Source organism: Grampus griseus (genome assembly GCF_964374135.1).
Source record: "Grampus griseus genome assembly, chromosome: X".
Taxonomy (NCBI): domain Eukaryota; kingdom Metazoa; phylum Chordata; class Mammalia; order Artiodactyla; family Delphinidae; genus Grampus; species Grampus griseus.
In genome coordinates, this window is record NC_138999.1 from 112,864,480 (window position 1) to 112,936,568 (window position 72,089).

General features: G+C 39.2%; 1 protein-coding gene across 1 annotated transcript; it reads right to left on the reverse strand.

The window, feature by feature from the left end:
• Window positions 1–3,440: 3,440 nt before the first annotated feature.
• On the reverse strand, window positions 3,441–17,263 carry RAP2C (RAP2C, member of RAS oncogene family). The gene is made up of 3 exons (XM_082681726.1): window positions 16,808–17,263; window positions 14,010–14,324; window positions 3,441–5,927 (listed from the first exon to the last, which is right to left on the reverse strand). The coding sequence occupies exons 1-2, from the start codon at window positions 17,078–17,080 to the stop codon at window positions 14,046–14,048; spliced, it is 552 nt and encodes a 183-aa protein (XP_082537852.1). The 5' UTR covers window positions 17,081–17,263; the 3' UTR covers window positions 3,441–5,927; window positions 14,010–14,045.
• Window positions 17,264–72,089: the final 54,826 nt, after the last annotated feature.

The following is a 72,089-nucleotide window of genomic DNA, read 5'->3' on the forward strand; positions in this document are numbered from 1 at the left end:
TTTCCATCCCTCGGTCACTGAAAATATTCTTTTTAGCCAGCTGGAGAGCCAAAGGCCTGCAGCTCAGACTTCTCTTGGGTTAGAGAACAAGGGTTTCGATTGCCATGCCATAGTGGTCAGAAGACTCAAGCATCCACCAGACTCAGCTTGTAACCAAGCAGCATGATAAAGCCTTGCATTTGCCATTTAAATGTCCACACCCCCCATTTACTTCTATATATTTTGGGACCTGAGCAAAGGACCAAAACACTTGTAGAGATATCCTGGGGGCATGGCATAATGTCTATGCTTTGGTTGGGATTTTTCTAAGGGTAACCATGCAAGTGTTCAAAAGAGGGACTGCAGGAAACCAGAGAAAACGATGCCCACTTGTATAAGGGATTCCTGAGGCTCCCTCCTAAACAATGAACCCCCAAACTGGGATTTACTGAAGGGTCAGAACCCCCAGAGATCCTTACATTTCTTAACTATAGACTTCACACCTGTCCACTTTCAAGGTCCAAGAGAAAGTTCAGATGGGCTTAAGCCCCTCGCTCCCTCACATCCCCCTTCCAAACTTTAAAGCTTACAGCAGCTGGTAGGAGCTTCAAACTACTAAGTCCAGGGCATCCTCTGAGGCTTACAGCATGAGTAAAAGTATCTAGAGCCTCAGGAGCCAATTCCTGGAGGGCTTTTTGGGGCATCTGGGAGTCTCTGGTTACACGGCAGACTGCACAGATCATTGATATTGAAGCACATACATGGGACTAACATCTGGGGGATAACCTGACATTGGTTTAAGGCCAACCTGAAAATGTCTCCAACTACTGGTGTCAAAGGATTTGGAGACTGAATCTTGGTGTTGGGGGAACCAGAGTAAAAAATCTTTACTTCCATTAGTTTTATTACTCATAAAACTGTCTTATGGAAAGAAGGGAGGGGGCAGGGTAGGAGTTTGGTTACATGGGGTACAAGTTAATTGGTAGGTACGATGAAGGAATGGGGACAAGGATTAAAGGAAAGGCCAAGAAGATGACTGTAGGGGTGTAGGTGGGGAATCGCCTGAGATTTTGCAGAGAGAATAGGAATTATTGCCTCATTAAGGGGAAATATTTGAGAGGTTGGGGGACCCAATATGAACATTTCTCTGACTTGTCTAAGAATGAGGCTGGGACAGGTCTGGGTCAGCTTCGAAATCTACTGGAGAGGAAATCCAGGCATGAGCAGCAAATACTCTTTCTTGACTGTATTCTCCTCCCTAGATTCTGGGGGAATTTAATCTTAGACTCAAGGCCCTTCCGTCCATATTTACGGTATGCCTGTATGGACCATCTCTTTATGGTATACATTTCTCTTGAAAATGAGTTTGGAAACAATTACTTCTCTCATAAACAAAAACAGAAAGCAAAACAAAGGAGCAAAAAAAAATCAACTTAGTGCTGCAGAGGATGCAGGAAGGTGGAGGAAGAAAATGCATTTCCCATACTACCTGCTATAAATGAAAATGACCAGTAGGAAATGGCAGGGTTAGAGTTTTCTAAAGAGTCAACACCCATCTGCCATACTGGTTCTGTGATTATAATTTCATAAAATATTTATTGAGCACCTATAACACACTAGAGGTAAGAAGTGACTTAGGCAAGGCCCTACCTTCAGAGAGCTCACAGTCTATGGGAGAAAACTGATGAATGGGTCCTGTACAATGACAGGACCATTGAGTTTGTGAATGGGGCAGCCTGGGCCATAGAGAGCAATGCCTAAGCACTGAAGTAGGTTTGTTTGCTGACAAAGGATGTGTCTGGGATCAACTGCACTTCTGGTCCTCCATTCAAACGCTAAGTTTAGGTAGAAAAAGGGTGCAGCTGAACTCTGCAATGGATTCAGGATACAGCTGCTAAACCTAACTATAGTTCTTTTGGCACTGCTAACTGGGCTGGATTCTGCCTGGCGGCCAAAGACTGCCAAATTCTGATTTAAGACATTGACTTTCCAAAGAAAAATAGCTATAATGAAAATAGCTTATGTCTTACATAAACTCTTAGCAATATAACAAACACATTACCTTTAAATAGGACGCATAGTATTTTGTTACATATGAACTGTCACACTGACTCAAAACAGTTATTTCTTGCTGTGTGTCTTTTGTGTTGTTTCCATGAGCTTATAATTTTAACAGCACATATTTGACACTACCCAATGATGAATTAATTTTAAGCCTTGTCCCAAAGTACCCTCCTCAACATTTTAATCATTTGACTTTGCCTTTATGATCTTAAGTCACAACTTTCCTGAGCTTTGGTTTCATCAACAACAAATTGGGGACGATAAAGTCCAAAACACCAGATAGCTGTAAGGTTCAAATGAGATAAGTATATGTGAAAGCAGGAGCCTATCTAAAAACTGTCCCTGTTTTAAATCTGAACGAGAAGTCTTACAGCTTTGGATATTGACCCACACAAGCGGCTATGTCCTGGAGGATGAATCTTCTCCCCAGATGAGAACATGAAAAGGGCAGAAAAGGTGAAGATATAAAGGTGACCTGGCTGTGACAGAGTACCCTACTGATATGGCTCATCAGGCATTTACCCTACTCCACCCTCTCTCTCTGTTATTCACTTGGTTAAAAATGTTGACCTTGCTGGATGAGGGATGCTATTCCTTCGGTAGAAAAAAAGGGGGAGGGCTCTGAAGTCATGAGAGCCCTCCTTGTAGAAAAGGGCTTTTGGACTTGAAGGACAGCATCTAGTATGGCATATATGGGGTATTTAGAGCCCAACTAAAGACTGATAATCGATGGTAATAAACAACATAAGATCTTCTGTATGTTATGACACAGGTATATAAATCTGCCCATTTTTTACAATTAAAAAAGTCCAGTTCATAATACATTTGGACAGACAGAACTGTCCAACTTCGAAGAAAACATGTGGCTTTAAAGAACATTGAGATTAAAACATCTATTCTGTTCAACAATTTAAAAACACTAGGTTAAGCAGTGAATTAAAGTGATTGGCAAAACCTTTCACTGGACAAAACAAAGTGATAATTGTGTTGAATTTTCTTAATTCATTATTTCAGAATTTAATTATATTGCTTAATATCATCTGGAAAGTCCTACACATGGACAATTCCCAGCCAGATTTGTAGCTGGGCCACTTTCTCCATTTGGGACAAGTCATATACATTATACTTTTTTACCCATTATTTCTAATTTCTAATTTATTTATAAGTTATTCAATTGATTAAATATTACATTTTAGGATATATCTCAGTTTTTCCCCATATATGCCAGAATGGTGACTAAGGACACAAGTGAACGTTTAACTTGTCTAAACATGTACTGCAATACACATTATCATTTTGATAAAAAGTAATGACTTTGAGTTATGAGATTTACAAGCTAGCAAATAACAAGTAGTAATACACCAAATAATTCAAGAAAACAACCTCAGTAATACAGATGTCTATTTTATTAAAAAAGTTACAAACAGGTGGACTGCAGGGTCGTCTTACAAAATGACAAGAATGAAATCTATTGGAAAAATTTTACTTTTACAAATCTTTATAGGTCATTGTTCAATGTTTGTACTTGTTATTCGAGATTTTTTACCTTTCATTGATAAAGTTACAGTACATTAGATCCATGATAATAGGTTACATGATTTTATTTGCAGAGCCCTACTGCAGTGATTTGAACAACTCCTAAACAGATGCCATAGTAAAGACGAGACATATATTGCATTTAATATTAATTTATTATCCTAATAAGCAACTTGACATGCAATCTATTGAGGAAGCTAAAATAACTTTTGGTCCCTTTTCTTAAAATGTGCTGGAGAAACCACCTTTAAATCACTTTCCCCTGATTCCTGTGATCCTAAGTGAATTCAAGTTAAACTTGCTGCTGAGGTCAGTGACAGAGAGAGCGAGAGAGAGCAAGAGAATGAGAACTATCCATAGGAAAGAAACACTGTATTAAAAAAAAATCCATCTGCAGAAAATTTAAATTATGAATTATTTGATTCCTTTAGAATTTCACAAAGCTAATAAAGATGAACCACAATCACCTAACCTACTTTGAACTGAGTGTTTGGTTTTAAGTTTGGTGTTAAAGTGCAAACTTAAATTAGGTATTCATTTCAAGCAGTTTATAAATAAGAAACAAAGTTTCAATTGCCTCCACCCTTACAATCTCACCATAAAATTCAAAATCTAAAATCAAGAGTTCACTTTGAGGGAATTTGATCAGGAATCAAATGCAACACGATTTTAAAAAAGGAAATCAAAGTTTAATTAATTTCTACACAATAATTAATGGTCATGCTGACCAATAAATCACATGAATGTAGATAACACTTTATTTGAACATCACACACAATATAAATTTAAAATTGCCACACCCTTCCAAAAACCATCACTGCATATATTAGAGCTTTCCTTGACAAAGTTATTGAGCTATTATTATAGATCAAAAGTATAGTTTTGGTTTTTTTTGTTTTGTTTTATTTAGAAGCATGTTCAAATGACTAAAGCTGGGCTCCTAAAATCGAGAACTTTGGTGCAGTAGGTGAGCTGCAGTTATTAACTTCTGCAAATTAAAAGCACACAACTAAAACCAAATAAAAACCCAACAACAAAATACTGTCAAACTTACAAAATTTTTAAATCATTGCTAGAAAAAGCGCTCGTCATGATGTTAAAACTGAACCACAAGATTACTCTTTATAAGTTTTCTTTCTGCTTCTATACCTGTGTTACTGTTAAAATGTTCAAGTATTCAGACAAAATGTGCTGATTAGGTAAACAACATGGAAGGCAATGGCTATTAGAAGCACATTTGCAAAAAAAACAAAAACAAAAACAAAACGCCCAGAGACTTGGCGCTATCCTCCCTCCTGTTACACAGATTTTTGTCTCTACTACAAACATGCTTCTTGAGAAATAACTAAAAAGCAATTGTGATAGTGCAAGAAAACTTTAACAAATATTGCTTTAAACTATTACTCAGAAAGACAAATATTAAGAACTAGAAACTGTATATGATTTTATTTGAATTTAATTTTACATGTGCAGAAGTCTACTAGATGTCAATTGCAAGCCTGACAGGCAAAGCTGAGCTATCTCTGTTTAGGTATACAATTAATTTACCATGGATACAATATCCCTCTTCAAAGGCATTGCTAAGTAGGTCATAACTAAATTTAGAACTTCACAGAAAGGAAAATGTTACTGCTGCAATTTGATGCTGTAAATGAGATTAACACATGTGAAAACCTAATGGAATCAGATACTTAACTCTTCAGCTAAATGCTCTACAGTCAATTTCAAATATCAATTGTAACTTTCAGAACATTTTAATTACAAAAACACATCACAAACTGCACTTGAAGAAAAGGGATATTCCATCCATACAGGTAAAATGTGATCTTTAGTTTCTTTTTACAACACTGCCACACGTAAACAAAGGCTCAAAGTATTAACCAACCATTTAAAGGAGAAAGATTTTACAAATAGAATGAAGCACTGGTGCGAGGTAATATACAGAAGTAACCATTTGTTTAAGGCTCAATTTTTTCTCCATTATAACTTTCTTTAAAAGGCATTGAGTAGGTAATACTGAGTTTGAGTATTTAATAAATACAAGTTGAGAAACTGATTAAAGAAATCAATTAAAATATTAAAAATTAATTCTTGCATATTAGCCATCAATAAGAACTTAGAAAGCTACAAAAGGACTGATTGATAAAGAACAGATTTTAAACATATGGTAAACGTGCTAAGCATTCCTGTTTAAGGTCAATGGATCTTGAAGGCCAAAGACCTTATGCACTTAATTAGATGTATGGCAACATGCTGTAATAGAGACAGGTTTACCAAGGCTCAGTTCTGCAACCCAGGTTGTAAAGTTCTCCAAAGCAGCATCTGTGCAAATTTCCTCTGAGTTTTATCTGCAATTAAGATTAAAATGTCATTAAAATGTAGAAATATAGATTACAGTTTAAAATGAAAACACTGACAACAGATCTCTATACACATGCAAATGGTACCAGAATCGTAAAGTGGAATTTCACTGTGTTCCCCATAAATTTAAGCAAAAATAATCTTCTGTGGTCCAAAAGAATCATTAAATTTTAGCAACACTATAATGATGCACTGGATGTAATATACTGTAACTTTTATTTTTAAAAATATTATATTTTATAAAGTATACAATATTAAAAATGTTATTACATGTTTAAAAGATCTTACAGTGTAAAAGTGGCAAATGTCACTTCTACTTTGATCTCTTCATGTTTTTATTGGGAAATAGTATTAGAATTAAATGTATACTGATTATGAACTAACTTGACAATATGCAAAACTTCAAAAGTTAGGGTTTTTTTGAGATTTTAAAATAAGAGAATGTAATTCAATCAAAGTCTAGCTATCAAGCATCTACTAGGTACCCCGACTTGGGTTAGATGCTAGGTGACAGCAGTAGTTCAAATTTCCCACTCTGGTCTGCCCTCTTCAGTACATCCTCCCAACCATAAAAGCTTCTCCTATGATTGAGATTTCTCAGTCTCTGCTCTTAGAATTGGTAGACTTCTGCCCTCCTAATTAATACCAGGGGGAAAAAAAATCTATCATTCAGACACAATGTCTTTTAAATATGCTGGATCACCAAAGTGCTTCTAGGGGAATGGAATTACATTTTTTAGTGTAAAAGATTAAAATTGTTAAATAAAGCCAGAAACAAAGAGTAGAATAGCAACTATGAAACAATGCCAAGTGAAACCAACTTAAGATCATCTTAGGGCTCTACCAATGTTTATACATGCAAAATTTTCATTTCATTTGACAGCTACACATCTATTAGTGTTCAAAGAGCCTGAGAGAACTCTTTATTAGCAGCTATATCATAAAAATGATTAGTTTTAAAGAACGTCTCTCATTATTATTGAAATTCTGCCACCTAAACACATTAGGAAAAACAGAACAAAAGTTTGCCTCTTCAGAAATTATTAAAGAAAAATTTTTCTTCCAATTAAAATTAAGACTTTCTTTGCATTAACGCAAGTTGTTAATTAGGACACTGGTTATTTAAGCTTGGACAAGTCCAGTTTCCTCATCATTAAAATAAGGATAAAAATTCTTTCCTGACAGGGTTGTGGTAAACATCACATAAGGTACTATGTGAAAGCACCTTACATGTCAAACGTCAGGTAACTTTTTCATTTCTCAACTACGTTATAAATTTCGAAAAGACCAGGATTATGCCTTTGATATCCAAATTAAAGACCTTTATATTTTTAATTTTTGGCCTCATTTCAATTTTTATACCTATTTGAACACAACAGTATTTCATTATATACTCAGTTCATTGTGAGGACTCTTTTTCAGATCAGACTTCCGTCAATTAACATGAATTAGTAAGTTGACTCTAATTTTTTTTTTTTCCGGTACGTGGGCCTCTCACCGCTGTGGCCTCTCCCGCTGCGGAGCACAGGCTCTGGACGCGCAGGCCCAGCCGCTCCGCGGCACGTGGGATCCTCCCGGACCAGAGCACGAACCCGTGTCCCCTGCATCGGCAGGTGGGCTCTCAATCACTGCGCCACCAGGGAAGCCCTTGACTATAAATTTTAACCCACATTTTTCAAAATAAGCAATTATAAAGAGTTTAAGATTTCCAAATATGAATATGTCTCTTAAATAGGGAAGACTTGGATGATTTAATAGTTCAGGCATTCTCTGAAATCAAATTGAGGAAGTAGTAATTATTTCTAGCCAAAATAAACATTAAGAATACATACCAGCTTATTAACCATAATCTACATTAAATAAAATGTGATAAATGCATTATTTCCCACCCTCTAAAAACCTGGTTAATACTTGGTCTATCCACATTCCACAGGATGACAATACTCCAGTGAAATCAAGAGACATAGATAAATCCCGGGTCAGATTCAACAGTATTAATATGAGGCATATCATTAAACAAAGTATTAATACCAACTACTTTTCCAGAGAGTAATAAATTTTAATTCTCTGCAGTAATAAATTCTGAGGCAAAAGCTTGCGTGAAGCCAAAAGTACAGTCTCTCTCAGATTAGAAGTTCCCTGAATGCAAAATGTAAACGCTACTGCTCCACACTATGAAAGCAAAATTTTCAGTGTACTAACAACTCTTATTCATTTAAAAAACATTCCAGAAGTTTTAAAGGCAGCTGGTCAAAGTCATACTTTTTAACTCCCAGGATATCACATCCAGACACACTGCAAAAGTACATGCTACTTGTGAGAGAGAACCCAAGTGATGCTCGTCCTTACTCTCAAGTTTCCAGCAAGACACCCAACAAATCTGAACGCTGGAAGCTTCTGCTCAAATTCTTGCTTAACTGGTTTCACTTTTCCACTTTTTTCTAATTAGATTTTGTTAGGAAAGAATAAAAAAAAATCCCAAACAACAGTCCAAACCTTTTGCTCAGGAAATTATGAAATAGGGTCTCCCAAGTGGGGTAAATTGGTACACGAGAGTACCAAACACAGAACTGAAAGAACAAAGATCATTATTTATGTCAGCGTGAAGAAAAAGGGAGACTCTTGATTCAAGACTAGCACATCATTTCACGTGGCAGCAGAATGCCTGGGATATTAACAAAGGCTCCTAAAAGGCTTAGCAGTTTATGAATGCCTTTCTAGCTTAGCTGGATTTAGCATTTCTAAATACAATGGTATTTACTAGCATTCTTTTTAGCAAATATAAATGTGCAACCATAATCAATTTTAACTTTTTCCAGTTTTATACATATGATATTCTGGGGACTTAACCAAAGGAACTTTTAAAAAAATAAATTTCGTTTTCCCGTTTTTACTTGGCATTTTCATATCCAAGTTAAATATTAATTATATTAGCAAAGCACTAGGCTAGAATTCTGTTGATAGAGTTTATGTTTTTTGTCAAATATCTTGCTTGTTTCTCCACTGTAATTTGCATAACACTCATGAAGCTTATTAGGGGGTGGAGTGAGAGAGCTATAGGATCATTAAAAGTGCTCATCTGTCACCCATTAGAGAGCAGAAGCTGAACCTATGGCATAGAATCCTCAAATGGAAGGTGAACCGTGCTTTAAGGAGAACATGCACACTAAAAGTTTACAGTAAACCCAGGGTAAAAAGGAAAAGCTATTTTTCTTACGTCCTAGACCTAAAATCTCTAAGTTTAAATTAATATGATGAATTCAATTCTGAGATCTCAAACAGTATGGTCATGCCCACTGATAATAAGCAGTGTGAGCCCAATGATCTGATCCGAGCTGCTAGCTTTGAATTAAACCAGGTAGGGCACTGCTTCCCTCAACTCTAAATTGCTTTTTCTGAATCCCATACTCCTAAGACTGTGGCTAATCAAAGGAATTTGGGAGTATGTTTTTAGTAGGATAAGTTTTTCCAACAGCTGACAGGATTTAAGTTTTTCTTGGTGATATTATCTTCTGGATTTTAGAATTCCACTGAGAAGTACTCCCACGAGGAGAATCTTTCCTGAAGTATGGCTAGAATACTTCCTCAGTGGCAATTCTCCAACTCCATGATGCAATTTTTGTTAATTCTACTGATGGCTCATTCTAAGCTAGAGAGGTAACAGAGTAAAAGTGAATGGCTCAAATGCATTTTATTCTGCAATAAAAGCCTAATCTTGAGGTTAAAAGGAAGCAGTTAAAGTGGGAACAGATATACAAAGAGTCATTCTAATCACAGACACCTCCACACCCAGAGCAGGTCTAACTAGGCACCTATCCACCCTGAACAGTCCCAAACCATGAACCTTGTGGGGGTCAGTGAAGGTCTGGGAGAATTAGTGGGTAGAAAGGACAAGGCAACTCTGTTCTTCCCTTTTCCCCCAGGTCCATTGCAGATCTATATGGTGCACACTACCCCAAGGAATGCTTTCTCCTCCCCTCCACTCAGGGCCGCTGTGTCACAGGCTCCATTCTGGCTCACTATGTGAACTGGATGACGAACGAGCATTTAAAGTAAGCTATTTTCTCCAAAGTGATAAGCAAGATAGGGCAGGGGGGAAAAAAGGAAGTATCTATCTAAACTGTAACTTCAACAATAGAATTCCACCCCAGTGTTTTACTGACATGATTAATATTTAACTTGGATATGAAAATGCCAGCATTTTAAAGTACAAAATGTGATTTAATTTTCATGATTTCCCCCTCACATCTGCTAAATCCCCAGCATATCATATCTAATTAAAAGCTGGAAAAAAGATTAGAAACAATTCTGATTCCACATATTTATTTTAAAAAAACCTGAAAATGCTAATCAATTCCACTGTGTTTAGAAATAGTAAGGCCAGCTAGACTAAAATGACATTCATAGATGCTTCAGCCTTTCAGGAGCCTTTGTTAACATCCCGGGCATTCTGCCGCCACGTGAAATGATGTACTAGTCTTGAATCAAGAATCTCCCTTTTTCTTCGGGCTGACATATATAATGAACTGAGGCTGACATAAATAATGATCTTTGTTCTTTCAGTTTGATTCCCGGTGTTTGGTACTCTTATGCACCACTTACTCTCGTCGAGAGAACCCGTCCATAATACACGGAGAAAAATAGGATAAAATCCTGCAGGAGACCTTCAAGCTGTAGTAAAGAACACCTTCTTTTATTCCTGTTTTTTTAAAAAAATAATTATATTAATTTCTGTCAATACTGGACTGAGATACAGGAATCCTTGAAAAAATAATCTTTAAAAAAATTCTATTTGCCAAAAGAGTATTTACCAAATGATCACATTTAAGGAATAACTTTACTGTACTTCCCTAACAGAATATTTTTAGGATATTATTTTCTTTCTTTCTGGCATTCCCTCTGTTTGGAAATCACCTCTACCCCTCCCCCCCCATCCACTCAAATCCTACCCATTCTTCAAGGCCTGACTCAAACGCTACTGCTCCCCGGTTCCTCTAAATCAGTGGTTCTTAACCAGGGGCAATTTTGCCCCCCAGGAGACACCTGGCGATGTCTGAAAATATTACTGTTCACCACGACAGAGGGGCGGGGGCAATGCTCTTGGCATCTAGTAGGTCGAGGCTAGGGATGCTGCTAAACATTCTGCAATGCACAGGATGGTCGCTACAGCAAAGAGTCCTGAATGTTGAGAACCTGCTCTAACTGAATGTGGTCTCTCCTTTCCCTGAAACCCCACAGCACTGTGATTTACTTCTTTTATAGTATTATGAGATTATTAACAAAACACTCATCATTCTCAACGACAGTATCTCACAACAGCCTAATGTCAACTATTTACACCAATACAGGGGAACGATGATACAGTTAATAAAACCAAGACAGGGCTGCAACACTGACCTGGGTTTCTATTATACTTCTGCTGCATAGTAAACGAAGTCCTTCAAAGCAGTTGGTGGCAGGCTCCTCAGGTCAGTAAGGAAACCAGCCACGAAAGCAGTGCATAAGGAATCTGGCATTGCTTCCAGACTTACAGTAAGATTACTGCCAGTGGGAGGGTGAAAGGTGAGGAAACAATCCTGGGAGCCATGCAGATAAACAGGTGTTGGGCAACAGACTGGTCACTCAAATTGAAGGGTGGTAAGAAATAAATGTGAGGAATTATCAGCAGTAATGCTTAGAACATTAATATATTTTCCCTTTCAATTAAGAGAAACCAACTTACAACAATCACAGTTCTTCTGACTCACTTGAGTCTTACTATCTCTAATTTGGACAAGGTACTCTTATAAATATTAAGGACAAACATTTCCCAAATCACCTTTATTTGTCAAAGTTTGATCTTCAATCTGAATCTGGGACCGGTAGACTTCAGAGCTCTATGACTCAAGCTACAGGACTCAGAATCCATCACCTATTTTTTCAAATAAATAGTAAGCAAGCACAACCACAAACTTTATGGACCTCCAATTACAGATACCTGTGCACATCAGTTCAATTTTATTTGATAGTAAAAAAACCCACTGCGTATAGTGTGCTTTGTTCTAAAAGATCTTGGTCAGGGGACTCCCTATAACATTTTCAGAAATCCAGCTGATTAGATATTTTATTTCAAGACTCACACCTTCAATTGTGTATTCTGCTTATAAAAACCAAACAAAAACTACACAGGCAACTTAACCCATTATTATAAAAATGAGCAATTATTGTTATTAATATTTTCTGATTTCAGTACCTTAGTTAACAAAAAATATAAACATAGTTTCCTTGAGATATTAAAAAGTCTACTTAATCATTCGTGTAGGTAACCAAACAGATTAAAAGTAATTTAGATCACACAAGCTGCAAAATGAAATAAACTCAGAAATAACTCAGAATAAGAAATCTTTAAAAATAGCTTTAGACATTACTCATTTGCCAATTTGAATAAGACAGTGGCCCTCTACATGTGAGACCAATTTTATTCAGTTTCCTTCCTATAGCTGTCTACATTAATGACAGAAAAAAACTGGGAACATTTTGTAGGAGCTGGTTAATTTTTTATAAAGATGATAAAACTAAAATGCACACACTTACGTCATTTGCCTGGTTAAAAGTGTCAGATAGAGAAGTAGAGCATAACGGTAAAGATGCGACACCACACAGAACTTGCTCAAACTTGAAGCTGGCTTACAATTTAAGAAGAGACACTGTGGTATCAAGAACCCTGGACTCAATCACCTACATAGGCCTGTTCCTGCCTCAAAAAACTATATTGCAAGTGTGATGCTATCAACAAAACATATGCTGGGCTACAGTCTGCACAGTGACACTATATGATAACAGATGGAGCTAGGTATAAGACAATAAATGTGTTTTCATCTCATTCTGGTATGCTCAAAAACTGATGAGTGAAAGCATTTTGAATAAAGCACTGTTGTCATCCTTCATTTTCAAAGATGACACCAGCTGACAGAAGATCTTGTCTGAAAAGATAAATTAGGGACTGTTAGTCTTTTCTCCGGGGAGCACATATAAAGCCAGACCTTTGATTAGGAATCATCTCTGCAATCTGAAATGACTGTTGCCATTTGCAACACTGCCTCTTAGACTTGAGGTCAGTCTTGGCTCAAAACAATCAATTCCATTCCTGATATTGTCAGGCTAGTCTGGCATTTTCTGTGGTTTCTCAGTCATCCAGGATATTTGTTGTCTTATCTTATAATCTAAGTATTATTGTCTAAGTGAGACTATCTGCCCAATTACAATCTAGATTAAAAGATCATGACATGAATAAAATAATCTCATTTTAAATGCTCAGTAAATTTTATATAACCTTACTTTTCCAAAAACACATTCATTAAAAAAACCTTTATTAAGTTATTAGCCCAATGAAAGGTTTGAAGATTTTACTATTGTTCTTATTAACTCCATTATTTATTAAACTGAATACATTATTTTCCTAGGCTTGGGACTGTCCGTTCTAAACACATCACAGATGATTTCACCAGATTCTCATCTGGACCATATATTCATAATGAAGTCAAGGTACATTGTGGCACTATAATTTATTATTATCAGAGGTCACTTAAGTCCCTCCAGTGCAAGGTACAGATTAACTTGATTAAATAATCATCCTGTAAATCTAGCACTTGGGTGATTAGTAAATTGATGATTTCAATTACAGCAGCTCTCCAGCCCAGAAAAGAAAAGTATAGAAAACACAAAGCTAATCATCTTCTCAAATTATTACTGGATGCTCTCCCATGCATTTTGGATGCTACATCACCAAAACAGGGAAAGGTGTATCATCCTTTAACTTACCCCACCCCAAAGGAATGTTACCAGAGAGAGAAGCACAGTAAGTTGCTTTAAAAAACAAATCTTGGTGATGGGAATACAGGCAATTTCTTACCTTCATTTTACTAATCTGTATTTTTTTCGATTTTCTACATTGAATGTTGACTATTTTGTGCTAAGGGAAATACTATTTTAAAAATAAAGAAATTTAAGGTAGCACAATGTGTATTATTAGTATTACCCAGCTTTTTGTTCCACTTGACCAAAAACATAAGGTTCCATCAACAACTAACCTGCTCGGTATGGCCATGATTGAGGTTATCTTTTTTTTACTGGACAACGCAAGTTGTACAACACTGATCTTGCTTCTCGGGCAGGGAAGAATAGTTCATTTGCCTGACGATCTCGGCAAAAAGTTCATCCACCATTGATTTACTTTTTGCCGATGTCTCCATGAAAGGACAGCCCCATTCTTGAGCCAGAGCTCTGCCTTCTGAAGACATAACCTCTCTTTCTGGTTCCAGATCCACTTTATTTCCTACTAGGATCAGTGGGACTTTTTCATATCTCTTCACTCTGACAATCTGATCTCTCATTGGCTTGATATCCTATGTAAACAGTCACAAAGAGAAAGGAAAAAAATTATGCTATTTGCATAACCATAAAAGAAATATTGCAATATTGCAAGAAGTCATCCTTCAGTAAGTAGAGAACGCTGAATCCAAAATAAAACCACACACCCAAATAGAGAAAATGTCATTTTCTCCATTGAAGTAGCAACTAGATAATTTCCAGATTCCACCTGCTGGATTTCTGTCAAGAATATAAAACATAGGTTGCACACTAACTTTAGGACTCATTTAATCACTTCTTTCCCTCAGTCGATACTGATTTGAAAAGCAAATTCCCAAATATGATGAATCCATTTGTACAAAAGGGTGTCTGGCCATGTCCTTAAACCTGCCGGCTTGTCATCACTCCTGATAACACCTGTTATCCTAGCACAGGATGGCAGCATCTATGCATTCCTAGCCATTTAGCAAGAGCGCTTGAGAGAAAGTGTTTTAGGTGGGAACAAAAACACTGCTTTGTGTCTAGAAGACCAAAGTTAAAAACAGATTCACACATGTCAATGTTTCATTTTAAATGTAACGGTATGCCTTTATCCTCAAAATACACTTCAATGTTAGAAATTACTGTACACTAGTGAGCAGCTCCTGGGAGGGACAATGCAGGGGGGAGTCTGGGCGGGAAGAAGTCAAACTTTCCTTTGCCTATGTTCAGGTTTACAACTTGAATTTTCTCCCGCATGTATTACTTTTTCTAAGTAATTACAATTAATTACAAAAGGTAAGAGCCTTAACAATTCTCTAGGAGGGTGAACTTTGGGGGGGGGCGGGTAGTACTGATTTAAGACATGCTATAGATTTAATACTAACATTAGTTTTTTGGATTTTTTTGTAACTTAAAAGATTTGACTTAAATATAACACGTGTTTAATTTGAATAGTTACAGTGCACAGTATTCACTTGCAGGATGAAGGAAGAACAAGGGACTGAAAATTTACAAAAACATACGGTTATTTGACATTTGTAACAATTTTGTTTGATCACATATCAATTCAGTCTTCTAGGTTAAGCTTCTTTTCCCTGTGTCCTTATGGAAACACAAGTTCAGCTGAGAATCCAAATTTACGGCATTTGGGCTTAAAAGAGTTTCAGTCTCCATTGAAATAATGGCAGTTTTTCACTCTTTATTTATGTGTATAAAAGAAGTAGCTATAATGGATATCTTATGAAAAACCCTTCAAAAGACTGCCAGCCTCAAGAGAGTCAGCTAATAGAATAACAAATGTCCCAAGGATCCTTTAGAAAGAAAACGCCTGTCAAATAGCACCTTTAGCACATTGGTACTTTCTGGTGAAAAATGCTTTTATAATAGTAATGCTTTGGAATTTAAGCCTACATAAAATGAACTTTAGTTTGGTCACAGTAGCGTTGTTTCATTTATTATTACCTTTAAAAGAAAAAAAATCCTGAAGTTGCTATATCTGGTTACTGGAAAAGCTCACTATAGTACTTTAAGTTAAAATACTAAGAAAAGTGGAATTAGCACATTGGCTTGGCTAAAGCACTTAATGTCTCTTGTGTAAGCAACATTAGTGCACACCTTTAAATGCAGAAAAAAATATCCATTTCCTAAATCAATGGAGGTCAATATAACGGGTCAGTATGAGGTTATTTATTTTCAAGGAATAAATAGCAACATTTATTGCATCTCTTAAAATAATGTTAAACCTCCAGTCTGTCTTCCAGTGAAGGACACGACAGATTTTCCGAAGAAATTGGACCACCTCCAGTTCGGCCACCGGCCGGGGGTTAGAAATCTGCACTTGTTCAGTGTTCCCAGTTCCACATATTTTCTATAAATATTGTCAATATTATCAGAAATGATTTGGATGAACTGCAAAAAAGGAGAGTCATTCTAGATTTTTGTTCGTTATTAATTCTAGGTACTAGTCTTTTCAATTAGTAACTTCCCTTCACACGCTCCAAGTAAGTAAAATGCCTAGAAGGCAGGTCTTGAGTTCTTCATCTTGCAGCCCTAAGATTTATAAATCTGGCTGAGAGACTTGGCTGAGAACAGAGAGGGGGAGGGGGGAAGCAGACGCAGAGGAGTTATCTGTGCAACAGATAATCGGCTCCAAATAATTTTCCTTCTGAAGTGCTCTATTTGCCCGAGATTATCTTTTAAATGTTGTTTTGTTGAGTACATTAACCAAGACTTGTTGACTTGAACAAGCAACTTCAGAAGGCTATATTGTCCAGGCTAAATATACACAAGCTGACATTTCTTTTTCACTTCTCTTTCACTTAAAAATAACTTTAAAACATTTGTTGACGGTTGAGACTTTAGTCCTCTCTACAGAAACAACTCGATACTTTTCCGTGCCAGGAGTAACCTCAAAAATGCGCCATGTCTAACTTTCAAAAGCAAAACACAGTCATTTACGCACGGTGCAAGCAAACCAGAAGTAAATGTAGGATTACCACACCCCCTTCTAACAAATTACAAGACTTGGTTTGGTTACCTGAAAAGACTGTTGATTAACCAGACTATAAACCAGGATGAAACCTTGGCCGTTTTTGATGTAGAGATCTCTCATGGAGGCAAACTGCTCAGTTCCTGCGGTGTCCAGAATTTCCAGCACGGAGGGGGAAGAGTCCACTTCGATCTCTTTGCGGTAGAAATCTTCAATGGTGGGGTCATATTTCTCAATGAAAGTCCCAGTGACAAACTGCACAGTCAGGGCAGATTTGCCAACCCCTCCGCTCCCTAACACCACTACCTTGTATTCCCTCATGAGTCTCACCTTCCCCAACTCCTACCAGAGGGAGGGAAAAATTACACCCCGCTCGCTGCGGCGCGGCTCTGGGAGGCGGAAGGTGGGCGGAAATCTGCGAACCCGGGAGGAGAGTGCAGAGCAGCCGAGGGCCCAACGAGGGAAGAAGAGGAAGTTAAAGGAGGGGGAGGGGAAAGAGCGAAGTGTCGGGGTGGGTGGGGATGGGATGGTAATGCCCTTCCTATAGGAACTGAAGCCCAGGCAGGGGGCGTGGGGAGAGGGCGAGCCCGGAGCAGCCCGGAGTGGGGGGGAGGCGAGGCGCGCCCCCCGGAGGGAAGGGGTGGGTGCCGCAGGACCGACGGGGGCTCCCGCGGGAAGGCGGGCGTCGGAGGAGCCTGCGGCCGGGGGCTGCCCCGTACCCCTCCCTCGCCCTTCACACAAAGGGGCCCAGGGACCCCGCTTCCTGCTCGCGCCGCCGAGCCGGCCCGGGCCTGTGTGCTCTGTTCCAGTCTCTGCTGCCCGGACGGGTCTCTGGGCCGCGGCTCCCGCGGGCGTCGTCCGGCCTGTGACGGGGCGGGGAGAGGGCGCGCGTTACCCGCCGGACCCCCGCCCGCCCCAGCCGGGCAGCCCGGCCGGCCGCCTCCCCTCCCCCCGCCCCCGGCTCCCACCCGGACCCGGCCACCGCCGCCAACACCGCCGCCGCTTACCCTGCCGTCCTCACCCGCCCGGCCGCCCGGGAGGCTCTGTCACGCCAAGGCCATGGCCATCGGCCGGCTCCTTGGTCTCACCGCCGCCCCTGCGCTGCGGCTCGCAGAGGGAAAAGGGGCGGGGGCCGTCCGGCGGCGGCGGCCGCTGGGACTCCAGGCGAACCCACCTCTTTTTTTTCTCACCCCCCACCCCCCCCCCACCGCACACACCCGGAAGGGTTTCCCTGACACACTGGTTGAGGTGCCCCAGTTCCCCGAGACTGGACGGGATCACTTCCGGTGGGGAAAGTCCCACCTCTCCGGGGCGAGCCGGCTGGCGCTGGGGCCGCGCCCTGCTGGGCGAGACGGCCAGGGGACGGTTTCGGGTCGGGGCTATGGCCTTGGCAAAGGGCCTCTCCCAGAACCTCCGGCGTCCTCCCTTTTTCCGCCCGGCTGCCCGCAGCTGCTGTTCCTGCTGCTGATGCTGCGGACAGTCCCACCCCGACCTCGCGGAAGCCTCTCCGCGTCTCAGCTGCCCCCAGCCCGGCCTGAGGACTCGATCCACTCTTGGCGGATCTAACGACCCGGAGAACGCCAAACATCTCCGGACTAGAAGCAGAAGGGAAAATAAAACAGCCAAGAAAGTTGATTCTCTTTGCTGGTATTTCTTCCACTTGACATTTTTCGAAGAAACGCGTGCAAACTAGCCTTCGACTTCGCTAATGGTTCTGATTTCCTCTGTGGTGTGTTTTATTTAGCCGTGCCTGACAAATAATTAAGCACACACACGGTACTTTTATCATCTGGCAAATCTGCCTTGTCTCCATCAGCAAATGCCAAAGTCATTCCTTTCTTTCTTATCACCAGGGTCGAAAAACAACAGGATTAGAAGTACACTTTACGGTACTGTAACTCAGCTTTGCCCCATTTTTTATTCCAACCGCTACGCAGCAGGGAAGCCTTGATTGGAAATTGTTTAGGCCAGCAGACTAACTTCTTTTAATCTTTTCATTATTTGCAGGCATAGCAATTTGCATGGCTGGCTCTTCCAAGTTAAAGTTTGTTTTAACGGCCATCCTTCATAGTCTTTGAATTCAGAAGCAAAGGACTCGGGTTAAACACACTAAGTTTCTATTTTTAGATAAAATTGGTACTTCTTACATATCTTTCCCTCTGCTAACTTTCTATTTGTAAACCTTGTGTCAGATCCACAGAGCCCCAGGGTCCCAGAAGCCTAGGTTATATTTTAGGCATGTCACTCCCTTTTTGATTCAGGCATGCACCCAGAAACCTGAGTCAGTGGCCAGTCGAATTAAATTGACCCCAAATCCCCTTACTTGTAAGCCCTAATGGCTGAACTGTATAAATAGGGATTTATTACCAAACCCAAATTGTTAGACATTAGACAACAGGCAAATTACAGTAGTGTGAAGTCCCACTGTGTCTCTCCCTGAGTACTCCCCAATGTCACTTACAGTATCCAAAGGAGAGTTTAGCTCAATTTCTCCTCAGCCTAGGGTTGGTGTCATCTGTCCCGCGAAGTCCCCAGCTCTGGCTCCAGCTGGCCTGAGTCCCACCTGATATCTGAGGCACTGCCCTCTGCTGGAAGAGGTTTGGTCTATGAATTATGAGTCTCCTTGTAGGTCACTGCGCTTCCACACGTGCTGTTGCCTGATTTGGAGCTCTGCTGCCCACCTCCCTGGCTAGCTGTCTCCAGACTGTCTGGGGGAATCCACAGCCCTGCACCAGCCCTGCTTGTAACTGAGTCTGGAAATTCCTCTTCTGATCCAGCAATCAGTGCTGAGCAATTGTAACAAGTCTCTGCTGTTACTAAACTGGCTAAACAGGGTGCCCTTCTTGTTGAGGTGGTCCCACCTGTTGGCAACTCTAATATGATTGTGTTGGCCAAAGTATTTTGGAGAGAATTCTTCGTTTCTCCCCGCAGGGAAACATACTCCTACCCTCGGTACAGAGTCCGATTGGGTCACTCTCATCGACTACAGGGTAGACAAATGTCACACAGTCTGAAGATCCTTCTAAACTTTCTTAGGAAGGGTATTCATTACAGCAGCGTCTAGGAGAGTAAACAATTGGAAGTAACTTAAACGTCCTTCAGTAGATGATTTAAAAAATAATGTGTACATACACACACATTCACAAAATAAGATACCGTGCAGCTATTAAAAAAAGTAGATTTTTAAGTGCTGATATGAAAAGATGGCCAAGATATATTGTAAGGATTAAAAAAAGCAATATACTGAACAAATATATAGTTGCTCCCATTTATGTAAAATATGTGGGAGTGTGTGCAATATATAGTTATATAGCCATTATAATCTGAAACACAGTCATTAATTATCAGTGAGGGATATTATGAAAGGACTTTCATTTCTCCATATCATTTTAATTTTAAAACAGTGATCAGGTATTATTGAGGAAAAAGGGAATAAATATAATTTTATAATATTTTAAAGGAGAAAAAAATTCGTTGATCCTCCCCTCTTCAGGGAAAAAGAAAAACACCAATATCCTGACTGTCTAGGGGTCAGTGGACAGGTCTCCCAATTTAAATTCCCTCCTGCTGCTCAGCCTGTCCTCCCCAAACATCTCTATACTTAGAAAAGTATTTTCACATACATTACCTCATTAGACTCCAGTTGTTTGCCAGTTCACTCTTATTAGGCAATGAGAATATAAAGACCAATTAGAAGAGCACAGCCTGGTAGTTGAGAGCCAAGGGCCCTGAATTGAGGTGAACAGGCATTTCAAACGGCAGCTTCCCCACTTCCTAGCTGTGGGACCTCAAGCAAGTGATTTCACCTGAGCCTCGAACATCTCACCTAGAAAATGGAGCTAATCATTTAATGTCAGACTATAATGAATTATATGTAAAATGCTTAGCACAGTCCCTTACTCATTACGAACCTTCAATAAATGCTAGCTATTGGGTTTTTATTTTAAAGATTTAATAAAGTGTTTTTCTAAAAAAAAAAAACTCAGTGAACATGGAGAAGAAAACAAAACTTTTAAAGCCCAAGTATCTCCAAATGGTACAAATATAATAACTCAGTTACTCTTTCCAAAGGCATTTATTGTTAAAGGCTTTTTTGTTTCCTTTCGGGGAAAAAATGTTTATATGCTACTACATCTATCAATCCATCTTCTATATGTGTTTTTTAAATTACTACAAAAGTAATCTTACTATACACACCATTCAGCACCTTGCCTTTTCCACTTACTATATCTTGGTGATTTTTCCACTTCAGAACATATAGATCTACTTCATGTTTTAAAATGGCTGAACCATGAATTAGCTAACCAGTTTTCTACTAAAGGACACTGGTTGATTCTAGTTCTTTGCACTGAACATCTTGCACATGTTCTTTGCCAGTTAAACCTTAGGGTGAATTTCCAGTAGCTCAATAATTGAAACAAGGGGTACTTACATTAAAATTCTTCTTGTAAATATTACCAAATTGTCCTTCAAAAAGATCACAGTAATTCACATTTCCTATGAACATAGTATGACCACCACAGAAACATATCTGTTTCTTTATAACGTCACCCTAGGCATTACTAAGTGTAGTATTTTATAACTATTGTTACTTGCTTTAGGGTATTTTCAGGACTAATGAATGCAGGCTAGCGTTATGGAAGGAATTTGGGCGTCAAAGTCAGACAGTCCTAACATTGCCCTTTGCCAGTTAGATCTCGATTCCCTTACTTGTAAAGTTGGGCATAATAGCAGTGTCTAACTCATAAGGCTCCTTTGAAGAATAAATGAGTCAATCCATTCAACGCACTTAGGCTTCCAAACACTAACTGCTCAATAAATGTAACTGCGCAAATAATAACTTTCCACTTCCAAGGCTCAAAGATGGGGGGAGGGGTCACTTCTCCCAAGAGTGTGCCCTTGAGATTTAGAATTTTTCTTTAATTCTGTATCAACCTCCACTCCAAAGTAACTATTGCTGGGGCAATCATTTTCAAGAACACAGCTGAGTTTTACCACAATGTGAAGAAATCTTAGGGTATAAACTATATGCAGTATCTGTAAATTACAGGTACATAAGCTCATTTTATGCACTTAGCTTGGCACAAGTTTAAAGTGCTAAACAGTTTGCTTCAGGCACTAGTTGTTCACTTCTCTTATTCCTCCCTTCTAGTTTATACCTACTTCCATTATGATCCCTGGAGCCATTAACTGTTCTGGATAATTCCACCTTCCAAGTGAGCCCTCTCACCTTCCAGGTCCTGGAAAAAAAAAACCCACAAACACCCAGGCCATGTCTATCCACGTCCCAGGCGCCTGCCTTCTCTTTGCTTAAAGCTGCCTTTGAGTTAGCAGAAAAGTAAGTCTGTAGTGTCCTCGGTCTTTGCCTATGGAAATCTCCAGCAGAGCATCGCCTCTTCTTCAGTGTTTTCGGGAGGCCCCTCGATATCAGATCGTCCTGGGTTTTTTCCAGCCTCTAAGTTTCCAATCTTCTTTTTCAAATCATGCCTCCAGCTACACCAGCTGTTAGTTCTGCATGTCAGTCCCCTCCAGGTCCACAGAAGCAATTTTATACCTTTATTATCTTTTTCTCATTATAAAAAATGTTTTTTGAAAAAAACTTTCAAAAAACATTTTGAAAAACATTTTTAAGGGTCATCCCACTACCCAAAGAAAAAAATCACCATTATATATTAATGCCATTCACAAATTTCTTTCTCTGAGAATGAAAGAATATTTTTTAAACTAAGAATGGGGTCGTATAATTTTGCAAGCTGCTTCTTTTACTTACTGAAACTTCATGTTTGTGTAAAGTATTAAAAATACTCATGTAGCCCTCATAGCCTGAGTACATCTTTTCCCCCATAGCTTTGGCTTTTGTATGACCCCAATTAGTATTTAATCACATTTAACCTTGCCCACCTGGAATCCTCCATCCACTCAATGGGATTTCACCAGAAGGGCTGCTTACCACAGAGGCCACTACCTGAGCCCAGCCAGGCAAACACTCCTGTGGAGACACAAAACTCTTTATTTTCCAGATATGACGGCAGAGAGAGTTAGTTCCTTGGAATTCAGGGGCCTACTGAATAGGTATGTACCTAAAACAGATCTGAACTCCTTAATAATTTTTCCTCTCCATTTCATTTTTTTTTTGCGTTATGCGGGCCTCTCACTGTTGTGGCCTCTCCCATTGCGGAGCACAGGCTCCGGACGCGCAGGCTCAGTGGCCATGGCTCACGGGCCTAGCCGCTCCGCGGCATGTGGGATCCTCCCGGACCGGGGTACGATCCCGTGTCCCCTGCATCGGCAGGCGGACTCCCAACCACTGCACCACCAGGGAAGACCTCCGTTTCATTTTTAATGTCAAAGGTAGTAGTTAGGAAAGGCTTTTGTTAATTTATTAAGTACCAAATAAATGTAGGAAGTAGTTTAAAAAATAACCATAATCTTTTAATTGTTTATATCTGCATGTTTATTGAAAATTTTAATCTGTTGTATAACCATACCCTTCATTTCTGTGCATCTGAATCACCTGGGGGTGTTGTTAAATTACAGATGGCTCCGTCTCAGCCCCAGAGTTTCTGATTCTGGGGTGGGGAAAATAATTTGCACTGCTGCTGCTGGTCCAGGGACCACACTTTAAGCACCACTGTTCTAAAAAGTGGTAGGACTTTGTACTTGGACCTTCCCTGCTCAATATTCATTAATCTATCCACTCATTCATTCATTCATTCACTCATTCACTCACTCAACATACATTGGTTGAATTCCTACTTTACACCAAGCACTTTGCTAAATAGTGGGAATAGAAAGATGGATAAGACACAGCGCCCTAAAGAGTTCATGGCCCCTTGAGGAACACAGACAATGTAATCAATATTTATATTATAGTGTGGCAAGTGCCATGACAGAGATATGGCCAGTGTGCTCCTGAAGGGCATCAGGGAAGGATTTTTGGATGCAGTGATTGGGCTGTAGGCATGGACGCCAGAGGGGTTAGTAGGGGCTAGACCCAGCTAAAGAAAAGCCTTATGTAGTAAGCTGAGGGGTTTGACTTTTGCCCTGGAGGCCGTAGGAAGTCATGGAAGGTGGTTTTTGAAAGGTCGAGCAGTGCTGCACTGAGCAAAAGTAAAGGATTCAGAAACCAGGCCTAAGTTCAAAACTTGGCTTTGCTACTAGTATGATCTGGGGCAAGTTACCGAATCTTCTTTGGGTCTCCCTTTCCTTATGTGGAAAGAGAAAAATAGTATTTACCTTATTTAGGTGTTGTGAAGATTAAGGAAGAAAAAGTACCTAAATGCCTGGCATGTACTAATGAATGATGGTTTAATGAATGGTGATTATGATCAGGTTTAACCTTTAGAAAGCTAAAGACATGGAAGACATGCCTCTCAGATAACTACAATTCATTTGAGACTACCAGGCTAGTTCAAACATCAAGGCCATATTTGTCATAGTGGCAAGTTGGATGATTTAATGGTATAATAATAATGATCTATTGATTACAGACTATATTCCAGGCATTGTGCAAAGTGATTCACACACATTTAATTCTTGTAATAGCTGTAAGAGTTAATTGTTATTATTATTATTCCCAATTTTACAATGAATGGAATAAAGCTCAGAGAAGTTAAGTAATTTGTACAAAGTCACACAGTTTGTCAGTGGCAGAGCTTGAATTCAAACTCAGGTCAGTCTGACCCCAGAGTCTACACTGTATTAACCACCTTGTTTCAGAGCAAGCAGTTCTGTTTCTTTGGCATATAGAGTAGTGAATGAGTGGTAAAACAGTGTTAAAAATTTCGGAGTTATCTTTCTGTTTCTCTAAACGTGAGCAAGGCTGACTGTTCCTACTGATTTCCTATCCCCTCTGAGAACATGCCGCCATGACCTGCCAGGGGCCACTTAACTTGGGTCTGTGGCACTTCCTGTTGATGCCGAGGTTGTCACAATTACATTCCACAATGCCCTGGAGACTTTGCAACAGGGAACCTCCTTCTCTTGCCCCTGGGACCATATTCAACTCCATGCGAGGGGGCAGGGAATAAGCTTAATTATTTTTCATACTGTTATTACAAATAGCAGTTCTTGTTTATTGGGCACTTGCTATGCGTCAGGAACTTTGTAGAACACTTCAATCCTCACCACAACCCACAGCAAGTACTACTATCCCTAGTTTAAAGAGGAGGCAACTGAGGCTCAGGGAGGTTGAGATCTAAGATCACACAACTAGCAGATGCAGATTCAAGCAGAGAACTGGTACCTTCATTTTTACAAACCTTACATTTTTCATTTCTTCATTTTAGCCTCTGTAGCTAAAACACTTCCAAACACAAATGTAATCCTCTTGAATGCTTCTACTGCCTAATGACTTAGTTACCAGACAATAGTTCAAACCCTGTTTTTAATGATGTGTATGCAAATAATGCCTGTTGCCTCAAAATTATTGCATACCATAAGAAGTCACTTTTTGGCTATTATCAAAAAAAACAAGAAGTAACAAGTGTTAGTGAGGGTGCGGAGAAAAGGAACCCCTGGTACACTTTTTTTGTGAATATAAATTGGTACGCCTATATGGGAAACAATATGGAGGTTCCTCAAGAAATTAAAAACAGAATTACCATCTGATCCAGCAATCCCACTTCTGGGTATATATTCAAAGGAAATGGAATTGTATCTGAAAGAGATATCTATACCCCCATGTTCGCTGCAGCATTATTTACAATAGCCAAGACATGGAAACAATCTAAGTGTCTGTTGTTGACAGATGAATGAATAAACAAAATGTGATGTATATATATATATATACACACACAAACACACATTTATTTTATTTTATAAAATATATATAAGTATGTATTGTATAATATAAAATATATATACTATTATATATAATATATATTATATATAATATTATACTATATTATCATACTAAATATACTATGTATTATATATTATATATATTATATAGTATGTATATTATATATATTATATATATGTATGTATAAAGTAAAATGCTTCTCAGCCATAAAAATGAAGGAAATCCTGACATTTGTGGCAGCATTATGCTAGGTGAAAAAAGTCAAACAGAGAAAGACAAATATGGTATGATCTCACCTATATGTGAAATCTAAAAAAAACCCAAACTCACAGAAACTGAGTAAATTGGTGGTTGCCAGGGCCAAGGGTGTGAGGGAAATGGGTGAAGGTGTTCAGAGGGTTCAAACTTCCAGTTACGAGATGAGTAAGTTCTGGGGATGGAATGCACAGCCTGGTGACTGTAGTTAGCAATATTGTATTGTGTATTTGAAAGTTGCTAAGAGAGTAAGTCTTAAAAGTTCTCACCACACACAAATGACGTAACTGAGGTGAAGGATGTGTTAACTAGCCTTATCATGGTCATCATTTCACAACATATACATACATGGAATCGTCCCATTGCACACTTTAAATTTACACAGTGTTCTATGTTAATTATGTCTCAATAAAGCTGGGGGAAAAAAGAAGTCATTTTCCCCTCCCCCATTTACTAATTCATTCTTTTTGGCAAATGGTAGTTTATAATAGTTACATACAGGGCTAAATTTTGGCTGTTTAGTATAAACCCTCAATGTGAAATTGAGGATTCTTAAATAGTTGAAAAGTATGGTTATGAAAACATTGTGAATTCCAGTCCCACCTGATTCAAATTCTAAAGGGAATTTATCCTCAGTCCCACCTGATTCAACTTCTAAAGGGAATTTATCCTAAGTGTTCACAACTTCCAGAAAGTGAAATCTTGACCTCCTTGGGCCTTCATGTGCTCTCAGGAATTCCCCCAGCAGGTAACCAAAATTGAGAATAGAAAGAAATTGCCTTCACATTGAATTCTTAGTCATTTAAAAGGACTGGTGTCTGAATGCTTTAAAAGGCTGATATATAAGTATGAGAAATGATGTTTAGATAGATATTATTTGCCAAAAGAGATTGTTGTTATTGCTGAACTCATGGCACTGTATAAATCCTGTTAATTTTTTTTCTTTTTTAAGAGCAGCTAGTTGAATATGCAGAGTTCCAGCACTAGGTGTCAGCAAAACATTAAATAGAAACTCCCACTTTTTTTTCTTTATTTTTCAAAGTTTTCATAACAATAAAAATAAAATACATTTCCTGGATTTTAGAAAAGACGACACAACACACTTCCTTGCCGCTGTGACATCAGTGGAAGAGAGGCACCAGAGGGAATCACCATGGCTCAAGAAACTGTAAGTCTTAGTTTGACTTTCAACTTTGAATGGCCTGGTACTCAATTTTGTGTCACCTGGAAAGGATTAAAGTTTTGAGGTGAGGGTGAACTAGTTCCTAAAATTCTAAATAATGAATTCTTTCACAGAGAGAAATCTAATTTTCAAGCTGACCACAGCACTGGTGTCAATGAACTCATTGAATGCTTTTCCCATGTGAACAAGATGAATAAAATTAATATAATGGTTCACTTTGATGAGCCTTGGGAGTTGTCCCATCCTACGTCTGGTCTGGTGTATAGAGAGATTTGAGAAACATTACTGTGAAAGTTCTTTCCTAAAGTCTGTAGTAACCTAGGTAGTGTATGTCTCTAATCCTTCCTTCACACTTCCAGAGTGTCATGAAGCAAGTGTGTTTGAAGCAAGTCTGAGTACATCTTTCTGCTGATTTCAGCAACTCCCTATCAAGATAAACTGCAATTTCATATGCATAGAATATAAGGTCACCTATAATTTTGTCCCTGCTTACCTTCTGCATCTACTGAGATGATCATATAGTTTTTATTCTTCAATTTGTTAATATGGTGTATCACACTGACTGATTTGCAGATATTGAAAAGTCCTTGCATCCCTGGGATAAATCCCACTGGATCATGGTATATGATCCTTTTAATGTGTTGTTGGATTCAGTTTGCTAGTATTTTGTTGAAGATTTTTGCATCTATGCTCATCAGTGATATTGGCCTGTAATTTTCTTTTTGTGTGTGTGGCATCTTTGGTTTTGGTATCAGGTTCAAAAGTATTCCTTCCTTTGCAATTTTCTGGAATAGTTTCAGAAGGATAGGCATTAACTCTTCTCTAAATGTTTGGTAGAATTCACCTGTGAAGCCATCTGGTCCTGGACTTTTGTTTGTTGGGAGTTTTTAAATCACTGATTCAACTTCAGTACTAGTAATTTGTCTGTTCATATTTTCTATTTCTTCCTGGCTCAGTCTTGGGAGATTGTACCTTTCTAAGAATTGTCCATTTCTTCTAGGTTGTCGGTTTAATTGGCATAGAGTTGCTCATACCTGCTTACCTTCCAAGTACATCCCCCACCTTCACATCCTTTATGTTCTAGTGCAACTAAACTCATCACGGTTTTAGTAAATTTGCACCCAGTCTCAGGGCTTTAAATACCATCTTTTAAACTGAAGACTCCTAAATTTCCATGTGCAGCCCAGACCATTCCCCTCAGCTCTAGATTCACTCTTACTCTATAGCTGTACTTGTATGTATTCAGACATCTCAGATTTAACATGTCCAACACTGAACCTTGACAACCACCTCTCCTCAAAAAAAAAAAATCCTCAGTAAATGGCAATTCCAGCTTGCAGCTGTTCAGGCCAAACCCTTGTGATGGTCCCTGAGTCTTCTGTTTCTCTCCTGCCATATCCAATCCATGTGGAGATACTGAAGGAATTACCTTCATAATATATCCAAAATTTGACCACTTCTGTTACCAAAACAAACTTGAGTCCACTCATCTGAGTGCAGTAAAGCCAATCTACTGACACCAGGTTGTGGTGAAGGGAAGTACAGCATTTATTGCAGGGCACCAAGCAAGGAGTCCAGGCAGTTAGGGCTTAAAAGACCCAAACTGCCTGATAGGTTTCAGCAAAGCATTTTTTGTAATAAATGTATTTATTTTATTCATTTATTTCTGGCTTCCTTGGATCTTCGTTGCTGCGCGTGGGCTTTCTCTAGTTGCGACGAGCGGGGGCCACTCTTCGTTGCGGTGCTCAGGCTTCTCACTGCAGTGGCTCCTCCTGTTGTGGAGCACAAGCTCCAGAGTGCAGGCTCAGCAGTTGCTCAGTAGTTGTGGTGCACGGGCTTAGCTGCTCCGCGGCATGTGGGATGCTCCCAGACCAGGGCTCGAACCCGCGTTCCCTGCATTGGCAGGCGGACTCTCAACCACTGTGCCACCAGGGAAGCCCCAGCAAAGCATTTTTAAAGGCCAGGTGAGGGAAGGGAGTCCCAGTGTTTGTGATCAGCTCGTGCACAATTCTCTGATTGGTTGATGGTGAGGTGACAGGGCAGTGTCACAAGGGTTAACATTATCAATCCTTAGGCTTCAGTAGGTCTGGGGGCTATGCGGTCAGGGTCATCATGTAGTTAATTTCTTCCATTTGGTGGGGGTTTAGCATCTACAAAACAACTCAGGAAATGTGCATCAGATACTCTTACCTAGGTACTGTAGAGAGGAGCTAAAGCAGAGGATATGGGGAAGGGGTCTGTCCCGGGAAGACCCCACAGGGTCCTGCTTGGTGATACTTCTTACCACCTCTACTGCAATGAATCTGGTCCAAACTACCATTTTCACTTTCCTGGGTTATTGCTCTAGTCTCCTAACTGCTCTTGCTGCTGCCATACTTACCCCTCACTCAGTGTCTTTTCAACACAGGAACCAGAGTGTTCCTGTTACAGCCGTAAAACCCTCCAGTGGTTTCCCACTTCACTCAGAGTGAAGTCAACATCCTTAGAATTGTCTAGAAGGCCCTGCATGATCTGGCTGCTCCAAAATGTTAGGCACACTCTGACACCAGCCTCTGTACTTGCTGTGCCATCTGTCTGGAATTCTTTCCCCAGAGACACACAGCTCCCTTCCTCTCCTTGGGTCTTTTACTCAAAAGCTGCTTCTGCAATGAGGCTACTCTATATAAAATTGTAAACCACCCCCCAATACAATGCCTTCAATCCCTCTTATCTGCTTCATTTTTTTTGTTTTCAATAACACTTATTCTCTTCTAACTAGGCATTTTGTTTAGTATATTTCCCCTGTTAGAATGTAAGTTCAACAAGGACAGGGATTTTACTCAGTTTTGTTCACTGCATATTCCAGTGCCTAGAACAGTGCCTGCAACATAGTGTTAAACAGTGAGGAATTGATTAAACTGCTTATACTATTATGCATATATGATATTTCTTTCCCATGTACCTCTGTTTATGATATTACTTCTGCCTAGAAGTCTTTTCCCTCTCTTCATTTTTTCCCCTATGGATTTCTTATCAGCATTCTTTTTAAAAAATATCTTTATTGAGATATAATTTGCATACTATATAGTTCATCCATTTAAATTGTATAATTCAATGGCATTTACTATATTCACAGAGTTGTGCAACCATCATCACAGTTTTTTAGAACATTTTCATCCCCTCAAAAAGAAACTTTTTAGCTACTGCCCACCCTGTACCCTTAATCCCTCCAACCCTAAGCAACCACTAATCTACATCTCTATAGGTTTGCCTGTTCTGGGCATTCTGTATAAATAGAATCATATAATATGTGGTCTTTTGTAAGTGGCTTCTCTCCCTTAGCATCATGGAGAGGCTCATCCATGTACTAGCATGGATCAGTATTTCTTTTCTTTTCATGGCCGAATAATATTCTATGGTATTGATATACCACATTTTGTTTATCCATTCATCAGTTAATGGATATTTGAATTGTTTCCACCTTTTCACTATTATGAACAATGCTACTATAAACATACAAGTTTTTGTGTGGACATATATGTTTTCATTTCTCTTGGATATATACATAGGAGTAGAATTGCTGTGCCATATGGTCATTCTAGGTAACTATTTAAGAAACAGACTGTTTTCCAAAATGGCTGCACCATTTTACATTTCCACCAGCAGTGTATAAGAGTTCCAGTTTCTCCTCATCCTCCCCAATATTTGTCATTGTCTAACTTTTTGATTCGAGCCATACTAGTAGGTATGCCATGGTATCTTTTATCATTTTGATTTGCCTTTCCTTGATTAATGATGTTGACTTCCTTCCTTCCTTCCTTCCTCCCTCCCTCCCTTTTCTTTCTTTCATTCTAATTTATTTTTTATTGAGGTAACATTGGTTTAAAACACTATATAAGTTTCATGTGTACATTATACTTCTACATCTATACACTACAGTGTGCTATGCTTACCACCAAACATTTATTTCCATCTGTCACCATACAGTTGACCCCCTTTACTGGTTTTGCCCTCCACCCCCCAAGCTTTTCCCCTCTGGTAACTACTACTCTGTTCTCTCAGCATCTTTCCACATGCTTTTTCATCATTTGTATATCTTCTTTGGGAAAATGTCTATTTAGATCCCTTTCCCAGTTTAGAATTGGGTTATTGGTCTTTTTATTATTGAGTTGTAAGTGTTCTTTATATATTTCAGATACAAGTTTCTTAACAGACATGATCTGTAAATGTGATCTCTCATTCTATAGACTGTCCTTTCACTTTCTTGATAGTGTCTTTTGAAGCACAAAAGTTTTAAATTTTGATTAAGTTCAATATATCCATTTTATCTTTGCTTGTGCTTTTGGTGTCATGTCTAAGAATGCTTGGCCAAATCCAAGGTCATGAAAATTTAACCTATGTTTTCTCCTAAGAGTTTTATAGTTTTAGCTCTTACATTTAGGTCTTTTATCCATTTTGAGTTTATGTTGTGTATGGTGCGAGGTGACGGTCTAATTTCATTCTTTTGCATGTAGCTAACTAGATGTTTCAGCACCATTTGCCAAAAAGACTAAAACAAGATTTTAATGGCCTGTTTGTTGCAGAAGATGGGACGTATTCCAGAGTCCAGTGGTTCTCAAAGCGTGGTCCCCAGAGCAGTAGCATGGGTATCACCTGGGAACTAGTTAGAAACACAAAGTTTCAGGTCCCATTGTCAACCTACTGAATCAGAAGCTCAGGGGTTAGGCCCAACAATCTAGGTTTGAATAAGTCCCCCAGGGGATTCTGATGCAAAATCAAGTTTGAGAACCACGGCAAGTCAAACCAACTGATGAAGCACTTGTACTTAATGAGCATCTCTTGTATGGATCATCTCCCTTTCCCCCTTATACTTGGTCAGGCCACCAAATCCTATCGATCCTTTCTTATTAATATTTCCTGCATTCATTTACCACCACCTTTACCCATTCTGAGCCTCACTATTTAGTTCAGTTCCTCATCACCTCACACTACAAGAGCCTCCTAATACCCCACTCCACCTCTTACATTGTCCTTTCCAGGTTGACCCAAGATTCCTAGAATATTGTACGTGTCAGTCAGTGCCTTACTGAAAAATAAGTGATAATGCCTTACCACCTCCAAGATGAAGCACACATTCTTCACTTGGGCAATCAAGGATCTCCTTCATTTGGTTCTAAACTGACTTTAAAATTTTTTTTCATTTATGAATCCTCAACAGGAACTGCTGTATATCTAAATTATTCCTTACACATACCATGAGAATTTTTGCCTCTGTACCTTTCCCTTTTCCAACTCCTCCCACCCCGTACTCACCACCTCTCCCGTTTAACTCCCACTTCTCCCCTAGATTTTAGCTTTGATGTCTTAACTTTTAGGATGCCATTCTTGGGTGCTTTAGAAAAGATAAGGTACCCCTTCCCCTCCTCTGTGCTCCCATAGAACACTGTACTTACCCACTGTATTTTAATTGTCTGTTTGTCTCCTCTATGAGTGTGTAAATTTCATGATGGCAGGAATCTTGTTCATTAACTCAACAAATATTTATTGAACAGTACTGTGTGCCAGGCCCTGTATCCCCCACACCTAGGAGGTATTCAATAAAACTTTTAATGGATTAAAATGAGGGTTATCCCTTTTTATGCTTGCCCCTCCAGCCACATATTGCTCTGTAAACCATGATTTATGGAGGATGAGTTTTTGGACACTTAAGATGACATCCAAAGTAAGTGGTGTAAAAAACATAAGAGCTATGGACCTAATAGCAAAGAAGAAGGGAAGGAAGGAAACTTGTCCAAACTCATCAACTACAACGTGTTAGGTACCTTATAGGAAATAAAGCCCTTTATTTTCTTCCTCTGTTTTATGTGAATTTGTAACTAAAATTAAATATGTGCAAATAAAGAGAATTTATTGTGAGAAAGTAAATCTTTTTTGGCACATATTTGCGTGTCAGAAAAGATGAGCATTTCATATTAAGATTAGGAAGGAGTCATTTGGGTGTGAATTGTGTTCCACTATTCATAATTTATAGGTTGATTATAAATATTTCTTCCCACCTCTTACCATACTTTCCTCTCTAACCATCATTGATTAATGACATCAATTGAGAATGCATCTGACTTGGGAAAAGGTAGCAGAGAATAAAAGTGGGAATTCCAAAATGTTTTCAGACAGCCTGGAAAGTTCAGCCTCCTTTCAGTATTCAGGAAAGACTGGACTATGAACAGGATTCCAGATTCACCTAAGGTTAAGGTCAAAGTTTCCAAACTAGGGGCTGTGGATCCCTTAAGGGTTATATAAAAAACAAACATTGTCTATACACAATAAATAGATCTGGTACATATATGTGAAACTATGGACTGTAAAACAGAAGAACATGAACTTCATCTAAAATACTACTACTACTCAGAGGTAGCCACAGTTACATATTTTTAAATAAACTTTTATTTTAGAAGAGATTTAGATTTATAGAAAAATTGTGAAGATAGTACAGAGAATTCCCATACAACCCACACTGTTTCCCCTATTATTAACATCTTACATTAGTATGCTACATTTGTTATACTTAATGAATCAGTATTGGTTCATTATTATTAATGGAAGTCCATATTTTAGTCAAATTTCCTTAGTTTTTACCTAATGTCCTTTTTCTGTTCCAAGATCCCATCTGTTACATTTAGTTATCACATTATAGTTAGTTGTCATATTTCTTTAGGCTCCTCTTAGGTGTGACAGTTTCTCAGACTTTCTTAGTTTTTGATGATATTGACAGTCTTGAGGAGTACCAGTCAGGTATTTGTAGAATGTCCCTCAATGGGATTTGCCTGATTTTCTCATAATTACACTGGGGTTATGAGATTTGCGGAAGAAGACCCACAGAAGTAGAGGGGCATTCTTATCAACCCATATCAAGGGTACTAAATGTAATATATATATATATATATATATATATATATACATACACACACACATATATCTTAATAATATATATATTATTATATTGTACTTACTGTTTTGTACCCTGCTGTTTTCATTTAAATGACTATTGTGAAACCCTTTTCCATGTCATTAATAGCAGTATATGAATATCTAAAAGTTCATTTTTAAATTTTAATGGCTTTAGAGGTACATTTTGTCTCCATATCTTTCTTCAAAAGATGGATTCCCCAGATCCAATTCCTATCGTGTGCAAGACGGTGTAATTTGTTTACATTATAAAAGGGGTTCTAATTAAGGAATTTCGTTCCTATACCCTGGCATTGCACACTGAGGGCTCTTGGTTGAGTTGGACTTTGTGAGCTATTTTCATGTACTTGTTGAAGTTTCTTTGAGGTCAGTGAGATGTGAGCAGGTGAGAGAAAAGTATAGAGGATGGGTTAGGTAGAGAATTAAGAAAAGTAAGAGATTTTTCTCCTTGTCAATTGCATTATTATGAACTTTCATCAAATCTTTAACTGTGGTCATTTTTAAGTCTTTTGTCATTTACAGACTGTTCTGAGTGTACTCTGATGCTTTTGCAAAAACGTTCCTGTAAAAGGGTTTCATCTTCAAGGAATTCATGGAAAAGACTCAGACAAGTACAGGTTTCTAACTGACTGTACTGCTGAACTGAATGAATAATCATTTTCGGAACTCTAATGGAAAACTGATGAATTCATAAAAGTGCTAACAAAAGATCAAGGTGAAAAAAAATTAATTACATGAGACTGAGTGAACTGATGAGGATGATTATAATTTTTGTAACTTTCTGTTTGAATAAAAAAAAAATCCCACAAGGACTCAGAGGCAAAAAATATACAAATCAATTTTCACTGCAAAGTAAAGGAGCTGTTACCGTGGAGGATTACTGGACTGAATGTCAGTATTATGACATAGTATGAGTGTGTTTCGTGTTTGGTAATTGCAATCACTGTTGCTTTTGTTGTGGTCATCCACTTACAATGCTTGGTGTCAGTTTATTTATCTCTTATAAAAATAAAATACAGTGTGTGTGTGTGAAAAAAAATCAACACAATTATACCTATCCTCTTTAATTTTTAAAGTTTCTGTGCGTTTTGGTCAAAAAGATGATTAAGGTTAGATTCGCTTTCACATTATGCAGACAAACCTTTCAAATAAATAATTGGGCCTTCCAAAGTAAACTGTACTCAGAGCAGCCTGAGTCTTCAAGGTATGTTGTGTTTCATAATTATTAAAACTTGCTATTTAAAACAAAAACAAAAACAAAAAACAAACAAAAAAGAAAAACAAGAGATTTTTAGACTTTCACCTGAAGGGGGAGAATCCAATTCAGAGTCACTACGTGGGACAGTCTCAGAATTGAGAGTCTCCAAAGGCTCTGGTTTTGCTAAACCACAGCATATTTCCATGAGTTAAAAGACAGAAGATATAGAAGATATGTGGCAGTAGATGGTTGTGTTATTTTAAAATTATATATATATATATATATATTTTTTTTTTTTTGGCTGTGTTGGGTCTTCGTTGCTGAGTACAGGCTTCCTCTAGTTGCGGCAAGCGGGGGCTATTCTTCATTGTGGTGTGTGGGCTTCTCATTTGCAGTGGCTTCCCTTGTTGTGGAGCACGGGCTTTAGAGCGCAGGCTCAGTAGTTGTGGCGCACGGGCTTAGTTGCTTTGCAGCATGAGGGATCTTCCCGGACCAGGGATTGAACCCGTGTCCCATGCATTGGCAGGTGGATTCTTAACCACTGTGCCACCAAGGAGGTCCAGAAATGATATTTTTATGGTTTGAAAAGTGACCCCAAACAACTAGCTAATTTGTGCTTTGGTGTAATATTTTATTAAATGTTAAAATTTGGTTCTTCTGGTTGGACTTTTGCCTAATGTAATCATAATATAATCATATCACATAATTACATCATTTAAAGCAACATTTTGATTGAACATAACTTCATATTTTGGGTGTTACTGGCAATTGGACAATATTTTCTTACGACTCCAAAAGGGGTGAAGGTAAACAAACTGCATTATTGTTTATTTTTAGATCTGCTTATACTGATCCAAATACATATGTCATTAATATCTGCTAATGTTATTATTTGAATGAAGTAAAATTAAGTGTGTATTATTATGAATAATAGGGATTTTTGTTAAATATTTGAGACTGACTGCTGGGTACTATAAAAGAGGTTCTGCTGATTTTTGCCTACACATCAAGAAAAGCACATATGCAGTATCATGTTAGGAAATGAGTGGCTGGGGCTTGAACTGGGACCATTATACCAAAGTGTAGTATATTTCCAGCAGTAAATCAGAAGTCAGAGGAGTTACAGGAATAAGACTGCCAACCCATGTTGGATATACAAAGTTCATTCAAATAATAAGCAACCGGGAGATCTTATCAACCACTGAAATGTGGCATGCTGGCTGCAGCAGGGCACTGAGAAGTGTGAAGGTTCGGGTTTGAAAGCCTACTCCTCAAGCAGCGTGCCAGCTCCTTATGTAACACAGACCCATCACTTCTTCTCTCTGAGTTTCAATCTCCTAAGGCTCTTTCTAGCTCTAGTCGTCTATGAATCTATGATTCTACTCAGTGTGAGGCACTATGCTAGGTGCTTTGTGGGAGCCAAAGTTGTACAAGACACTGTCCATGTTCTTAAAAATCAAAATAAGGATTTGAATGATTCCATGAATATTTAGCAAACATTTGCTACTGGGACTCAAGAAGGCTTCAAGTACTGAGGTAGAGATAGACCGTATAAGTGACAGTGACACAATTCCAACAACAAAACAAAGCTATGACGTTTGTCTTAGCTTCAATTTCATTTATTCTGCTCCAAATATCTACTTATACACGGCTAATATGAAGTGATAATATTGATTTAAAAACAAATATGGCAGAACTGAAGCATGTGTGCTGTCTCTTTGAAAAAATATCCTTGAAAGATTATTCAGATGCTTGATAAGTCCCTTCATGGCCTGTGGCACATGTTCAGATTTACTCGGTTGGAATAGATCTTGGTCATCGGAGAATAGACAAGGTGTTTGGGAATAGCCATGTGTCACTTAGAGTGAAGTCAAATGAATAAGAGGAGTGATAGAGCTAGGCCATACATTTTGAGTTGAAAATGAAGTGTGACAATTAACAAATGAGACTGGTTTTCTTGACAGCCTTGTAATTGGCTCTGAAGGCAATTCTTGTTCCTAGAGATGTTTTGAGTATCACAAGAATAAGTAGACGTTCTCCCGAGGGAAACAGTTTGAAAGGCAACACTACTCTGGCATGCTTGTGATTTCAGGGTTTGTTTAATTACAAGTACCAGCTATATTATAAACAGTTATATATTATACCTCACTGATCCTTGTTGTTACAGTTTTGGGAAAAGTAACATCTTTCATCTGAAGGAAAACATCTTAACGTAACACTTACTGAATCTCTCCCTCCTCTCACGAATCCATTAGGTGTTAGATGCTGAGCTATATAACTCCCTCAGCAACACTGTATGAAGTAGGCATCATTTCCCCCATTTTATAGATGAAAAAACTGAGGTTCAAAAAAGTTAAGTGGCATATCAGTAGAAATCAAGATCTTGGAGTTTGCCAAGGATCATAAAAGAACCCTCCTCCACAGTGTATTCGAGGAGTTCTTACACAGTTAGCAATGTTTGTAGCATTAGTACAATCCACTTTCTTTTTTCTGGGTGTTGTAACACCATTTTAACCAACCAGAGTATACCATTGCTTCCATACTTGCCTGCCAGAGATTAATGTAATAAACATGATTTTTTATTTATTTGCTACTTGTTTCTCAACACTAACCCTTTCAAATTTGCCAGTTAGGTACAAAAGAGTTTCCCCCTCTTTCACTGCGTGGTTGCTTTGTTTTATTGTGCTTCAAGTCTCTTGACCCATAGGGCATATTCACCTTGGTTCCTGATAATAGTTCTTTTAACTAGTCTCCAGACTTCTAAAATTTTTTATAGCCAAGAAAATAGTAACTATCCAACCCTAGGTAATTTACTGATTATCTAGGTAATCATTCTGAACTGTTTTCTTATCTTTCACCTAAAGATAAAAATGTTTACCTTACCTCCCATCTCAGGATTGATGGATGGCCTGAACGCAGTAATGTATTTGAATGGATGTTGAAGTATAATGCATGGTATAAAATGCCCAGTATTGTTTTTTCACGTTGACTGTGTGATTGACTAACCACTAAACCAATGTGGATTTTCATGTAATTTGATCTAGGTTCTGGGCTGGCTCCAGAGAAAGATTACCTTCTTTGTCTCAGCTCCAGAAAGCAGAAAGCAGTCGTACATAACTAAAGATCAGGCCATGTCAGATATCCTTTTGACAATTAACCATGGCAGCTGTTACTACTCATTGTCAAAAGCATTCGATTATATTTCACAATATATACAGATATTGAATCATTATGTTGTACACCTGAAACTAATATAATGTTATATGTCAATTGTGTCTCAATTTTTTAAAGGTTTAAAAAATGCAAAATACAGTTTTGAGTTGAGGAGCTTTCTTAAAATCTAGATTGTTGCTGCTTCACCAAAAAGATACAGAATGTTGTATAAGACTTGCTTTAAGTTGTATTACAAGCTAATAAAAGTTGAAATTAGTAACACACACGCACAAATCCCCAAACCCCATTCAATTAGATGTTTTACATCAGTGAACCAAATGAGGACAATTCTTCCAAAAGGCACCCCCTGCAGAGGGAAGCTGGTTGGTCTAAACAGGGAATACACGGGGTGCGGAGGGAGGGGGGAAGGAGCAGAAGATCTCAGTGTAAGAAGCAGGGGGCCTCCCAGGGCTCTCAGCCCTGAATCTTGCCCACTATTTGAAGGCAGGCAAGGCTCTGGTGCATTCTGATCATCAGTTTCTTTACCTAAAACAAGATGAGGGACAAAGAATAATGCTTCACTTATCTCATTGGGTTACTGTGAAGAGATTTGTCAACCGTAAAGAGCTATGCACAACTGAGGAATTAACAAATGTTTATTGAGTGCCTATTGTATACAATGCACACAAATGAAGCATTCACGTAGCCTCAAGAAACTGGCAGTCTATTAAAGAGAAAATAAAATGTATAAAAGTAAGAAATGTGAGGTAGACAATTGTCAGTGCCAAAATAGAGGAAGGCATTATTCTTACATGTCTACAAATAAACTAGATGGTGATTGGATTGATCAATAAGATGATTAAAATGGTAAAATTATCATTCTTAGGCACAGGGCTTTAGCATCACATTTGCTTTATTCCTTGTACTTAATTAATGTATTTTTCAATTAACGAAAATTTACTGAGCAACTACTATGTGCTGGCTCCTATGCTAAAGGCTACAAATATACTGGGAGTTAAAAATGAATGTTCCTGCTTTCAATGAACTTATACTTTAGAGAGAAGAAAAAACGTGCAAAGACATGACACAAAGTATCAGGTGTAATGGAGGACACTTTGACAGGTTCTAGTAGGGAGTAGCACAAAGGAAGCAGTGATTACCTCTTGGCGGTGGGGGCAGATCTGGGAAACTTCATAGAGGAGGTGCCCCTTGAGTATCAAAGAAGAAGGAGGAAGAGGTAAGGGTAAGAAGGTAAGGAAGCAAGGACATCTCTGGCAAAGGAAAGGACATGAACACAAAGGCAGAGGTGCAAAGAGCCTGCCGAGTGAGGGCAACTAAATGGTTCTAAGTGGCACTACTGAAATGGGCTGTGGGAAGGGAAGGGGCACAGAAAAAAAGATGAGATGGCTTTTTTGGGGTGGTGTATTACTGTCTATTGCATAGTCATCCCCGTTGGTTAAAGTCTTTCTCTGTGAATTCCTTTTCTTGTTGGGGGAAAAAAAAATCAGTCATGAAAACTTCAATTAGCCATTCAGGTTTCTAGAATTCCAGAGCAGTAGTTAGCTCCTTAAATGTTAGTATTATTCTGGAGTATTTGTCAATTAAAGTCTGCACCTTCCATGGTTCCATTGCTCCCCCTCCCCGCCCCCTACCCCATCCCGTGGCTGCATTTGCAATACAGTTTACCAGTCTGGTGAGAATGGGTCCTTTAGCTGGCGAATCTATTGGCTACTGTGTTAGAGCTCACAGAAATGAGTGCTTGGTGCTCCTAAGATGTTGACATGTTAGTGCTCTTTTGTGATCTATTTCCCCCTCAAAATGGCAGAGTCTTTATCTGCAATTGGCTCCAAGCTATCTTGCAGGAGCATCATTCCTGCCTGTTCAATAAGGAGCTAGTATAGTGCAATAGCCATTTGCCATAGGGGAATTCCATTACCTCCCCTTACCAGCAAGATAGAGTCTGTCTGGTGTTTACGCTGAAGATGGAGGAAATTTAATTAAATTCTTTCAAGTGCTAGATTTACTTACACTATCAATTTACCACTAAATCCACCATTCTCATTTTGGAGAAAGAGGATAGGACCATATGTCTCAAACTTATCAACTGTCGGCACTTCCAGTAGTAGCTTTCTGCTTAGAATCAAAGAAAGATTTGAGTTTTTGTGTCCCCCAAAGCCCTCTAGTTAGAACCTTATGGACTTCGTGATTTGGAACTGAATTGACTGTACACTTTTGTTTATTGGAATGAGTTTTGCAATAAATCCAGTATCTTGTTTGCAAAATGTCTTAGGGCAAAGTCTGGCAAGTTCTCCAAAGGGTAGCTCTTTCCTCCCACCACTGCCTGGTGAAAACTGTGCAAGAATTAGATTAAACACCACCACCACCAATAAATCATCTACACGTTTGGCCAAGTGACAAAACACTGGCCTGTGGGGAAAGCCAGAGAAAGCAAGGATAAGGATATACATTAATTGCCATGAAAATATATAAAGATAAAGAGAAACTTGGTAAAAATTTCTGATGGCAAAGAGAATGATTTCATAATGCTGTCCAAAAAATGGTATTATAGGAAAGCTTCTCCCACTGAGTTTAGATGACTATTTAATTTATAGATGGAACAGAAATATATATGCATGTTCACATTTCTCTAATTTGTATCCCAAATGTCTGATATTTGAATAAAAGCTCCAAAAAAAAATCCCATCCAAAATCTAAAGGGACATGGGACCTGTCCTCAAGTAGCTTACAGTACAGTTGAAAAGATAAGACTTCCACACATAGCATCATTAAAGTCAAAGAAAGTTTGTTATGAAGAGTGAAATGCACATAACTTAGTGTAAAACTTCACAGTACAGACACGCATCCGGAGCTCTGGGAAGTTAGGATGAAGAACAAGGGATTAATGGTAGCTCAAGTCTTAGAGTTTCATGAAGAATGTGATCTCAAAAGTTAGGCACAGTTTGAATGAGACATTCTGACTGAAATTCTGATTGAAAAAGGGGGAAAAATGAGCAAAAGCATGAGAGAGTGAATATGATGGGCAGAAGGCAAAGAAGAGGCCAGGCTGATTAGGATGGAGTATGTGAGAATGTTGGTGTGGCAGGGTAGACTCAGACTTAGCAATGCAGGCTTAAGAATTTGGGTTGGGTTCCACAGGCAAAGAAGAGCCATCAGGATCCATTGGGCAGTGTAGTGACATGGTGAAAGTAGTGTTGTGGGAAAATTAGACCAGGATTTATGCAATTACATATGGCCATCCAGATGGCAAATGCACCAATTGCAAGGATATTTACTTGCCAGTACAGTGAGCAGTGAGATGACTGTGAAAGGAAAGAGGTTGAAGGCTGGCATAAAATCAGGCCATGATGGAGGCTAGGATCAACCTGGATGAGTTCAGATGGGAAGAACAGATAGTTTCAAGTGGCAATATGGGAGAGTTGAGATGAAACATTCTGATCATTCCTATATAGCATACTCAAAAGAAACCAAGTTAAGAAAGACACTAAGGAGAATAAGAGAGCTGGAATAGTGAGGTCCCATTACTATGTGACCCCTGCCTCTCTCTTCAAACTAATTTTTTTTTTCGGTATGTGGGCCTCTCACTGCTGTGGCCTCTCCCATTGTGGAGCACAGGCTCCGGACGCGCAGGCTTAGCAGCCATGGCTCACGGGCCCAGCTGCTCCGCGGCACGTGGGATGTTCCCGGACCGGGGCACGAACCCATGTCCCCTGCATCGACAGGCGGACTCTCAACCACTGCGCCACCAGGGAAGCCCTTCAAACTAATTTTGATGCATGTGCCAGTCATATTGAACTGCCTATAGTTTCCAGAAATCAATGTTTTCTCATCTCTCCAGGCCTTTGCCCAGAACACTCTTTCTCCCATTTTTCCTGAATGCAATTGTTGTAGGTAGAATGGGACCCAAAGGTACCCAGTTCCTAATCCCTGAAACCTGTGAATATGCTACATTACATAGTAAAAGGAGCTATGCAGATGTAATTAAGGTTATGGAACCCAAGATAGGGAAGATAATCCTGGATTCCAGGTGTGCCCAATCTAAGCATGAGCCCTTGAAAGCAGAATTTTCTTGAGCTGGAGTCAGAGATATTTGGTAGAAGGAGGAGTCAGAGAGATCTAAAGTGTGAGAGGAACTCAACTTGCTGTTGCTGTAGGGAAGCCACATGGAAACCATGGGAAAGAATGAAGGTGGCTTCTAGGAGCAAAGACTGGCCTCTGGCTGACAGCAAGCAAGGAAATGGGGACCTCAATCCTACAACTGCAAGGAACTGACTTTGGTAATCAACCTGAATGAGCTTGGAAGTGAATTCAATTCCAGAGCCCCAGAATGGAATGTAGCTGATGACACCTTGGTATTGACCTATGAGACTCAAATCATAGAAACTAGCCAAGTCAAACTGTACCTAGACTTCTAACCTGCCGAACTAGGGGATAATAAATGGATGATATTTTTTAAACATCTTTATTAAGAGTATAATTGCTTTACAATGGTATGTTAGTTTCTGCTGTATATCAAAGTGAATCAGCTATACATATATATACATATATCCCTATATCCCATCCCTGTTGCATCTCCCTCCCACCCTCCCTATCCCAGGCAATGATTTCTTTGGTAATTTGTTACAGTAGCCTTAGAAAATGAATATAGCACCCTTTAACTCTGAGCTCAAACATCATACTTCTGGGAAGGCTTCTCTAAGGCCTTCTTCTGGGTTCCCATAGCTCTCTCTATGTTTCTTTACAATGGCAAGGATGACGTTGTATGGATGTCATCTGGGCACACAGCTGATTCCCTCCCTAAGTAGTGAGTACCTTGAAGGAAGGGACCGTGGCTTATTCATTTTGAATTTATATCTGTAGCACTTAGCACAGTGCCTGACAGTTAGCAGGTAAATATTGCAGAGGAAAGAAAATGAAAATGGGAGGAGGAATATGTGGCTCAGAGGCTGAGAGAGAAAGGGTAAAAGAAAATGGAATGTCTGCCAATAATTGCTGAGTCAGAAGAGCTTAGGAGCAGTGTGGTAGTGACAGTGGCTGGAGTTGTAAATAAATGCAAAAAGGAGACCTAGGAGTCAGAAGGGATCCAATCAAAAAATGGGCAGACTTGAATTGATATTTTCCCAAAGAAGACATACAGATGGCTAACAGGCACATGGAAAGATGCTCAACATTGCTAATTATTAAGAGAAATGCAAGTCAAAACAACAATGAGACATCACCTCACACCTGTCAGAATAGCTATCATCAAAATGTCTACAAATAATAAATGCTGAAAAGGATGTAGAGAAAAGAGAACCCTCCTACATTGTTGGTGGGAATGTAAATTGGTGAATTTACATGTACCAATGGAGTACATGTATTGGTACATGTACTCCATTGGTACATGTATAGAGTTTCCTTTAAAAACTAAAAATAGAACTACCACATGATCTAGCAATTCCACTCCTGAGTACATACCCAGAAAAACAAAACCACTAATTTAGGAAGATACGTGCACCCAAGTGTTCATAGCAGCACTATTTACAATAGCCAAGACATGGAAGCAACATAAGTGTCTATCCATAGACCATTGGATTAAGAAGATGTGGCATATTACACAGCCATAAAAAAGGAATGAAATTTTGCCATTTGCAGTAATGTGAATGGACCTAGAGAATATTATGCTTAGTGGAATAAGACAGAGAAAGACAAATTCTATATGATATCACTTATACATGGAATCTAAAATACAATATAATACAATTGAATATATATACAAAACAGAAACAGACTCACAGACATAGAAAACATACTAGTGGTTACCAAATGGGAGCAAGAAGTGGGGAGGGAAAAATTAGGGGTATGGGATTAATATACAAACTACTATGTATAAAATAGATAAGCAAAAAGGATATACTGTATACCCATTATCTTGCAATAACCTATAATAGAATACAATCTGCAAAAATACTGAATCACTGTGCCTTATACCTGAAACTAACACAATACTGTAAATCAGCTATACCTCAATTTAAAAAAGAGTTAGAAGGGAATACCAACAATAAACAAGCTTGGAGGACTCTAGAAAGGCTCTAAAATCGCAGACATTAGTTCTACCCACCAATTATGCAGCACAACTTCCAATGTGTTTTTAGTTCTTCACTCTACGGGCCTAGCCGCTCCATGGCATGTGGGATCTTCCCGGACTGGGGCACGAACCTGTGTCCCCTGCATCGGCAGGTGGACTCTCAACCACTGCACCACCAGGGAAGCCCTAGTTCTTCACTCTTAAACAAGAATGGATAACTAAAGGTCACCAGTCACTTGAAAGAAAACTCTAACTTGAAAGAGGCCAACACAAGAGAAAAGAAGGAATTGAAACAATGTAGAGAGAAGAAGAAAATGTCTATGAAACAATAATTAATATCTTTAAGAAATAAGGCAAGATATTGTATCACTAAAACAAGAACATGATTATATGAAAGAAAAATTAAAGAACAAAAGAGTTCCTGAAAATTAAAAATATAATAGCAAAAAAAATCAGTTAATAGGTTTGAAGATAAAGTTGAGGAAATCACATAGAAAGTAGAGCAAAAAGATAAAGAGATTTCATTCATCAAAATGGCTTGAGTACTTATTATGTGTCAGATACTGTTCTACACTCTTGGGCTATATCATTACATTATCATCATCAACAACAACAAACAGATAAAATCCCCTGTCCTTATGTAGCTTACATTTTGGTGGACAGTATGAGAATAAAGAAAAGTTGAACAATCCACGCTATCCATCATCAAACTAATAAGAATTTCCAGAAAGAAAAGAGTGGGAGCATACTATCAATGAGATAATGCAAGATTGTTTTCCCATCTCCAAAAGACACGAGTTTCCAGATTTAAAGGGCCCATCTAGCACAAGAGCATTGTGAGATTCCAGAATACTAGAGATAAAAAAAGAACCTGAAAACTTCCTGAGAGAAAAATAAAATAAGTCACACACAAAGTATTGGGCTTCTCAATAGCAAAATTGAAAGCTAGAAGACAACAAGGGTAATGCCTTCAAAATTCTGAGCAAATGATGATTTTCAGCCAAGAATGTTATCCTCAGTTAAGTTGTCAGTAAATCAGAGGGCAGAATAAAAAACATTCTCAGATACGCAAGGGCTCAGAACTGTTACCTATCATGCACCCTTACTCAGGAGGTGATGCTCAACCCAAACAAGGATGTAAACCAAGAAAGAGATTCACAAAACAGGGATCCCATCCAGGGAAGAGATGAAAGGATATACAAGATAACAGCTGTACAGCAAGTTCCGAAAGCAAATGGTTCAGATTGGAGCAGGCCAGAGGGCCCCAGGAGGGATATTTCTAGGGAGAAAAAGCCCTCAAAACCCAAACAAAACAAAACAACGTAACAAAACTTTGAGATAATCTGAAAGCTTTGCTTTCCTAGTTTACTTCCTGGCTCACCAGTGAATAACATCTATGTACTCATAATGATGCAAACTTTAAATTTTGATATAACTATTGGGAAAATAGAGGAGGGGAGGGGAATTGTAAGAAAATTGAATCCCCATCTACTATAATATGACTCCAATATATTAATTGTAATGAATCAAAAGACAACAATGAATGCATGTTATTTAGCAATATGGAAGTAAGTGTCAGAAGAGACAGTTAAAAAATTGAAAGTGAGGTAGGGCAAGTTGGGAGGAAGGGAAGACAACGAGATGGGGTCTTGCTTTTTTTTTTCTTTAGTAGTATAAACCTTTAGACACAGTAGTATACCACTGTAAATCAGCATATATTAGATACAATAATGATTAATTTGAAAAAGAATCAATGGGGGTTAACATAAGGACAACAGGTGTTTTTTCTTTTTTACATCTTTATTGGAGTATAATTGCTTTACAATGGTGTGTTAATTTCTGCTTTATAACAAAGTGAATCAGTTATACATATACATATATCCCCATATCGCTTCCCTCTTGCGTCTCCCTCCCTCCCACCCTCCCTATCCCACCCCTCTAGGTGGTCACCAAGCACCGAGCTGATCTCCCTGTGCTATGCGGCTGCTTCCCACTAGCTATCTATTTCACATTTGGTAGTGTATATATGTCCATGCCACTCTTTCACTTTGTCCCAGCTTACCCTTCCCCCTCCCCATATCCTCAAGTCCATTCTCTAGTAGGTCTGTGCCTTTATTCCTATCTTACCCCTAGGTTCTTCATGACATTTTTTTTCTTAAATTCCATGTATATGTGTTAGCATACCTCCAGTTTCTAAATCCTCTGCCCACGGTTATCCTGTGGTTTTGTCCTGGCCATAATCAGAAAGGAAAGGTCTGATAAAACTCTTTCACACCGAGATCCTAGATGCTTAAGGGGCTATCCTTGAGAAGGAGTGTCCTGGGGAGTGGAATATAAATATTTTTAAAGAGGAGTTTGGAGCAGGGCAACGCTAAGCAAGGAATAATTTCTAAATATGTATACATAGGCATTAGCACAAGTCCTGACCAGAATGGGATTTGGTTACATGGGTGGGCGTGTGATATTCTTTGTAGTGTGGGAGATTTCACTATGTTCTCAAAGAGAGTCATGTAATGAAACCAAACATTTGTATTGCATTTATAAAGCACTTTCACCTAGGTCATTTTATCTGAGTCCCATAAGGTCAAGATCATCCATGAATAAAGATGGAGCAGCGCTAAGATCCAGGACTGGCCACCAGTGATTCTCTGTATCACTCCACCAAGGTGCTTTCGTGAGAATTTTATGTGGCCCCCTCCCTACTGCCCCTAAACGACTCACTTGACCACTGAACTAATGCTGCACATGCCTCAGCTCTTCCAGAATCTCTCCACCGATCTGCCCTGCCCCCTGATTCTTTTCTTTCCAAGGCAAGCAAAGGAAAGGCAAGAGTATCAGCAAAGGACAGTCAGGCAGGTGAGGTTGGGTGGAGAAGCAGTTGGGGAGAAGCAGGGACTCAGTGTCCTTTCTGTTTGGCGACTGGAATTATAAACATGGCACCTATGTGCTCTCAGTGCTCATCTCATCAGATTTCCAGACTTGAGCCCTTTCCAGTGCCTAACACTCAAGGCAGAAGATGGGCCTTTAGGGTCCTGTGTACTAACAGAAAAATGTGAACAAAGGCATAATCGGTGCCCTTTGATCAGCAAACCACCCAAAGTACAAATGTGGCAGTCTTCACAGAAAGCTTATCAGCCTTCCCAGCAAGGAACCAAAAACGACATGCAGGATCTGCCCTGTCAGGGCTTCTCTGATTGTCTCCACCCAGACACCTGGCAAGCTGGAGGCAATGTCCCAATCAGCACCTTGAGAAAACCTGCCAACCTCAGCCAGGTGCCTGGGAAGGTACCCCACTGTGGGAATATTGGGAGGGGCCAAGCTTGGGAGGGGAAAGAGAGGAGTGATGAGAACTTTGTGCCGAAGTTCTTCAAGGGGTGGCCTCTGGGAGTGCCCTGGCATCTACTCTTTGGCCCAGTTTTGAGAATCTGGATCCGTTAACTATTGGCCCATTAGTGGTTGCATCTCCTCAGGCAGGCCTCCCTGTGAAGCTAGAATGGAGACGGATGGTGCCTGAGCAGTAAGGATGCCTCTGCCACATTTCTTCTATTTTCTGATAGCTCCTCCTTCTGCCTTTGAGACCAATGTAGGAGGCTGTAGATCCCAGTTTACCCCCTCCGTTCGTCTAGGAAAAACAATGAGATCAACAGAAACACATTCACATACAGGTATTTGAGATTTAATGAGACTTCACCCAGATGCTTTGCATTTTAACAGAGGAGACATGAGAGAGAGAGACTCTTTGCATAGAACTTAAAGCACTAACACATAGCCTGTGGCTGCCTGCATTCAAAGACACATGGAAGTTTAGAGCTTGCAGAACCCCTGGAAATCACCTGTCCACACCCTCCCTTTACAGAAGGGGAAACTGAAGCCCAGATAGAGGAAAGGACTTGTTCATAGTGTTTAAGGAGTTAGTGGCAGAGAACCCAAGTTCTTCTATTTGTGGTTCCATCGTCCCCTGAAATGTTTTCCTTCTCTGCATAGTTAAAACTGTTTCATCACCACTGGGAAGGAAGGAAGAAAAAGGAAGTACAAGGTAAGCCACTTCCTTTTTTCTTAGTTCTGGGATGGATTTTATTTTATAAAAAAAATTTTTTTATTGAAGTATAGTTGATTTACAATGTTGTGAGACATTTCCTTTTAAGGAAGTAACTCAGAGGTTGCAGGCATCACTTCCCTACACATAATTAATCATATGACCACACATAGCTTCAAGAGAGGTTGGGAAATGTAGTCTTTATTCTGAGGAACCAGGTTCATTGCTAAATCTCAGAGATTTATGTTGCTAAAAGAAATAAAGCAAGAGAATGGGCAATGGTAGGAACATCACAGTCTCTAACACATGCTGATTTGCTTCCCTGGTATGGGAAAAGGCAATTTTAGAGGGGAAGTTGTCTGATGGTAGGCTAGGGAGGGTCTGAGCCAAAGCCAATTAAAGAGTTAGTAGTGCTTCAAGATTGCTGGTTTGGGTAATGGGCCAGAAAAATATGTTTACACATTCTGGATTGGCTATCTCCCAAAATTTAGCAGGACAGGATAAGGTGATACAAACCTGATAAGAATGTCCCCAGTAGAGTCACTGCTATCTTTAAGCTGCATCACTCAGATCTCCTTACTCAGTTCCACTTTGCCTGACTTGAAAATGTCAGGTCAGTCTCCCTGTCTGTTCATATTCCTTGAGAAGGGCATCTTCTCCAGCGGACAGAGAAGTCTGAGAAGGGGGATCTGGATATTTCTAGTCGGGTCCAGATCACTGCTGTCATTCTTTTAGGTTGGCATGTCAAGTGCTGGGAATCAGTAACATGGCATTGCTGTAGACTCACAGCTAGACAGAAGCAGAGATGCGAGCTGGATCAGTCCACTGAGATGAGGTGTAAAGCAGGGACAGGCACATGTTCAGGCAAGCAATCAGTGCCAAAAGGTCTACGATGAAGGGGAAACCTGGCCCAACAGAGGAGTCCTTGGAATAGAGGAGTCCAATTAGTGGACCGGTGCCATGGAATACAGGAGTTCAAGAAACTGGCAGTCATCTGTCCGCAGGGAGCAGAGTCTCAGCCACTGCCCAGGGCTCAGAGATAGGGCTCTAGCCCCCAAGCAGTGCGGCAGGTCTGAGCACTTCAGGATTGCCGGAAATAAGGAGTCAGGATAGGGACCAGAGCAGATGTAGAGTATTATGAGCTATGGTGTTCAGGTAAGGAAGGAGGGACAGTGACTCAAGAAGCAAGTATCCCAGGGCTTAAGCTTCATCACAGACTGCAGGAGAGAAAGGAGTTTATTATGCTTGCATCTCAGAAGACAATTCCTCCCAGTCCCTGTTATATCTATTATCCTCTACTCTGTGTTCCAATTAGAAAACTGGGTATCATCTTTGACTCTTCCCTCATCATCTTAACCTATCCTATTCATGATTAGCAAGTCCTATGTATTCTATCTTCTGATGTTCTCTTGAAGCAATCCAAATATTTCCAGCCCCTCTGCCATTACTTATTTCAACCAAACAAAATCTCTCTCCTGAATTAATGCAACAGCTTTCTCACTGGGCTCCTTGACTCCACTTTTGCTGCCCTACAATCTATCTGTTATATGCTGAATTGTGTCACCCGGCCAAATTTGTATGTAGATGTCCTAACACCCAGTAACTCAGGATGTGACTATATTTGGAGATAGGGTCCTTAAAGATGTAATTAACTTTTTTTGATAGCTGATTTTTAATAGTTGTACAATTACAAATGGTCTACTAAACTACCAAATGTGTAAAGTACCAAATAACTAACAAAAAGATCCTTTAAAACATACTTCAATTTTTCTAAAACACCAACCCATTTTATTTTCTTTACTTTTTTATTGGGGTATAGTTGTTTTACAATGTCATGTTCATTTCTACTGTACAGCAAAATGAAATAGAGTTCCCTGTGCTATACAGCAGGTTCTCGTTAGTTGTCTATTTTATACATATTAGTTAGTGTATATATGTCAATCCCGGTAATAAAGTTTAAATAAGGCCATTTGGGTGGGCCCTAATCCAATGTGACTGGTGTCCTTATAAGAAAAGGAAATATAAGAAATAGGTACAGAGGGAAGTCCATGTGAAGGCACAGTGAGAAGATAGCCACCTACAAACTGAGGAGAGAGGACACAGAAGAAAGCATCCCTGCCAACACCTTTATCTTGGATGTCTAGCTTCCAGAACTGTGAAAAAATTAATTCTGCTGTTTAAGCCACTCAGTCAGTGACACTTTCTTATGGCAGTCCTAATAAACTAGTACACAATCCTCTATACTACCTCCAGAGGGACTTAATGCAAAGTTGGTCATGTTGGTTCTCTGTTTAAATCCCTCAATGGGCTCCTGCTTTCAGTTTCACCAAGAACAACTAGAAATTAAACTAAATATTTTTTAACATCTTTATTGGAGTATAATTGCTTTACAATGCTGTGTTAGTTTCTGCTTCATAACAAAGTGAATTAGCTATGCATATACATATATTCCCATATCTACTCCCTCTTGGGTCTCCCTCCCACCCTCCCTATCCCATCCCTCTAGGTGGTCACAAAGCACAGAGCTGAGCTCCCTGTGCCATGCGACTGCTTCTGACTAGCTATCTGTTTTGCATTTGGTAGTGTATATATGTCCATGCCACTCTCTCACTTCATCCCAGCTTACCCTTCCCCATCCCCGTGTCTTCAAGTCCATTCTCTACATCTGCGTCTTTATTCCTGTCCTGCCCCTAGGTTTTTCAGAATCTTTTTTTTTTAGATTCCATATATATGTGTTAGCATATGGTATTTGTTTTTCTATTTCTGACTTACTTCACTCTGTATGACAGTCTCTAAGTCCATCCACCTCACTACAAATAAATCAATTTCGTTACTTTTTATGGCTGAGTAATATCCCATTGTATATATGTGCCATATCTTCTTTATCCATTCATCTGTCAATGGACATTTAGGTTGCTTCTATGTTCTGGCTATTGTAAATAGAGCTGCAATGAACACTGTGGTACATGACTCTATTTGAATTATGGTTTTCTCAGGGTATATGCCCAGTAATGGGATTGCTGGGTCGTGTGGTAGTTCTATTTTTAGTTATTTAAGGAACCTCCATACTGTTCTCCATAGTGGCTGAACCAATTCACATTCCCACCAACAGTGCAAGGGGGTTCCCTTTTCTCCACACCCTCTCTAGCATTTATTGTTTCTAGATATTTTGATGATGGCCATTCTGACCAGTGTGAGATGATATCTCATTGTAGTTTTGATTTGCATTTCTCTAATGATTAGTGATATTGAGCATCCTTTCATGTGTTTGTTGGCACTCTGTATATCTTCTTTGGAGAAATGTCTATTTAGGTCTTCTGCCCATTTTTGAATTGGGTTGTTTGTGTTTTTGATACAGAGTTGCACGAGCTGGTTGTAAAATTTGGAGGTTAATCCTTTCTCAGTTGCTTCCCTTGCAAACATTTTCTCCCATTCTCAGGGTTGTTTTTTCATCTTGTTTATGGTTTCCTTTGCTCTGCAAAAGCTTTTAAGTTTCATTAGGTCCCATTTCTTTATTTTTGTTTTTATTTCCATTTCTCTAGGTGGTGGGTCAAAAAGGATCTTGCTGTGATTTATGTCATAGAGTGTTCTGGCTATGTTTTCCTCTAAGAGTTTGATAGTGTCTGGCCTTACATTTAGGTTTTTAATCCATTTTGAGTTTATTTTTGTGTATGGTGTTAGGGAGTGCTCTAATTTCATTCTTTTATATGTAGCTGTCCAGTTTTCCCAGCAACAGTTATTGAAGAGGCTGTATGTTCTCCACTGTATATTCTTGTCTCCTTTGTCAAAAGTAAGGTGACCATATGTGCATATGGGATTTCTATCCTGTGCCATTGATCTATATTTCTGGTTTAGTGCCAGTACCATACTGTCTTGATTACTGTATCTTTGTAGTATAGTCTGAAGTCTGGGAGCCTGTTTCCTCCAGCTCCACTTTTCATTCTCAAGATTACGTTGGCTTTTTGGGCTCTTCTGTGTTCCCATACAAATTGTGAAATTTTTTGTTCTAGTTCTGTGAAAAATGCCATTGGTAGTTTGATAGGGTTTGCATTGAATCTGTAGATTGCTTTGGGTAGTATAGTCATTTTCAAAATATAGATTCTTCCAATCCAAGAACATGGTATATCTCTCCATCTATTTGTATCATCTTTAATTTCTTTCATCAGTGTCTTATAGTTTTCTGCATACAGGTCTTTGGTCTCCTTAGGTAGGCTTATTCCTAGGTATTTTATTCATTTTTTTGCAATGGTAAATGGCAGTGTTTCCTTAATTTCTCTTTCAGATATTTCAACATTAGTGTATAGGAATGCAAGAGATTTCTGTGCATTAATTATGTATCCTGCTACTTTACCAAATTCATTGATTAGCTCTAGTAGTTTTCTGATAGCATCTTTAGGATTCTCTATGTATAGTATCATGTCATCTGCAAACAGTGACAGCTTTACTTCTTCTTTCTGATTTGGATTCCTTTTCTTTCTTTTTCTTCTCTGATTGCTGTGGCTAAAGTTTCCAAAACTATGTTGAGTAATAGTGGTGAGAGTGGACAACCTTGTCTTGTTCCTGACCTAAGCGGAAATGGTTTCAGTTTTTCGCCATTGAGAACAATGTTGGCTGTGGGTTTGTCATATATGGCCTTTATTTTGTTGAGGTAAGTTCCCTCTATGCCTACTTACTGGAGGGCTTTTGTCATAAATGGATGTTGAATTTTGTCGAAAGTTTTTTCTGCCTCTATTGAGATGAGCACATGGTTTTTATTCTTCTATTAGTTAATATGGTGTATCACATTGATTGATTTGCATATATTGAAGAATCCTAGCATTCCTAGGATGAACCACTCTTGGTCATGGTGTATGATCCTATCAATGTGCTGTTGGATTCTCTTTGCTAGTATCTTGTTGAGGATTATTGCATCTGTGTTCATAAGTGATATTGGCCTGTAGTTTTCTTTTTTTATGACATCTTTGTCTACTTTTGGTATCAGGGTGATGGTGGCCTCGTAGAATGAGTTTGGGAGTGTTCCTCCCTCTGCTATATTGTGGAAGGTTTGAGAAGGATAGGGTTTAGCTCTTCTCTAAATATTTGATAGAATTTGCCTGTGAAGCCATCTCGTCCTGGGCTTTTGTTTGTTGGAAGATTTTTAATCACGGTTTCTATTTCAGTGCTTGTGATTGGTCTGTTTATATTTTCTATTTCTTCCTGGTTCAGTCTTGGAAAGTGTGCTTCTCTGAGAATTTGTCCATTTCTTCCAGGTTGTCCATTTTATTGGCATATAGTTACTTGTAGTAATCTCGCATGGTCCTTTGTATTTCAGCAGTGTCAGTTGTTACTTCTCCTTTTTCATTTCTAATTCTATTGATTTGAGTCTTCTCCCTTTTTTGCTTGATGAGTCTGGCTAATGGTTTATCAATTTTGTTTATCTTCTCGAAGAACCAGCTTTTAGTTTTATTGATCTTTGCTATTGTTTCCTTCATTTCTTTTCCATTTATTTCTGATCTGATCTTTATGATTTCTTTCCTTCTGCTAACTTTGCAAGGGGTTTGTTCTTTCTCTAGTTGCTTTAGGTGTAAAGTTAGGATTTTTATTTGCGATATTTCTTGTTTCTTGAGGTAGGATTGTATTGCTGTAAACTTCCCTCTTAGAATTCCTTTTGCTGCATCTCATAGGTTTTGGGTCATCGTGTTTTCATTGTCATTTTTTTCTAGGTAGTTTTTGATTTCCTCTTTGATTTCTTCAGTGATCTCTTGCTTATTTAGTAATGCATTGTTTAGCCTCCATGTGTCTGTATTTTTTACAGATTTTTTCCTGTAATTTATATCTAGTCTCATGGCATTGTGGTTGGAAAATATACTTGATATGACTTCAGTTTTCTTAAATTTACCAAGGCCTGATTTGTGACCCAAGATATGATCTATCCTGGAGAATGTTCCATGAGCACTTGAGAAGAAAGTGTATTCTGTTGTTTATGGATGGAATGTCCTATAAGTATTAATTAAGTCCATCTTGTTTAATGCGTCATTTAAAGCTTGTGTTTCCTTATTTATTTTCATTTTGGATGATCTGTGTATTGGTGAAAGTGGGCTGTTAAAGTCCCCTTCTATGATTGTGTTACTGTCGATTTCTGCTTTTATGGCTGTTAGCATTTGCCTTATGTATTGAGGTGTTCCTATGTTGGGTGCATAGATATTTACAATTGTTATATCTTCTTCTTGGATCGATCCCTGGATCATTATGTAGTGTCCTTCTTTGTCTCTTGTAATAGTCTTTATTTTAAAGTCTATTTTGTCTGATATGAGAATTGCTACTCCAGCTTTCTTTTGATTTCCATTTGCATGGAATATCTTTTTCCATCCTCTCACTTTCAATCTGTATGTGTCCCTAGGTCTGAAGTGGGTCTCTTGTACCCACAGCATATATACGGGTCTTGTTTTTGTATCCTTTCAGCCAGTCTATGTCTTTTGGTTGGAGCCTTTAATCCATTTATATTTAAGGTAGTTATCGATATGTATGTTCCTATTACCATTTTCTTAATTGTTTTGGGTTTGCTATTGTAGGTCTTTTCCTTCATTTGTGTTTCCTGCCTTGAGAAGTTCCTTTAGCATTTGTTGTCAAGCTCGTTTGGTGGTGCTGAATTCTGTTAGCTTTTGCTTGTCTGTAAGGATTTTGATTTCTCCATCAAATTTGAATGATATCCTTGCTGGGTAGACTAATCTTGGTTGTAGGTTTTTCCCTTCATCGCTTTAAATATGTCCTGCCACTCCCTTCTGGCTTGCAGAGTTTCTGCTGAAACACCAGCTGTTAACCTTATGGGGATTCCCTTTTATGTTATTTGTTGTTTTTCCCTTGCTGCTTTTAATATGTGTTCTTTGTATTTAATTTTTGATAGTTTGATTAATATGTTTCTTGTCGTGTTTTCCTTGGATTTATCCTGTATGGGACTCTCTGTGCTTCCTGGACTTGATTAACTATTTCCTTTCCCATATTAGGGAAGTTTTCATCTCTAATCTCTTCAGATATTTTCTCAATCCCTTTCTTTTTCTCTTCTTCTTCTGGGACCCCTATAATTCGAATGTTGGGGCGTTTAATGTTATCCCAGAGGTCTCTGAGACTGTCCTCAATTCTTTTCACTGGTTTTTCTTTATCCTGCTTTGTGGTAGTTATTTCCACTATTTTATCTTCCAGGTCATTTATCCATTCTTCTGCCTCAGTTATTCTGCTATTGATTCCTTCTAGAGAATTTTAAATTTCATGTATTGTTGTTCATGGTTGTTTGTTTGCTCTTTAGTTCTTCTAGGTCCTTGTTAAACGTTTCTTTTATTTTCTCCATTCTATTTCCAAGCTTTTGTATCATCTTTAGTATCATTACTCTGAATTTTTTTTCAGGTAGACTTCCTGTTTCCTCTTCATTTGTTTGGTCTGGTGGATTTTTACCTTGCACCTTCATCTGCTGTGTGTTTCTGTGTCTCCTCATTTTGCTTAACTTACTGTGTTTGGGGTCTCCTTTTTGGAGGCTGCACATTCATAGTTCCCATTGTTTTTGGTTTCTGCCCCCAGTGGGTAAGGTTACTTCAGTGGGTTGCGTAGGCTTCCTGGTGGAGGGGAGTGATGCCTGTGTTCTCCTGGATGAGGCTGGATCCTGTCTTTCTGGTGGGCAGGACTGCGTCTGGTGGTGTGTTTTGGGGTGTCTGTGATCTTAGTATGATTTTAGGCAGCCTCTGTGCTAATGGGTGGGTTTGTGCTCCTGTCTTTTCAGTTGTGTGGAATAGGGTGTCCAGCACTGTAGCTTGCTGGTTGTTGCATTTAGCTGGGTCTTAGCATTGAGATGGAGATCTCTGGGACAGCTTTCGCCATTTGATACTACAGGGAGCTGGGAGGTCTCTGGTGGACCTGTGTCCTGAACTTGGGCCTCCCACCTCAGAGGCACAGGCCTGACACCCAGCCAGAGCACCAAGACCCTGTCAGCCACACAGCTCAGAAGAAAAGGGAGAAGAAAAGAATGAAAGAAATAATATAAAATAAATAACATAAAATAAAGTTATTAAAATTTTAAAAATTATTAGAAATAAAAAAATTAAAAAGTAATAAAAAAAGAAAGAAAGAAGAGAGCATCCAAACCAAAAAACAAATCCACTGATGATAACAAGTGCTAAAAACCATACTAAAAACAGACAAACAAAAAACGAACTGACAGAACCCTAGGATAAATAGTAAAAGCAAAGCTATACAGACAATATCACACAAAGAAGCATACATATACACACTCACGAAAAGAGAAAGAGGAAAGAAATATATATAAAAAAAGGAAGACAGCAACCAAATCAATGAACAAATCTACCAATGATAATAAACTCTACATACTAAGCTAAGATAAACATAAAACCAGAAACAAATTAGATACAGAAAGCAAACTCCAAGTCTACAGTTGCTCCCAATGTCCACTGCCTCATTTTGGGATGATTTGTTGCCTATTCAGAAATGCAGGGTACATCAACTTGATTGTGGAGATTTAATCCACTGCTCCTGAGGCTGCTGGGAGAGATTTTCCTTTCTCTCCTTTGTTCGCACAGCTCCTGGGGTTCAGTTTTGGATTGGCCCCGCCTCTGCATGTAGGTCACTTGAGGGTGTCTGTTCTTTGCTCAGACAGGACAGGGTTAAAGCAGCAGGTGATTAGGGGGCTCTGGCTCACTCAGGCCATAGGGAGGGTGGGGTATGGGATGTGGGGTGAGCCTGCAGTGACAGGGGCCAGCATGACGTTGCAACAGCCTTAGGCGTACTGTGTGTTCTCATGGGGAAGTTGTCTCTGGATCACGGGACCCTGGCAGTGGCGCGCTGCACAGGCTCCTGGGAGGGGAGGTGTGGATAGTGACCTGTGCTTGCACACAAGCTTCTTGGTGGCTGCAGCAGCAACCTTAACATTTCATGCCCATCTCTGGTGTCCACACTGATAGCCGCACCTCATGTCCATCTCTGGAGCTCATTTAGGCAGTTCTCTGAATCCCCTTTTTGCGCATCCCAAAACAATGGTCTCTTGCCTCTGAGGCAGTTCCAGACTCTTTCCCGGACTGTCTCCCAGCCAGCTGTGGCACACTAGCCCCCTTCAGGCTGTGTTCACGCAGCTAACCCCAGTCCTCTCCCTGAGATCTGACTTCCAAAACCAAAGGCTCAGCTCACAGCCCCCACTCACCCCAGTGGGTGAGCAGACAAGCCTCTCAGGCTTGTGAGTGCTGGTTGGCACTGATCCTCTGTGCAGGAATCTCTCCTCTTCGCCCTCTGCACCCCTGTTTCTGCGCTCTCCTCCGCAGCTCCAAAGCTTTCCCCCACCACCCCCTGTCTCCACCCGCGAAGGGGCTTCCTAGTGTGTGGAAACTCTTCCTCCTTCACAGCTCCCTCCCAGAGGTTCAGGTCCCATCCCTATTCTTTTGTCTCTGTTTTTTCTTTTGCCCTACCCAGATACCTGGGGAGTTTCTTGCCTTTTGGGAAGTCTGAGGTCTTCTGCCAACATTCCGTAGGTGTTCTGTAGCAGTTGCTCCACATGTAGATGTATTTCTGATGTATTTGTGGGATAGAAGTTGATCTCCATGTCTTACTCCTCTGCCATCTTGAAGGTCTTCTCTGCATGTCTTCTTTGGAGAAATGTCTATTTGGATCATCTGTCCATGTTTTTGGTAAGGTTATTTGTGGGTTTATTTATTTATTTATTGCTATTGAGCTGTAAGAGTTCGTCATATATTTTTGATATTAACCCCTCATCAGATATATGGTTTGCATATATTTTCTCCTATTCTGTACGTTTCCTTCTCACACTGTTGATTATTTTCTTTGCAGAAGCTTTTTGTTTTGATGCAACACTGTTTGTCTATTTTTGCTCTTGTGCTCGTGCTTTTGGTGTCATATCCAAAAAAATCATTGTCAACACCTATGTCAAGAAGTTATACCCCTGTATTATCTTCTAGGAATTTTACATTTTCAGGTCTTATATTTAGTCTGTAATCCATTTTGAGTTGATTGTTGTGTATAATGTAAGAGAACGGTCCAAGTTCATTCCTTTGAATGTGAATATCCAGTTTTTCTAGACCATTTATTAAAGAGACTATCCTTTTCCCATTGTGTATTCTTGGCACCTTTGTTGAAGGTCAGTTTTGACTGTATATGTGTGAGTTTATTTCTGGGCTGTTTATTCTGCTCCCTTGGTCTATACATCAGTTTTTATGCCAGTACCATACTGTTTTAATTACTGTAGCTTTGTAATATGTTTTGAAATCAGGAATTATGATATCTCTAGCTATGTTGTTCTTGCTCAAGTTTGCTTTGAGGTCTTTTGCGTCATGAATTTTTGGATTATTTTTTCTATTTCTGTAAAAAAAAATGCCATTAGGATTTTGATAGGCATTGCATTGAATTTGTAAATCACTTTGGGTAGTATGGACATTTTAACAATATTAAGTCATGTAATCCATGAACATGGGGTGTCTTTCTATTTATTTTTGTCTTCTTTAGTTTCTTTCATTGTTTTGTAGTTTTCAGCATACAAGTCTTTCACTTCCTTAGTTAAGTTTCCTAAGTATTGTATTCTTTTTCATGGTATTGTAATGGATTTTATTTTTTTGGCCATGCTGGGTTGCATGCAGGATCTTAGTTCCCCAACCAGTGATCAAACCCATGCCCCTTACAGTGGAAGTGTGGCATCTTAACCACTGGACTGTCAGGGAAGTCCCCTGGAATTGTTTTCTTAATTTCTTTTCTGACTTGTTTGCTGTTAGTACATAGAGAATGCAACTTATTTTTGTATGTTGATTTTGTATCCTGTAACTTTACTGAAATCATTTATTAGTTCAACAATTATTTTATTTGTTGTCGTTTTTTTGTTTGTTTCTTTGGTTTGTGTGTGAAGTCTTTAGGTTTTTCTATGTATAAGAACATGCCATCTAAAAACGGAGACATTTTTATTCCTTCCTTTTTTCATTTGGATGCCTTTTATTTCTTTTTATTGCATAATTGCCTTGGCTAGGACTTCCAATACCATGTTGAATAGAAGTGGCAAGAGTGGACATCTTTTCCTTTTTCCTGATCTTACAGTAAAAGCTTTCAGTTTTTCACCATTGAGTATAATGTTAGCCGTGGGCTTATTATATATGGCCTTTATTATGTTGAGGTAAATTCCTTCTATTTGTAGCTTGTTGAGAGTTTTCATCATGAAACGGTGTTGAATTTCGCAAAATGCTTTTTTTGCATCTATTGAGAAGATCATATGATTTTTATCCTTCATTCATACACTGTTAATGTAGTGTACCACATTTATTGCTTGCATATGTTGAGCCATCCTTGCATCTGGAGATCAAGAAGGTAAGTAGGAAGTCTCAAAAAAAACAAAGTAGTGTGTTCGGCAGTCTCACTGTGCTAAGTAGATAAGGATTAGTGTTCAAGATCTGCCAAGGGTAAGGGCTTCGTTGAACACACCAGATTATCAGCAGAAAGTTCTGGACAGTAATGCCTTAGAAGCGGGGGCAAAAGTAAAGTAGACGGGCTTTACCAACACTGAACCTGGTTTTGATTCAGCTTAGTCACTGATTCAGTAAAGGTGATCTGCCCTTACTTGATCTGCTTAACAGAGAAAGGAGTGCATCCTCTCTGAGGGAAGATAACATCATCTGGAGCCTAGATAATTATTTATACACAATTGGTTAACACTCATTCAACACTATCTAGGGATTACAAGAGACAAGGTCATATGACTGAAAACCTAGGAAGAAAAACACACAGTAGACACAAACCCACAAGTGATCCAGATATTTAAGTTAGCAGATAAGGAATTTCTAATAACTACATATTCAAAGAATAGGGGAAAATGTGGAGAAAATACATGAAAAAAGAATTTAATCCAATCATTGGAATCTATAAAGAATCAAATGGCAATTTGGCCTGTGACTGGCAATAACCAATAGAATGCAGCAGAAGTGAAGTTGTGCCAGTTCTGGGCATATTCTTTAAGAGGACTGGCAGTTTCCACTCCCTGTCTCTTAGAACACTCTCTTTGGGGGAATGTTGTAAGAGGTCTGGCTCCCCTGCTGAAGGTGCCATGTGGAGAAGAGAGTCCTTGAACTTTTATGTACAGGAAGAGAGGGCCAGACATCTCGGAGACCCAGGTGAGCCTCTGGATGACTCCAGCTGCATCTGACTACAACTTCATGTTAGACCCTGAGTAAGACCAGCAGAACTGCCCAGTGGAACCCAGTCAACCCACAGAACAGTGGGAGAAAATAGATTGATGTTTTAGCCATTATATTTTGGGGTAGTTTGTAAGGTGACAATAGGTAATAGAAACACTGTCTTTCATAACTTCTCCATACCCCACACTATGAGGTAGGATAATGGAGATCTGATATCTGACCCTTCCTCAATGCACAAGGCCAGTTTTCCTTGCTGGAAACCTGTTCAACTCTACAAGAAAAAGGCTTTGCTCCTGGATCATCCACACTTCTGTGTGAGCCAAGCCTCAGTACAGTATCTTCCCAGAAGGTAGTATTCCAAATATCCTCTTGAGTTCTGCAAGAGAGACTTCAGTCCCAGATGCTGGCATTTCTAGCATCAATAAGCAGGTGAGGAAGATCTCTGAATGATCAGTCGCCCAAATAGGTGGTCTCTTCCCTCTACTTGTTTGCCTGTCCAGAGGCTGATAATTGCTCAATGGTATTACCTTCCTAGGGAACCATATTCACCCACTACCACTGCATACCCTTACAGGTCCTGGTTTCACTCAAAAATTCTCCCATATGAATACATGATGTCGTCTTGAGTTCTGCATCAGATTGAGTTCAGAGGCATAATTCTGCCTATTTAGAAGACATATCACTGCAGGCTTTATTTTCATTTCCCTAAGAATTTCCCTAAGAATTCCACTTCAGCAGGTCCTGTGAAAACAATTTGCTGCTGTAATAATTTCAAAGTATCTTTTGGAGGCAGCTGATAGGCATATCATCCAAGAAGACCACTTGTATAAAGAAACCTTCCTTGAATTGTTTTATGTGGAATGCATGTCTTTATTTTATAAATATAGCCAACTCGGTTATCTAGGCTATTAAAGGGCTAGTGGTGTAAATAATCTAAAATATTGGAGAAAAGGTCATTTATACCTGTTTTGGGACTGTAGTATCAATTTTTTTCCAGCAGCAGCAGGTGTTCCTAATTATGATTTTGCTTAGGTTAATACTAGAATGAACTCGCACACTCTGAGCATATATGTACCAAAAACATGTTGGTAACTGAGCAGGGAGAGCTGACCCAAGATTCTTTTTTTTTTTTTTTTACATCTTTATTGGAGTATAATTGCTTTACAATGGTGTATTAGTTTCTGCTTTATAACAAAGTGAATCAGTTATACATATACATATGTTCCCATATCTCTTCCCTCTTGCGTCTCCCTCCCTCCCACCCTCCCTATCCCACCCCTCTAGGTGGTCACAAAGCACTAAGCTGATATCCCTGTGCTATGCGGCTGCTTCCCACTAGCTCTCTATTTTACGTTTGGTAGTGTATATAAGTCCATGCCACTCTCTCACTTTGTCCCAGCTTCCCCTTCCCCCTCCACATATCCTCAAGTCCATTCTCTAGTAGGCCTGTGTCTTTATTCCTGTCTTACCCCTAGGTTCTTCATGACATTTTTTTCCTTAAATTCCATATATATGTGTTAGCATACGGTATTTGTCTTTCTCTTTCTGACTTACTTCGCTCTGTATGACAAGACTCTTAAGAAGGTGTTTGTTGTACAGTTTGCCTACAGAATCTTGAATCCTCTTTTAACGGATCTATCACGTTTCCCATATGAACTGAGAGCTGGTCCTCATTTTGACAGGCTGCATACCTATTCCAAAGATGCTATCATTTCTCACATTCTCAAAATCTCTCTTCATGATTTACCTCCAAAATCTGCCCTCCTTGTTTTCCCCTGCAGTCACAAGAGAATCTGGGCTGCTGTATCTACTCATCAATTGTAATGTCTGTCCCTGACGGACTTTGGGGGCCAGTTGCGAGGTGTGATAGGCAGGCAAGGAAGGCTTCACTGGGATCAGCCATGAGCCTGCATGGCTTCAGCCACCCTCTTTATCCTGATTACTCCTAAATTCCTATACCTGGCTCAGACCTCTCTCCCGAAATCTAGTGGTGTGTGGATATGCCTATTTATCTCCACCAAATGTCCCACAGGACCTTCACCTGAACTTCTGTCCCTCACTCCCTTCCAAATCTGCTCTTATGTTCTTTACATCAGTGGCTGATACCACTATCCATCTAGTCCTCAAACTAAGAACTTAGGAATCCTCTTTGTCTTTTCCTTTTCTGTCCTTACCCACCTGCTCCAGTTCTTGCTGATTTACTCCCTGATTATCACTTCTGTCTGTCTACCCCTCTCCACACTCTTTTCCCCTCAGACCAAGCCTCTATTACCTCTTGTCTGTTCTGCACAAACATTCCCATAACTGGCTTCCTTGCATCGAGTCTTACTCCCCACCCTCATCCATCTGCCACATAGGAAAGACACAGAAGCACTGTTCTAATACACATATCTCATCAAGTCACTCTATGGCTTCCCATGGCCATCAGGACAAAGTTCAAAATCCTTGCCTTGCCTACAAAGGCCCTGCACAAATGTGACCCCTGCCAACTTTTCTAGCTTTATGTTATGTCTCTTTTCCCTTCTGTCTCTCCACTTCAGCCATGCTCTATTTTTCTCTATCTCAGAATATACCAGGCTCTCTCATCTCTGGGCCTTTTTCAGGGTCTTTCTCTATGTCTGAGGTACCCTTTCACTTTCCCCCTCATCTGGCTAAGTCTTCCTGCTTCTTCAGATCTGGATCCCAATGTCACTGACTCAGAACAATTTTCTCTGATGCTCTAGACTTTTAGGTCTTCTTGGTTTATGCTCTCATAGCACCCTGGACGTTTCCTTTGTAGCTCTCCTCAGACTGTGAGGGCCACAAGAAGATAGGACATGTATGTCTGTGTTCCCTGCTCAAGTCATTAGCACAGTGGTTGGAACAGAACGGGAGCTCAGTAAATATACTCTGAATGGCTGACTAAGCAATAGCCCCTTAACTTGTCTCCCTTCCTCCAGAGTCTCCCCTTCCAACCTGTCCTTTCCACTGCCCCCAGGGTGATCTCCTAAGCCTAGGATCTCCATTCAAGTCACACTTGAGCTAAAAAAAAAATCAATTCTCCCCCTCTCCTACTGAATGAAGTCCAAATGCTTTTGTATGATGTGACGTCAAGATCTTCTGTGATCTGGTTCTAAACAACCTGGCCAACCTTATTTGTCTTAGTTTCTGCTTAGAAGAATAGCCTACACTCCAGTCAAAAGGAACTGTGCACTTTTCCCTGCCCTCACCTTGCTCTTTCTAACCTCCGTGCCTTTGCTTTTGGTGATACATCCTCCTGGCAAAGCCCATACCGCATCCTGCCTACTAAGTCCCATCTCTCCTTCATGAGCCCGCTTAAAAGCCTTCTCTGAAGTTTTGGCAGTTCCGCCTCCCAGCTGGAAATGACCACTTCTTCCTCCGAACATCCCCAGCCCTTTTTACCTCCCTCATGGCACTGATCCCATTACATGCACACAAGGTGCATTCTCCACTAGGCTGCGAACTACAGGAGAGAAGGCCCTGGCCATTTCTGTGTGGCTGACAGAACTCAGGCAACAGGAGCGGTGCAGGGTCTATTTGCAGGCCTACTGCTTGCTTCATAGCCTCGTACTCTTAAGAGTGGTCCAAAGACGAGCTGCCTCGATATCATCTGGGGGCTCGTTAGTCATTCAGTCTTAGGCCTCTCAGGCTTCCCAAATCAGAATCTGCAGTTTAACAAGATCCTCAGGTGATCTGCATTTACATTAAAGTTTAAGAAGTCATGCACTGTTTTATTACACAAGGGAACGTGCCTCCTCCAGAAAAGACAAACACCACATCTTGTAATTCGTTGCTCTCAGACCTGGGACCAATTTACAGATCAGCTGCACAGTGTGTGTTGCTGTTTCCATTACCAGAAGAGCCAGTTTCATCAGGCTCTTAGTTTGGGACCCTCCCCTTCTCCCACGACTGGAGGAAGCTTATTTTAGGCAAGGGAAACCTTTCCTCCTATTAGAGGACTGTGGATGCACAGAGCTGGCCCCAATCAGGGAGGGAAGCTGCGATTCTTCACAGCTTGCCTTAATCAGTTCAGTCTCTGGCCAAGCTGTGCATCAGGCCTGGTGTCCTCTGTTAATCATCAGTGAAAGGAACACCACGGAGTGATGTCAAGTGAGCTTTGGGGCTAACCACTCCTAGAAACATCTGGAGCTGGCAGCAGATCGTGACTATGAATACGGATGAGGGGAACTATTGAACAATTTGAGTTAATCATAGTTTTCTGTGTCTTGTACAAAATGTATTTGGGTTTTGATCTAAAGAGGCAAACAAGTAAGCAATACTTGAGCTTCCTAGGGTTTAGAAGAAAGGTCAAGACTCCATCAAAAGAACTTTCTTTCTCCCCAGATGGTTTGAGGAAGAACACCCTGTCTTCTTCCCTAGGCCTTACTTAATTATCAGCATAGCTCCAGTGCCATACTCAGCGCCCATGTTGTCTACGGGTGCTGATGGGTCATGTGGAGCAATATTTCCCGCTTCCCTGCAGAGCAGCCTGATCACTGGAAGGGCCCTCAAGTCCAGGCAAAGAAGCTCAAACTGGGAAGCGGCAAAACCTGCTGTTTTTGCCTCAGGCGTGTATTTGCTGATGAATTCCTGCCCAGGAAACCTCCTCCAGCTCTCTTTGAGCTGCTTGGCTTCTAATCAGAACCACACCCAGACTGAGGCAGGAGTGGCTTCAGACTAGCTTCTGTCTGTCACTGGGAAAGAAAGACAAAAATGTCCCCTGCCACGGAGATGACAGGAAAAGCAAGGCTTGTTAGCAGCCATGCTGTCACAGGCCCCTGACTGTGCATTTAATCAGCAGTGTCTATCGTCACATAGGGCTTTGCCAGGCAAAGAAACAACGGGTTTAAATGAGAAAGTGGAAGATGACAAACAGGCCACTGATGGAAGCTGATCTTCTAAGAAAGCTGCCCCTGGACGAAATCGGGAAATAGACACACTGCACATTTTCTCTTCACCTATTTCCCTTTGCTAGGTTGATCGGGAATATATATATATATATTCCTATTGGTATGTATATATATCTTTCTTGAGAGAGAAAGAGAAAGAGGGGGAGAGAGAGAACAAATTGAGATTTTAAGGAGTTGGCTCATAAGCTTTTTGGGGCTGGCAAGTTCAAAATCCTTTTGGCAGGCCAGCTTGCTGGAAACTCAGGCAGGATTTCTCTGGTACAGACTTGAGACAGATTTTCCCCTTCTCCAGTACACTAAGGCAGTTCTGGCATTTCAACTTCATTTAGTAAAGGCCATCTTTTGGTCCATGTTTTATATAAACAAACTGCTAGACTGGGCTAGCGCCAGCTCTCCTTTCTGATTATTCAAGGTTGTTGGACTGGTCCACAGAGGAAATATCGTGGGGTTCCCTGTAGAACCAGGAAGCCAGGAAAGGTAGACAGGGACATTTGTCTGATGCCCCCAGCATGCACAGCAGGAATCTCTGGGGCAGTGTCAAGAGAGCCAAACTCACAGGTTGTCATGTCTGTCAGGAGACGTCCATGGTAGGCAGCGACTCAAGAGCTATTCTAAGGCCATCCTTTGCCTTTTAAGTCACAATAGTTTGGCCCTCCCTGTTCTGTACTGCCCGGCCCTGCTAAGCTGGCCAGCTTTTCTGAATTGAAAGAGTACTCACTAGTCTCTTCCAGCTCTCACTACTCTAGGGAGCCAGAGAGTTGATCTGACTGTGCCTGCCTGTTCCCAGGAGAAAATTGTTGTGATCTCAGGTTCGGTAGAGTTCTTAGATATAATACCCAAAGCACCATCTATAAAATTGAAGTGATAAATTGGTCTTCATCCAAAAAAAATGTTTATGCTTCAAGAAAAGGATGCCACCAAGAATGTGAAAAGATAACCCACAGAGTGGGAGATAACTTTTGGAAATCATATATCTGATAAGGGTTTATAACCCAAATAAAGAAGTCTTACAATTCAATTATAAAAAGACAACCCAGTGAAAATTTAGACAAGGATATGAATAGAAAATTCTCCCAAAAAAGATATAAAATGGCTATTAAGTACATGAAAAGATGCTCAACATCATTAGTCATCAGGGAAATGCAAATCAAAATGACAAGATACCATGTCACACTCACTAGGATAGCTATAATCAAAAAGAGATAGTGTGCGTTGGCAAGGAAGTGGAGAAATTGGGGCCCTCCTACATTGCTGGTGGGGATGTAAAATGATGTAGTCACTTAGGAAAACAGTCTGGGAACTCCTTAAAAGTTGAGCATAGAGTTACCACATCACTCAGAAATCCCACACATGGGTATACACCTAAAAGAAATGAAAACATATATCCATACAAAAACTTACACAAAAAAGTTCACAGCAGGGACTTCCCTGGCAGTCCAGTGGTTAAGATACCGTGGTTCCAATGCAGGGGGTGCGGGTTCAATCCCTGGTCTGGGGACTAGGATCCCACATGCCACACGGTGTGGCAAAAAGATTTTTTTAAAAGTTCACAGCAGCATTATTCATAAGAGCCAAAAAGTGTAGACAACCCAAATATCCATCAATCGATGAATGGATAAATAAAATGTGGTACATTCATACAGTGAAATGTTATTTGGCCGTGAAAAGGAATGAAGTATGTATACAAGCTACAACATGGATGACCCTTGAAAACATTATGCTAAGTGAAAGAAGCCAGTTACAAAAGACCACATACTGTATAATTCCATTTATATGAAAATATCCAGAATAGGCAAACTTATAGATGCAAAAAGTAGATTAATGGTTGCCAGTGGCTGGAGAGTGGGGGGAATGGGGAGTGACTCCTCATTAGTATGGGGTTTCTTTTGGGGGTGATGAAAATACTCTGGAATTAGATAGTGGTGATGGTTGCCCAACTTTGTGAATATACTAAAAACCATGAATCATATAGTTAAAGGATGTAAATGTGAATGTATGGTATGTGAATGATATCTCAATAAAACTGTTACCAAAGAACAAAAATGTCCACAGTTCTCTGTTGCTCTTAGCATTAAGTCCCGAGGTTCATTGCCTGGAACATTAGAGCCTTCACTCCTACATACATGTCCAATCCCTGGCGTGCATTGTGCCACACCTAGCCACACTAGATTGCTTTATCTCCATTCTCCCAACAGGCTGTGCATGACTACACAACTGTGCCTTTGCTCCTATCGTTCCCTCTGTTGTCTCCTCTGCCTTGTGTATTTGGTGAATGGCTACCTATTTTTCAGAAAGCAGCTCAAGTCTCTTCTCTCTCCCTGATCTCCACTCTCTTAGGCCAAGAAGGGTTACTCTTCCCTTCTCTCTGCCTCAACTGTTCACAGCACACACCTCTCTCATTGCACTTCTTACATTGTGTGGCAGTTGTCTGTGTTTACCTATTTGTCTGTCTCCTTAACTAGGTGATGAGTTCATCGTAGGCAGGAACCATGTCGGATTTAGCTCTCTACATCCAGCACCTAGCAGAGGGCCTGATACACAGTAGGCTCCAGGTACATATTTGTTAGTTGAATGAATGAATTTAGGTAGACTATCAGTTACTCATATCCTCTTGTCACTCCATTTTATCAGAGTGATATCCAGTGACTCGGGAGCTGGCAACAAGGTCTGAACACATGGAAGAGGAGGGCAGACATATTTGGGGAGCATGGAGAAGGCAAGTCTGGCCAGAACACTGTAGTGCAGAACCCTGGGCAACCAGAAGGCCAACAAAGGCATGTGGCCTGGAGAGAGGATGTTGTCCGGGGGAGGGGGTCACTGGGGTTGAAAAAAGTGGATAGAAAGGGGAGGGAACATCAGCACCCCAGCCTTCTCTTAATCCCACTTGCCTGCAATCATTGACTCACTGGGTGGGGAGCTCCTCAAAGGCAGAGATCGTGTCTGATTCCCTTCTGAAGGTCTGTGCCTAGCACAGAGTGGCATCAAATAGCTGTTTGATGAATGGAGGATCTTTGGTTGCCTCTCAGGGTCATAGCAAATTTTCTTCTAGAAGTTTTAGAGTGTTGGCTCATACATTTAGGTCTATAATCCATTTTTAGTTAACTGCTGTATATTATGTACACTAAGAATCTGAATTCCTCTTTTTGCATGTAGATATCCAATTGTCCCAGACCATTTGTTGAAAAGATTATCCATTTCCAATCGACTTGCTTTGCCATGTTTGTCAAAAATTAATCACCCATAAATGGACTCTCAATTCTCTCCTACTGATTTTTTTTTTGGCCTACCCTTGTCCCAATACTAAACTTAATTGATTATTGCGGCATTATACTAAGTTTTGAAACCAGATAGTTCTTCGTTTTTCAAAATGGTTTTGGCTATTCTAGACCCTTTGTATTTCTCTACAAATTTTGGGATCAGCTGGTCAATTTCTACACAAAAGCCTGCTGTGATTTTGATAGGGCTTGCATTGACACTATACATCGATTTGGGGAATATTGCCATCCTGACAATATTGAGACTTCCAAACCCATGACCATGGATTCTATCTGCATTTATTAAGATCTTTATTGTTCTCTCACTATAATGATTTATAGTTTTCAGTACACTGGTCTCTTTCACATCTTTGGTTAGATTTATCCCTGAGTAGTTCATATTTTTGATGCTATTGTAAATGATATTTTAAAATATTTAACTTCTGATTTTTCATTGCTAGGATATAGAAATATAAGTGAATTTTGTATAATGATCTTGTATCTTGTGACTTTTCTAAACTATTTACTAGTTCCACTATATTTTTATGGATTCCCTGGGATTTTCCACATACAGGATGAAGTCACCTGCAAATAAAAACAGTTTTACTTCCTCCTTTTCAATCTGGATGCCTTTTATTTCATTTGTTTGTTTGCTTACCACACTGTCTAGAACTTCTGATTCAATGTTGAATAAAAGTGACAAAAGCATAGACTCTCACTTTGTTCCCCATCTTATAGAAAAATATTCAATCTTTCACCATTAAGTGTGATGTTAAGATGTTGTTTTGTTTTGTTTTTGAAGATGATACCTATTAATTCTGACCAAATCGTCTATTCCTAGTTTGTTGGCAGCTTTTGTCATTAATGGGTATTGGATTTTGGAAAATGCTTTTTTTTTGCATCTATTGAGATGATCATGGTTTTTTCCCCATTATTCTATTAATATAATGTATCACATTAATTAATTTTCAAATGTTAAGTCAACCTAACATAGCTGGAATAAATCTCACTTGGTCATGGTTATAATACGTTTTATACGTTGCTGAATTTGGGTTGCTAATATTTTGTTAAAAATTGTATCTTGACAATGGGTGATATTGGTCTGTATTTGTGGGTTGTTTTGTGTGTGATGTGTTTCTCTGGCTTGGACTCAGGGTAATCCTAACCCCATAGATTGAGTAGAGAAGGGGTCCCACTACTATTTCTCGGGAGAGATTGTGAATACTTGATATTACTTCTATTTTAAATATTTGATAGAATTCACCAGTGAATCCGAGTCTGGACTTTTCTTTGTGGGAAGATATTCAGTTACTATATCAATTTCTTTACTGGGTATATGTTTAGTCAGACTTTCTATTTCTTCTTTAGTCAGTTTTGGTAATTCATGTCTTTTTAGAAACTTTTCCATTTCGGCTATGTTGTCCAATTTTTGGCATAAAGTTTCTCATGGAATTTTCATAATCTTTTAAATTTCTGTCATGTTGAAAGTGAAATCTCCTCTTTAATTTCTAATGTTGGCAATTTTTGTCTTCTTTTTTTTCTTGTCAGTCTAGCTTATTATTTGTCAATTCTGTTGATCTTTTTGAAGAATCAAGTTTGATTTAATTGTTCTTTAGATATTTTTACCTATTTTACTAATTTCTATGCTAATTTTAATTATTTCCTTTCTTCATCTTGCTTTGAGCTTAGTTTGCTCTTCTTTTATTGGTTTTATAAGGTGACACATATTATTGATGAGACATTCCTTCTTTTCTGATAGGCATTAAAAACTAAATTTTCTGCTAAGCTCTGCTTTAGCTGCAACCCATAAATTTTCATGTGTTACATTTTCATTTTTTCAGTTAAAAAACATTTCTCATTTCTTTCACGCTTTATTCTTTGACCTATGAGTTATTTAGAAGTGTGTTGTTTAATTTTCTAGTATCTGGAAGTTTACCAGATTTCTCTCTGTTGTCAATTTCTCACTTAATTCCATTTTGTTATTAAATATACTTTGTATAATTTCCATCCTTTTAAATTTACTGAAGCTTGCTTTATTGTCTAGAACATGGTCTATACCGGAGAATATTACTATGTGTTCAAAAAAATATGTGTTCTTCGGTTGTTGGGTAGAAGTTCTTATATATATATATATATATATATCAGTTAGGTTGAGTTATTTGATAATTTGTTCATGTTTTCTACATCCTTGCTGATTCTCTGCCTAGTTGTTCTATCATTATTGAGAATGAGGTATTGAAATTTATAACTATTATTGGTGAATTGTCTATTTCTCTTTTCAATTTTGTCAGTTTTCAATTCATGTATTTGGATGCTTTGTTATATAGCATCCAATTTATAATTGTTATAATTCCTGATTTATCCTTTTATCATTATAAAATGTCCTTAATTATCTATATAATATATCCTGTTTTAAGTCTATTTTGTATGATATTAATGTAGCTGCTTCAGTTCTATTATGTTTGCTGCTTGCATGGTATATCTTTTCTCATCATTTTACTTTAAAATTATTTGTGTATTTGAATCTAAGTTGTATTTATTCTAGAAAAAAACGTAGTTGGGTCTTGTGCTTGTATCCAGTCTGACAATATCTGCTTTTTGAGTGGAGTGTTTAAATTATTTACATTTAATGTAATTATTAATATGGTTAGATTTGCATTTACCATTTTGCTATTTGTTTTATATATGTCTTTTAAAAAATATTAACCTTTTGTGCTCTTCCCTAACTGCCTTCCTTCACATTAAATACATAATTTTGAACGTACCATTTTAATTCCTCCAGGTTTTTTAATAATATATTTTAACTGAGTTCCTTTATGATTTCTCTGGGGATTACAAGTACATTCTTTTAACTTATCACAGTCTACTTAAGATTAATATTAACTTAATTCTAGTAAAATATAGAAACTTTGCTCCAATATAGCTTCAGTTTCTTCCCCTCCTCTTTGTTATTTTATTGTCACATATACTGCACCTCTATATATGTTTTAAACCTAACAGTACAGTATTTTAATTGTTGCTTTATAAAGTCATGACTTTTAAAGAACTTAAGGGACAAAAAAAACCTGTGTCTATAAGGTCTTTTATGTTAACCTGCCATTTCTGGTGCTCATTAATTTTTCCTGTGCATTTAAACTCACTGTTTGAAGTAATTTCTTTTTGGCCTAAAGGAAATTCTTTACTATTTTATATGACGCAGATCTGTTAGCAATGAATACTCTCAGTCTTTCTTTATGTTGAAAGGTCTTTATTTAACCTTCATTTTTTAAGGATAGTTTTGCTGTATATAGAATTCTTGTTTTTTTTTAATTGAAGTATAGTTGATTTACAATGTTGTGTTAGTT

Excerpts from the sequence above, each read along its gene's own strand:
- RAP2C (XM_082681726.1), bottom strand. The coding sequence starts at position 17,080 with ATGAGGGAATACAAGGTAGTGGTGTTAGGGAGCGGAGGGGTTGGCAAA. Across the intron at positions 14,325-16,807 it reads TTAATCAACAGTCTTTTCAG|GATATCAAGCCAATGAGAGA; the intron begins GTAACCAAACCA and ends CTGTTTACATAG.